Genomic DNA, 72,089 nt, shown 5'->3' on the forward strand with positions numbered 1-72,089 from the left:
TCTTCTCGCATTCTTTTGTCCATTCATACTTCTTGTTTTTCCTGGTGAGTGCCGTCATAGGAGCCGCAATTCTGGAAAAACCCTCTACAAATTTCCGATAGTAGCCGGCTAAACCAAGAAAACTTCTGATTTCGCTGGCATTCTTTGGTCTGTTCCAGTTACTTACAGCTTCAATCTTGATTGGGTCTACCATTATTCCATCCTTAGAGATTACATGACCCAAAAAGGACACTTGATCGAGCCAAAATTCACATTTCGAGAATTTCGCATAAAGTTGCTTCTCCTGAAGAATTTGTAATACTATGTTTAGATAGTCGGCATGCTCTTCTTGGGTTCTCGAGTAAATAAGGATGTCATCGATAAAAACTATCATGAACTTGTCAAGGTAAGCCGAAAATATCTTGTTCATCAAATCCATAAATAGAGCAGGAGCATTTGTAACTCCGAAGGGCATTACTAGGAACCCATAATGTCCATATCTCGTTCGAAAAGCCATTTTTGGTATATCACCTTGTTTCACCTTTATTTGATGATAACCAGATCGCAAGTCAATCTTAGAGAAGACGGTGGCACCTTTCAACTGGTCAAATAGGTCATCAATCTGTGGTAAAGGATATCTGTTCTGGATTGTAACCTTATTCAGTGCCCGGTAGTCTATACACATTCGCATAGATCCGTCTTTTTTCTTCACCAAGAGTACCGGAGCTCCCCATGGAGAGTGACTAGGGCGAATAAGTCCCTTGTCAAGCAATTCCCGTAACTGTTCCTGGAGCTCTTTCAATTCAGCAGGTGCCATACGGTAAGGTGCCTTAGAGATTAGTTTAGTACCAGGGATCAATTCGATCTCAAATTCAACTTCTCTGTCCGGGGCTAGTCCTGGTAATTCATCGAGGAAAACTCCCGGAAAATTATATACAACTCTGACATCCTCTAACTTCCGGTTCTCCGTTCGGCTTGCATCGATCACATGGGCTAGAAATCCTGTGCATCTGTTGCCCAACAGCTTCCGTGCTTCTAAGGCTGATAGGAATTTCTTAGTCTCTTTCCTTGGCGTTCCGCTAAATTCAAACGTCAGTTCCGCTTCGGGCTGGAAAACCACTTTTCTTTTACGACACTCAATCGAGGCACCGTACTTGCTCAGGAAATCCATGCCCAATATAATATCATAATCCTGCATGTCAAGCACTATCAGATCACAATAGAGTTCTTTGTCTGAGATTCTGATAGGTGCGGCTCGCAGCATATGAGTGGATGGCATTACTTCTCCTGAAGGTAGGGTCGTTAAGAATTTGTGATCCAGGGCTTGGGGTGGCATGTCTATCTTTCTTGTGAATGGGGTAGAGATAAACAAGTGTGTTGCCCCAGTATCAAATAATATAGTAGCATGCTGATTGAAAATAAGTATCTGACCAGTGACAACAGTAAAAGCGTTCGCCACATCTTCTCTGGTGAGGGAGTGGATCCTTGCATTCGTTGTCACTGGCGGAGCTTCTAATCTTCCTTGGCTTATCTGAGGGCCTTCTAATGCAGCTTGCATCAGATGTAACTGTGGAGGAATACCTCTGTTCGGGATATTCTGTGGTTGAGGTGTCTGGATCTGAGTAGGACAGTTTCTGGCCATATGTCCTTCTAATCCATAGCTATAGCATACATTTGTGCCCATATGACATTTTCCGGGATGCTTCTTTCCGCACGTGTTGCACTGAGGAAACATGATCTGCTTGCTCGCTGGACCTCCCTGAGAGTTGTCCCATTGATTCCTCTTGCCACTATGGTTCCCCTTCCAACTAGTTCTGGTATTCTACGACTTTTGTCCTCCGGGTTGAGCTTGATTCTTGCCACCGTTCATTGCCTTCAGATAGTGTTATGTAATCAGGGCACTGCAGATTAACTCTTCAGCGATCTGCGGTCTATTAACTCCGCTGGCCACATTCAGAGCTATCTCGGGTCGGAGCATTTTCAGCATAAGTCTGACCCTTTCTCTTTCAGTGCTGACCAATTCTGGGCATAAGCGTCCTAGGCGGTTGAATTTCTTGACAGCTTCGTTAACTGATAGATCACCTTGTCGGAACTCGGTGAACTCGTCATAGTGCTTGTTGGTCACCCGCATATGGAAAAATTCTTCAAATAATTCAGTCTCAAAGTCCATCCATCTCATCTGATTTATTTGTCTCCTTGCTTTCACTCTGTCCCACCACATCCTGGCATCTCCGGTAAGGCAAAATGATGCGCATTTGACCTTTTCATGTTCAGGCCAATCTAGTAACTCCACTATGCTCTCCACAGTTTTGAACCATGCTTGAGCGTCCCATGGCTCACAATGTCCAGAGAAAACTTCTTGCTTAAGTCTCTACCACTGAATCAGATATGCCTCCTGTCGAACCACTGGAATTGGAACTACCGGTGGTACCGGTGCCGGAGGTACTGGTACAGCTGTAGGTATAATGGGTATCGCATTCAGGTTCCCTGGTGGGGTAGCAGGATTCCCTTGCTGATTCATCAATGCAGCGATCGTTTGTTGCTGTTCCGTAACCTGACGCTGGAGCTCGGTAACCACATGCATCAGATCAGGTGGAGGTACCGTCTCATCTGCTCTGGTATTTCGTGTTCTAACCATGCTTTATCTTCATAAATAACAACAAGCTAGTATAAGTTATCGTTATCCAAAACCAGGCTACCTTAAGATTATTGTTGTTCCTAGTCTACCATCATGTATACCTAAACTAAAAATGGGATAACTAAATAAATAAAGATAACAAGCATGCATATTATCAAACATCATAAAAAAAATGGATTAAGCATAAATATCATATCAAAATAAAATTTAAGCATAAAATTCTTACTTGGAGTGACAGGATGAAGGCTTGATGTGTGTGTAGTGGAAAGGCAGACCTGCTCTGATACCAAACTGTAACGCCCGCCCTTCCAGGTACCCCTAAGGCTACCCTAGAGGGACGGATGTCACTTAACATAGACATCATTTACTAATGCATATGGATTCATGGCAACGGAAGACTTATATATATATATATATATATATATATATATATATATATATATATATATATATATATATATATATATATTTTGACATCTACCATATGCATCTAATTCACTTAACATGGCATGTGAAATCAAACGTACCGACATAACATGAGTAGGATATCATACTAGCTGAACATTATCATAAGCATAGGTCCAACATTGTTCACATGCATAACTTAGATAACCCAAAAGCATAAATAGATCTATCCACCAGCACTTCCACACACATCTTCATCGACTTTCCTGCTGCTCCCCTTAACTGATCCATTCCTTGCCTTTATCTGCAGTACAAGGAAAACGTGTAGCTATAAGCCAAAGGGCTTAGTGAGCTCCTTTCCTACTCATAAATCCGAATCACAATAATACATAAAGTGACACATGAAATCAAACATATCATATCATAAAACGGTATGGAAGAACATAACATAATCGTCTCCTATCATATAAGGAACATAACATAGCATGGCATAAAATGTGTCAAAGCTTGTAAGTACACATCATAACATATCATATCATATAAGCATGTCTCATGAAAATATATCATGTCATGTGAATTCATATCATGAAACGTATCATAGAAACACCTATCAAAACATATATCATGTCAGGTGAGCATATCATACCTCCTTTTTATTTTCATGTAAGGATTTCATATCATGTGAACATGTAGATGCAAGATGTAGAATGATTTTCAAAACATGCATCATGGAATGAACGTTTGCATCATGCTTCTTGTAAAACATATCGTATACATATACTTGAACATAATATCATCAACATGAGAAGGGCCCCGGCTTGTACCACATGTAAACATAAATGCGCGCAATCCCTAGGACAGGGTAGCTAGCCCCGAACCTACTAGGGATCTAGGTCCGTTCATAGTCCGTCGACCTAGGGGCGTATTAAAGAGCCCATCCCTTAACGAGATCCGTTCATAGTCCGTCGACCCCGGGGCGCTTATGGAGCCCACCCTTGGTACAAGCCTTATAAAGTAAAATATCATGCATGCCATATCATATCATACTTGTCATAATTCTTGTCATATCATGAAGAGAACTCTTGATCCCAACTTAAGGGAAGCATCTCTTTACCATAGCATGTAGAGTGCTCTTGATCCCAACTTAAGGGCAGCAACTCTTTTTCATAACATGAAGAGTGCTCTTGGTCCCAACTTAAGGGAAGCAACTCTTTTTCATAACATGAAGAGTGCTCTTGGTCCCAACTTAAGGGAAGCAACTCTTTAGGCTTTTCCTCTTACATAAGCCATTCTTACATGCATTATGAAACATAACATGGTCCTATCATAACATAATGTATAACATGTTATTTTCAAATCATCAAACATGGCATATCATCTCATGAACTTGGCATACATATCATGAACATGGCATATCATATCATGAGTCTAGCATATCATATCATTAACATGGCACATCATGTCATAAGTCTATCATATCATAAGACATAGCAATGCAACATATCATAATGCATATTTTCATCATATCATGAAGCATGAAAGCTTAATCTACTCATATATCAAAGGCTACATATCATGAGAATACATAAGCATGTTTAGTTAGGTTTAAACTCTTTCCTAACCCAATTAATCCATCTTGGCCGAACCACATCAGTAGGTTTCCACATTATTTTATTCCATATGAAGCATAAAAACTCAAACACATAACATGCAAATTTGTTCCAAGCACATACAAGACATTATTTTTCATGAATACACATGTTTGAGTTCAAAAACTCTAACCCTAACCCATTTATCTTAATTTGACTGAAACCTATCAGTAGGGTTCTCATATCATTTTGTTCCACATGAATCATAAAACTTAACCACATATCTTGCAAACTTGATCTAAGCATATACAAGGCATTATACTTCATGAATAAGCCTTTTTGGGTTCAAAACTCTAACCCTAACCTATTTTTCTCAATTTGGCCGAAACATATCAGTAGGGTTTCATATCATTTTATTCCATATGAAGCATAAAACTTAAACATATAACATGCAAATTTAATCTAAGTACATACAAGGCATTGTACAAGCACATACAAGTCACCATACTTCGTGAATAAGACTATTTGAATTCAAAATTCTAACCCTAACTTATTTATCTCAATTTGGCAGAAACATATCAATAGGGTTTCATATCATTTTATTCCATATGAAGCATAAAACTTAAATATATAACATGCAAACTTGATCTAAGCACATACAAGGCATTATACTTCATGAATAAGCATGATTGAGTTCAAAACTCTAACCCTAAACCATTTATTTTGTTTAGGCAGAAACATATCAGTAGGGTCTTCATGGTTTTCATTTCATATAAAACATAAAAGCTTAGGTTATCAACATGTAAAAATTTTATACATCATGAAGGAGTACAACTACCATGATTTCTATCCAAAATTCTTAACTTAAGGCCTAAAAATCATTTTGGCCGAATCATATGGTATGTCCTTTTTTTTTTTTCACAACACGAATTATGAAAATAAGCCATCAACATATAAAATCCACACCTCATGGAAGCCTAAAATCAAGTATGTTCTCACAAGAAAATTTAATCTCACCCTTCTTGTGTCCTAGGGCGAAACATGGTAAGTAGGGCCTTAGTTTTCTTTTTTTTTTTCTATCATGCCCTAAGTGACTACCTATATTTACCTTGACTGAAATTTACAAGAGATACATCTTTAAAATTTCAAAAGAAAACGTTTACGATTGAAACCGATCGAAGCTACTTGTACTGCAGTGAGGGGATACTCACATCCTTCACTAAATTCTCTAAGGAGGGAACCTTGCTTGTGAATCCTTCCTAGAGGAGAGCTTCCTTGCTCCTTGGTCTTGGCAAGAAGAGGAGAGGGAGGGAGAGTCACAGTGAAAGAGAGAGTAGGAGAGAATGAGAGCAAAATGCCAACTCATTTTTCATTTCTCATGAGAGGAGGAGGAAAAACTATATTTTTCTTCCTCCTTTCCTTTACTCTCTTCTTAATGAAAACATTGTCTAGATGCATCCCTTCTTAGAGAGAAAGCAAAGAATATTCTAGAGCATCTTTTCATTAGAGAGGAAGAAGACAATTCTAACTTCTCTTCCCAAGAGAAGAGCTTTTACCTCTTTACCTTTAACTATAGTTTCCCTTTCTTTTCAACCACAATTACTCTTGGTCTAATGGTTATCTTATTCATGCATCTAGTGGGAGGTCTAGAGTTCAAATCCTAGACCTTATATATATTTTTATTTCTATTTTGATTGTTTAAGTGTTCGGCTAGGAGCAAAAATTTAACTAAGGCATATTTTTATTCATGATAACAAATTATTCTAAAATTTTTGCTAAGAACCCTATGGGTGTTACACTCCAAGCTAGCTTGGCCGGCCACCTTAAGGTGGGTAGAAAGTGGGTATTTTGTGGATATAAAACTTTATAATAAGAGGCTACGATAGGGACCGAGAGGAGGAATTGGTTTTGGTCTCCCGATGAAATTAAGCTTCTCATGTTCGCCCCGAACACCCAACTTAATTTCATCAATAATAATTCATACCACTAAAGAATTATTATTGAACTACCGCACCGATCCTAAATTACATTCTGGGCTCCTTCTTATCATGGGTGTGTTAATCTCCCTGTGTTTAAGATATCAAATGCCCACTAATTAAATGAATCACTGACAACTCACTTTAATTAATATCTTACTCCAATAGTTGTACCACTCAACCTTATCGTCATGTCGAATTAATTCCACCTGCAGGGTTTAACATGACAATCCTTATGTGCTCCTCTTGGAGACATTATCAACCTAGATTACTAGGACATAATTTTCTTCTATAATCAACAACACACACTATAAATAATATTATTTCCCAACTTATCGGGCCTCTTGATTTATCGAACTAAATCTCATCCATTGATTAGCCAAAGAAATAAATATTAGATATATTTGTTTGTTATTATATCAGTATTAAGAGCACACACTTTCACAATAACAAAGGTTTTGTTATTTTATTCAGTCAGTATAAAAAGAACTTACCTTAAATGGTCCAGCTCAATACACTCTGAGTGTACTAGTGTAATTTTATAGTCAAGATAAACTAATACCAAATTACACTACGACTATTCCAATGGTTTATTACTTTCCATCTTAGTCGTAAGCATCTGTTTATAATTTATAAAGAAATGATAATATTATCTTCTATTTGTGACACCACACACCATGTTATCTATAATATAAATTAACCGAATAACTACACTTAGTATAAATGTGGACATTTGACCAATGTGATTCTTTATTTCAAAATAAATGTTTACAAAAAGCTAGGCTTTTAGTATACACTCTAACAGGTCAAGTATTGCCCGACCAAGATCAATCGACCTCCAGCACAACCTGTTCAGTATGGAGGCAAGCAAGCACAGCTACACCAGATGCAGGCCGCGTTGGAGGGTCCTCATATTAGGCAAGTCCGACTGGAGGCCCCACCAAGTTCTACAAATGCTCGAGTTTTCTCCCTTACCAGAGAGGTGGTAGCAAACACCTCCACTGTTGTTATAGGTCAGATACACATTTTTAGTCAATATGCAACTATGTTATTTGATACTGGGGCAACCCAATCGTTTGTCTCCATAGCATTTATTGAAAGAATAGGTATACCCCCCGGAGGTCCTACGCAGACAATGTAACGCCCGCCCCTCCTCCTGCTAAGGGAGGGGCGGGGTTGCTTTCTTTCACTTAGACTTAGCAGACATAACATACATACAGCGGAAGCATATATATATTTTTCTAAAATCATACTGAGCATAGGAACATGAAATAGCATGGTTCAACTTAATAGTCATATTATTCATTTCTAACACATGCATAGGGAATCATGAAAGACATCAACATAACATAACATATTATTCATAAGTTCTTTTAAGCAGGTTATTTTTATTTCTTTAGCCAAGTCACCATCACACATCTCTTGCCCCTTCCTGCTGCTCCTCTAGTTTATCCATCCTTTACCTTTATCTGTGGTACAAGGAAAAGTATCTGTAAGCACTCAAGGCTTAGTGAGATCCTTTCCTACTCACAAAAACCAACATATCATGTAAAATCATCATATCATACATCATAGAATAAATGACGCTCATATCATCATATAATTAAAAACATATCATATTATGGCATAAATTTCAATAATATGGTAACATAAAGTAGACAACATGTTATGGCATAAATCTTATCATGGTATAAGTAACATCATATCATAGCATAAGTCATATCATAGCATAAGTAATCATCATATCATGGTATCGATCATAGCATAGCATAAGAAATCATCATATCATGGTATAGATCATATCATAGCATAAGAAATCATCATATCATGGTATAGATCATATCATAGCATAAGAAATCATCATATCATGGCATATATCACATCATAGCATAACTGTAAGCATTATTTTACATTATATCGTAAGCATGGATGCAAGATGTCCTTTAAAACATGGGTAATGTCATGTGCAATATGCCTTTCAAAACATGATTTATGTCATGGGTGAGATGTCTTAAAACAATATCATATAGTACTTGAAAATAATCTCAACATGAAAAGGGCCCGGCTTAGTACCACATACATACATAATGCGCGCATCCTATGTAGACTCAAGGTAGCTAGTCTTGAACCTACTAGGAAACTAGGCCCGTAGCTCGGCCTAGGGGCACGTAAGGAGCCCATCCTTTACTTGGCCCGTAATTCGACCTAGGGGCGCATAAGGAGCCCACCCTTTTGGTACAAGCCATTCAAAGTAAAATACATGTCATATCATATCTTTATCATTTCATAACATATCCGTGTCATTCTTAGCATATCATATTCATGTCATTCATAGCATATAATGTTCATGTCATTCATAGCCTATCATGTTCATGTCATTCATAGCCTATCATGTTCATGTCATTCATAGCATATCATGTTCATGTCATTCATAGCATATCATGTTCATATCCTTCATGTCATTCATAAGGTATGCATAAATGGGCACATAGCCATGCATACTTGGGCACATAGCCATCATACTTGTCTTGGGCACATAGCCATCATATTTGGGCACATAGCCATTATAGGTATCACTCTCATGCATGGTTCATAAGCATACTTTAAACGAGCAATACAATATATCATGGAAGGAAAAAAAAAGAAGAAAACGTAATCATGCATGGATCACGAGTTAACTTTTTCCTAATTCATATCATGGCAAAGGAAAGTACATAATGAGTCATAATTTAGTTTAAATTCTCAACCCACTAAGGGTGGCCGAAACATGCATAGGCTCATTTAGGTTACATGAAATCATAGAAGCATATGAACCCAAATTAATTTCTATAACATTTATCATAAGGAACCTCATAAGCCTATTTGATTTAGGTTCTATGCTTCCTAGGTTTTGAAACCTACATTGGCCGAAACATACAAGGTCCAAAACTTAGTTACAAATAGCATGTAAACATGTGAACCCTAAACAATTTCCATGCATTTATCATAGGCAACCACATGAGCATATTGGATTAAAGTTTCAAGCTTCCTAAGTCCATACACATAGGTGGCCGAATGCCATCAATGTGACTGTAAGGTTTTCAGCCAAATATAAGCGTGTGAGTACCTTACAAATTTCATAGCATATCATAGAGGAGAACATAAACATGCTAGGGTTGAATTTAGGCTTGCCTAAGCCCTATATTTCATGTTGGCCGAAAGTTCATCATGTGAAAATCCTAACCCTAAGCAACATGAATCTCAAGTGCTTTATGTTATCTTCATATCTTTTCATAAGGTAAAACATAAGCAAGCTAGATTTGAGGTTGAGCCTCCTTAAGGTATTTAATCCATTCATGGCCGAAACCTTAAGGTAGGGTCCTACTAGTTCTAAGCAACCTAAAAGTATAAAACATCAAGAGAACATTCATAATATATTAAGGAAAACTTCATACTTGATACTTCTTCTAGAATTTACAAGCATGTGAGTACCTTATGAATTTCATAGCATATCATAGAAAAGAACATAAACATGCTAGAGTTGAATTTAGGCTTGCCTAAGCCCTATATTTCATGTTGGCCGAAAGTTCATCATGTGAAAATCCTAACCCTAAGCAACATGAATCTCAAGTGCTTTATGTTATCTTCATATCTTTTCATAAGGTAAAACATAAGCAAGCTAGATTTGAGGTTGAGCCTCCTTAAGGTATTTAATCCATTCATGGACGAAACCTTAAGGTAGGGTCCTACTAGTTCTAAGCAACCTAAAAGTATAAAACATCAAGGAAATATTCATATCACATCATAGAAGATATCATAAGCATGGTAATTTTTAAATTGAGCTTTCCTAGGGTTTTAAGTCTCTTTATGTCCGAACCCTAAGGTAGGGTATTACCTAACTCCAAGCCACATACAAGCATGCAATATCAAGATCATATTCATAACATATCATGGGGAAAAACTTAAGCATGTTGGTTTTGGTTTTAAGTTTCCCTAAACCTTACAAGTGTCATGGCCGAAAGTTCCCATAAGAACTCAAGGTTGTTAGTCCATTTAAACTCAAACAAAAATCATATAACAACTTATACCACAGGTGAGGGGATACTCACATCCTCTTGCTTGGTCTTTTCCTAAGAGAAGATACCCTTTGTGAAGAGAAAGAAGAGAGCTTTTCCTCCTAGTGCTCCTTTTTGCTTCTATTGCTTGTGAGAGGTAGATCTTGAGGATTCCTTCTTGTGGTTTGGCTTTCTTAGGGAGAAAACCTTAGTTGGATTTTCGGGAAAGAAAGAGAGGATGCTCTAGGTCACGGCAATGGTGAGGGAAGGGAAGAAAAATGAAATCCCTTCTTAGTTTTTCCTCTTATGCTAGGTGAGAGTAAGAAGCGAAAAGAAACTTTGCCTTCCCTTCTTCTTAACTCATCCTTTATTCTCTTAATGATGAAGAAATGTGTTCATTCATCCCCTTTTTTTTGCTCTCCAATTCCCTCATCTTGTCATCCACGAAAATGAAAAAGAAGGAGAAGAAGACAATTTGTCTTTTTCTTGTTTTCTTCTTAATCAAGAGAAGGAGGAAGAAAGCTAATGGAATTTTTTCTTGCTTTCTTCTTTTTATCATGCTCTTAACTTTATCTAGAGTTTCCATTCCTCCTTTAACAATAAATTATGATGGTCTAGTGGAAATTCCATAATCCTTAGCTTAAAAGGTTCAAGGTTCAATCCTTGACCAATTCCTTTTCTTTATATATTTTTGGTTCTATCTTATTTTTTTTTTTTATTCTAAGAGAAAATCTTCACATACTTAGTTTAAGAAATTCATGGGTGTTACAGACAATTCTTGACGACACTACCCTCCGGAGAGATAATGAAGTCTACACATTGGCTACGTGTGGTGCTAGTCAAAATTTCAGACAGAGAACTATACAATGATCTAATAATACTGAACATGTCTGATTATGATATTATTTTTGGGATGGACTTTCTGAGCAAGTATGATGCTTCCATCAAGTGACGTAAGTGATGTAACGCCCGCCCTCCCTGCTAACCCTAAGGGACGGGGCTACGATACTCTATGTACAAATTTTTCTTTTTAAAACAGCGGAAGACTTAAAATAATTCTCTTTGTTTAATAAAAACTTTTCTTTTGTTTTCCCTTTCATCAAATCCGAACTACACTATCATGGCCTCAATAACATGATATCAAAATTAGTAGAAACATAACATCAAGTCACACATACGGTATTACAATTTATGATACCAAAGCATAGTTCTTTAAATGTTTTTAAAGCAGGTTCTTATTTGGTTGCCTAGCCACTGCCACACACATCTCCTTGCCTCTCCTGCTGCTCTTCTAGCTCATCCAGCTTTTTCCTTTATCTGTGGTACAAGGACAGTAAGCTGTGAGCACTCATGGCTCAGTAAGTTCCTTTCCTACTCACTAAAATCGAAAATCATAGTATAATCAAAGAATGTCTCAACATGACATCATTTCAACTAGTCATGACATAATGTAACATACTCTTTTAAGCATATCATGCAACATGAAGAAATCATAACTAGTCATGGCATATCATAGCGTAAAGCATAGCATGAAGCATAACATAATCGTATCTAATCATGGCATATCGTCATAAGGAGTCATGGCATATCCTACACATGGACATATCATGGAACATAACATAATCATATCTAACCATGACATATCATAAATCATCATAAGGTATATGCAATATGATTTTGAAAAACATGTATCCGAAAAACATGTGTATGTCTCATGATCTTTAAAACCATTTCTTCTTACATATATACTTGAACATAATCTCAACTTAAAGGGGATCCCGGCTATGTACCACTTACATATTGCGCGCAACCTATGTAGGTCCAAGGTAGCAAGTCTTGAACCCTACAAGGCAACATACTAGGCCCGAGTCTTACTCCATCGACCTAGGGGCACTTAGGAGCCCATCCCTAACGAGGCCCGAGTCTTATTCCATCGACCCCGGGGCGCTTATGGAGCTCACCCTTGGTACAAGCCATATAAAGTAAAGTACATGTCATACTTATACATATCATACATCATAAAAGCATGCATCACTTAGGCACACATCATATCATAAAAGTATGCATCACTTAGCCATACATCATGTCATAAAAGTATGCATCACTTAGGCATACATCATATCATAAAGGTATGCATCACTTAGGCATACATCATGTCATAAAGGTTTGCATCACTTAGGCATACATCATACCATAAAAGTATGCATCACTTAGGCATACAACATATCATAACAATATACATCACTTAGGCATAGATCATAAAAACATGCATATCTTAAGCATAAAGCATATCATCAAGCATGCATAATTTAACCACATAGCATATCATGAAAGCATGCATATTTTAAGCACTAAACATAGCATCAAAGCATGCATAATTTAACCACATATCATAACATAAGCATGCATATTTTCAGCTCATATCATATCATCAAAGCATGTAAAATTTACCCACATATCATAACATAAAGCATGCATATTTTGAACTCATAACATATCGTAGAAATTCTCATCTTGTATAGCTCACAAGCATACATGTCTAAGCATAAAAGTCTATCATGTGCTCATCCAATCATAAGGAACAATGTAACATGATTAATTTGGGTACTAAGCTTCCTAATCCTTTGGGTTCTTATCTTGGCCGAAACCCTCTTAGGTGCCAATTTAGGTTTTAAACAACATCCAAGCATGTAGAACCTAATTCATCCACATATCATTTTCATAGGAAGTATTATAAACAAGATTTACTTGGACTCTAAGTTCTCCAAGTCCTTAAACCTCATTTGGCTGAACCTTAACAAGTGTGAAACAAGGTTCTAAATGACATAAAGCATGTAAACCTTAACCAAATTTATAGCATTTGTTTCAAGGAATATGGTAAGCACAATTGAGTTAGTTCCTAAATCCTCTAAGCCCTTAAAATTATGTCATGGCAGAAATTTACAAGTACTCATTTAGGTTTTCAAGCAAGCATACAAGCATGTGAACTTACTCTAACATCATGTATAAATTTATAAATGGCATCATACAAGTGGTCATGGCCGAAACTTCCCTTACCATCAATTTAGGTCACTAACAACATATAGCATGTGAATTTTTAGCTTTCTACATTTCATATTTCATGGAGAGTGACATGAGCATGTTCAATGTAAGTTCTAGGGTTTCTAAGGCATGTATCCCTTCATGGCCGAGACTTTAAGGTGTCCATTTGAATCATAGTTAAATGTATAAGCATGTGAACACAATCAACATGTTATCTCAATTTCATAAGAAGCATCTTTAACACATGAGGTCTAAATTTTAAGGTTTCTAGGTCTTTAAACCCTACATGGCCGAACCTCATCAAGCATGGAATTTGTTCAAATGGCATAAAAGCATAGAAAGTCATAACACATTTCATAACATGTATAAAAGTCAAGCACTATAAGCATACATTTAAATTGTGTCTTAGGTTTCCTAAGTTTTTCCTTCCTTTATCTCATAGGATATGTTTGGCCGAAACCTTCCAAGTCTTTAAACAAGGTTTTAGGTGGCCTAAAGTATGGAAAACCTAAACAAATTTTATGGCAAAAATATCAAAGAAACTATACATATAAGTTTGGTTCACAAACAAGCTAGGATCCTCGTGGTCATAATTATCATATATCATGCAACCAATTTTCCTATACTCTAATTAAGCATGGGTGCATCAAACAACTTTCATATCTTATTGTCATGGAGGTTTTGAGCATGTTAAAAAAAATCTGTTTAAGCTATTCTAAACCATCCACCTTACCATGGACGAAACATTAAAAGTGATGTTCATGAGTTTTTATCAACATACAAGCATGCAACTCTTTAAGAAACTCTACATTCTATCACATAAACATGGTGAGTTTAAATTCAAAGTCTTCCTAACCCTAAACCCTTCCTTGGCCGAAACTTGTGAGTGGGGTACTTTTGGTTCCAAGTAACCTTCAAGTATAAAAACAATAATGGATCCTTAACCATTTATTTAGAGGGTTTTGTGCAAGCTAGGTAAACAAATAAATTCCCTAGCCCTTATAAAACCTTTTTGGCCGAAACTCTAGGGTTAGGTACATCTCTAATCCAGCATCACATATATATAAAAATATGAGAGAAAACCTTCTTACAAAGCATACAAAAATTATCATGAATCAAGGCTTATATTAAACATTCCTAGGATCAACAAGTCCTTTCTTTGGCCGAATTTTCACAACTTGTTTCTAGGTTTTAAAATCCTCATAAAATCCAAAAACACATTAAAACCACTTGTACCACAGGTGAGGGGATACTTACTTCCTTTTCGCTTGTGGTTCTAAAGTGTGGTGATGGAAGAAAGGGTCTCTTCTTCTTGTTCTCCTCCTTTGATTTCCCTTGGTAGCCTTCCTTGTATCCTAGGAGGAACCTTGTTTTGGGGGCCGAAAATGGAGGAGAGGGGGCTGAGGCTCTCGGTGGTGGAGAGGAGAGAATGAGAGAAATGAGAGAGAAATAAAATCTTCTCTTTACATGCTCCCTTTTATGTTAAGGGGGAAGAGGTAGCAAAATTAGTTTTTGCTTTCCTTCTCCCTTAGCCCCCCCTTTATTTTATTTTATTTTATTTATTTATTTGTTCTCATTATTCATGATGAAACAAGGGGGAATGAATCCCCTTAATTGCCCTCTTTAAGTCACGGCAAAGGGAGAGGAAGAGGGAGAGAAAAGAAGGAAGGCAAGTTGCCTTTCTCTTGCTCTTTTCTTGCTTTCTTTTGGCTAGCTTTTACTCTCATCCTTATCATGAGTTTCCCTCCTTTGCTTTCAATATATCATTCCTATCCCAACTGGTTATTACCCATTAATCCTATCATTTACATCATGAGAGGTTCAAGGTTCAATCCTTGACCACTCCCTATTTTTATTTCTTTTTATTTCTTTTTGGTTCAACATTCTACTAATATTTTTCTAAGGCAAATTCATCATTCTCATATTTATCTTGAAAGCTTAGTGGGTGTTACAAGTGAAGAGTCCTATTGCAACCCGAGGCAGAGTCTAAGCTTGAGTTCATCATAGAATCAAAGAAAAGAACCCAGAAATTCTTATCGGCCATAAAAACTCAGAAAATGTTAGTCGATGGATGTGCCGAGTTTCTAGCTCATGTGATTAATACCCAGCAAGAAAGAGACCAAAAGTTAGAAGAATTTAGAGTCGTATGTGACTACCCAGAAGTGTTTCCAGTTGAGTTGCAAGGCTTAGCTCCAGATAGGAAAATTAAGTTTGAGATTGAACTTATCCCGGGTACCCATCTAATCTCAAAGGTACCCTACCGCATGGCTCCGACAGAATTGAAAAAACTTCAGGGACAACTACAGGAGCTACTTGACAAGGGTTTTATTCACCCTATTCACTCATGATGGGGAGCTCCGGTGTTGTTCGTAAAGAAGAAGGACAGGTCCATGCAAATGTGTGTGGACTACCGAGCGTTGAACAAAGTAACAATCAAGAATAGATATCCACTACCGAGAATTGATGATCTATTTGATAAGTTAAAGGGAGCCACAGTCTTTTCCAAGATAGACTTGTGGTCTGGATATCATCAAGTGAAAGTGAAAGCGGATGATGTATCGAAGACGACATTCCGAACGAGGTATAGGCACTACGAGTTTGTAGTTATGCCTTTTGGAGTGACGAACGCTCCTGCTACGTTTATGGATCTAATGAACAGAGTATTCAAAGCATATTTGGACAAGTTCATAATTGTCTTCATAGATGATATCCTTATATTCTCTAGAACTCAGGAAGAACATGTTGAACATCTGAGGACAGTATTATAGATTCTTCAGCAGAGCCAGTTGTACGCAAAGTTCTCCAAGTGCGAGTTTTGGCTCGATCAAGTGCCCTTCTTAGGTCACATTATTTCCAAGGATAGGGTTATGGTAGACCTGACAAAAATAAAAGCTGTAAGTAACTGGAATAGACTCAAGAATACTAGTGATATCAGGAGTTTCATTGGGTTAGCAGGCTACTACTGGAAATTTGTAGAGAACTTCTCAAGAATCGCCTCCCCATTGATACTACTTACTAGAAAAAATAGAAAATTTGAGTGGATAGAGGATTGTGAGAAGATTTTCACGGAACTGAAAAGGAGACTGACCAGTGCTCCAATCCTGACTCTTCCAGAGACTAGCGAAAGCTTCGATATTTGCAGTGATGTTTCTAAATTGGGATTTGGGGCTGTACTGATGCAGAATGGTAAAGTCATTGCCTATGCCTCGAGACAACTCAAGGATTATGAGAAGAACTATCCCACTCATGACCTTGAGTTAGCAGCAGTAGTCTTCACTCTCAAAATTTAGAGGCATTACTTATATGGAACTCAGTGCAAGATTTACACAGATCACCAGAGTCTTAGGTATTTCTTCACTCAAAAATACTTGAACATAAGATAGAGGAGATGGCTTGAACTGGTCAAGGACTATGACTATGAAATCCTAAATCATCCAGGGAAGGCAAATAAAGTGGCAAATGCATTAAGTAGGAAAGCTTGCACAACTTTATTGTCATTATCCGCAATGTCCCATTCCCTATGGAAGGAAATAGTAAATTTTAGGCTTGAAATTTTTACTGGCAGCTCTCCACTTTGACATTAGAGTCAACCCTACTTGAAGATATACAGAAAGGGTAGGATGAAGATCCTAATATTTAGAAAACCAAGCAGGGAATACAGGAGGGAAAAAATGGAGAGTTCCGAGTATCAGGCCGTGGGGTACTATATTATGGTGATCGCCTCTGTGTCCCTCATCAAGAAGAACTATGACAGAAAATCCTAGATAAAGCCCATGGAACACCCTACGCTATGCATCATAGTTCCACCAAGATGTAAAGGAACTCTTCTGGTGGTCTGAAATGAAAAGTGACAATGCAAGATATGTCAGCACCTACTTGACATGTCAATGGGTTAAAGCAAAACATCAGAGATCGGGCAGAGTTCTGCAGCCTATCCAGATCCCAGAGTGGAAGTGGGAGGATATATCTATGGATTTCATAGTAGGGCTACCCAGAACCATGAATAGTTACGATGCTATCTGGGTAATAGTGGATAGATTGACCAAGTGTGCTCATTTTCTAGCCATTAGAATATCCTACTCTATTAAACAGCTAGCGCAAATGTATGTTAAAGAGGTTATCAGATTACATGGAGTTCCCAAAACCAAAATTTCTGATAGAGATGGTCGCTTTACTTCACACTTCTAGGAGTGTGTTCAGAAAGCTCTTGGCACTAAGTTACGATTTAGCACCGCAGTTCATCCTCAAACTGACGGGCAAACAGAATGAGTAAATCAAGTTCTGGAGGATATGCTATGGGTTTGTGCCTTAGATTTCAAAGGGAGCTAGTGTCAATATCTATGCTTAGCAGAATTCTCATATAATAATAGCTATCAAGCTACTATCGAAATGACACTTTACAAGGCCTTATATGGGAGGAGATGTAGATCCCCTATCTGTTGGTATGAAGGTGGTGGAAAGAAAAAAATGGGACTCCAGACAGATCTTATCGAGGACACCACCAAAGCCATTCAGAACATTCACCAGAGGATAGAAGCTGCCCAGAGCCGGCAGAAGAGCTATGCGGATGTGCATCATAGACCACTAGAATTTGATGTTGGGGACTCAGTGTTTCTCAAAGTGGCTCCTATGAAAGGAGTGATGAGGTTTGGAAAGAAAGGAAAGTTGAGTCTACGTTATGTGGGGCCATACCTGATTACTTGAAGGGTTGGCAAGGTAGCTTATGAGCTGGAACTGCCTCAGGAGACGTCGGCCATCCATAATGTATTCCATGTCTCAATGCTGAAGAAGCATGTTCCCAATGTAAACTAAGTGATTGAGTCACAACCGATACAAGTTCAAGAGGATCTTAGTTATGAAAGTCGACCTATACAGATAATAGATCGAGATGTTAAGAAGTTGTGGAACAAAGAGATATTGTTAGTGAAAGTACTGTGACAAAGTTAACAGTATGAAGAGGCAACATGGGAACGCGAGTATGATATGAGACGGAAGTACCCACAATTGTTCTAAGTTCGAGGATGAACTTTTTATAAGCTATGGGGATCGTAACACCCGTAAATTTCCTTTCCTCCAAAAGAGCAAAAAGAAATAGAAGAAGAGAAAATAAATAAAAATATATATGTAAATGACCCGGGCTAGGATTTGAACCCTAGACCCTTGATTTGAGTTTTGTTTAAGTAGCCATTAGGTGGTGGTAAATCATCACATTAGAAATATAAAACTATTTATTATATGTTAATTATGGGTGAAGGTATGCTTCAACTTCCACATAGTATAAAAGGGGAAGGGAAGAGAAGAAAACCTAACTTTGCATCTTCTCTTCTCCTCTCTAGCCGAACCTCCTCTTCCCCCTCTTGCAGTTTTTGGCCAAGAACCCTAGGGTTCCCAAGGTTCTAAGTTCTTCAAGGGGAGAATCTAAGAGGAGGGTTTTCACAAGGATTAGGAGGCACGGGAAGGGTGTCTTGGAGATTAAGGTTACAAGAGAGGATTGTTTTCCTCTACACCCTATAATTGTAAAATCTAGCGAAAGGAGGTAAGTTCTACTCACCTACAATATAAGTTGTTTTGATGATGCATATTGTGATATGTTTTTATGCATTTAAGGAAGATACATGTTGTGTTATGTTTATGCATCTTAAAGAAGATATATGTTATGATATGTAAGATGTTCTCTGAAGTTCTGGGATTAAGAGCATGTTTAAAGTATCTTGAATTGCTTCCCATATAGTTTTGGGGCCAAGAAGCATTTTCAAAGTTCCCTATAGTGATTCCCTATTAGTGTAGAGGATTAAGCGCACATAAGATGCTTGTTTAAATGACAAGTAAGAGCAAGTATAAGAAAGCGATATGTAAAAGAAAGTATTTTACTTTAAAGTGGCATGCACCGGACACAAGGTCTATGAGTGGGATCCTAGATCACCCCTAGGCCCCTAGATCGCCTAGTAGTACCTTAATATATTTGGGATTAGCTACGTCGGTTCTTATTAAGGATGCACGCAAAGTGATACAATGTCGGGCCCAAGCAAGTTTATTATTCTTTTCACTACTTATGTAATACAAAGTTTTCAAACTTCGTTCTTTGTCTTAGTAGAACTTTTCCTAAGGTTGAGAACCAGAGTTATAAAGTGCAGCATTGATGAACTCTATAATATGCCAAGTTCCTATTTTCAGTACATTACTAGCTGGTTTTAAGTTGATGTTTTGCATGATAAACCTATTTAAAAATGCATGCCATGTACAGATTTCCGAATTACTGTCAAGTGCGAGTTTTGTGTTTTCCCAAGCAGTTTTGAAAGCATGCTCCTTCTTTTTATGCATGTTTTGAGAGTTGATGGTACTTATGTTGGTTGCTATGCGGAATATCATATCGGTTCCCTTTTACAAAAATTTTGTACAAGTCCTGAACCTTACTAACAACCTATTGTGTTCTTTAGAAATTAAATTAGGAATCATAAATAGAATTTAACATTATTGATTCCAAATTTAACTTATATGTTCTTAGTGGTTTAGACTTGGATCGCAAATGATGCTTAACATTATTGATCCAAATCCACCCATGTTACAAATTTAATTAAATATTAATTTCAGAAATCGACTTCTAGGTTAAACATGGCGAGTCACTAGGCCTTCTTAGGTATGGGAGCATCACCACTTCCTAGACAAAGCCTTTCAATGAAATATAATATTTAATTTCCTTATATAACCCTAGGTTTAACCAAAAGGAACAATCGAATCACAAATTTGAAAAATAAAAAAAAACACAAACTCGAATCACAAACTTGAAAACTAGAGTCATATGTCTCTTGTGTTTGGTATTTCAAAAACTATACAAAGAAAACTAGTATGATGCGGAAAATAATTAGTAGTTATACCTTTCTTTGTAATCAACAACCTCTTGATCTTCTATCGTATTCCTCTTCTTATCTCGGATGTTGTGTGGGCAACAATCTACCGAGATGAGAATCCACCAAGCCTCCTTCTTCCTTCTTCCAATTTTCGGCCAATCACCTTTCTCCAAGAGATTGCAATTCTCGACCACCAACCAAGCTCCAAGGGATGCAAGAGCAAAGCCTCCTTTCTCTCCTTCGTCTCCTAGTAAGAACCGGCCACCACAAGAACTCCAAGAAGGGGATGCACCGGCCACTAAAGAAGAAGAGAAGAATAGGGCCGGCCACACACCAAGGAAGAGAGGAGAAACTATAGAAGATATGTTGTGAGGTGAGGCACCTCTACCCCCTCTTTTATATTCCTTGGTCTTGGCGTATAAGGAAATTTAATTATAATTATAATTTCCTTATTCTCCTTGCCATTGGTTAATAAGGAAAATTTAATTAAAAATTCCTTTCAACCCTTTACATGGCCGGCCACATCACATGCTCCAAATAAGGCAAGTTTTAAACACAAAATTAAAACTTCCTTATTTGTTTCTGGAAATTTTTAAAATAAAATTTTCTCTAATATTTTTTCCCTTTATGGCTAGTTATAAAAGGAAATTTTATAAATTAAAATCTCTCTATTAAAACATGTGGATGATTTTTAAAAAAGAAAGTTATCTTTAAAATTAAAATCTTCCTCTCAATCTACAAATAAGGAAAGATATCAAATCTTTTCTTAATCTTTTGTAGAAATTATAATAGGAAAGATTTAATTTTAAAACTCTCTTTTATATCATCAAGATGCTTACAAAAAAGGAAAATTATATCAAAAATTAAAATCTTACTTTTAACTACAAATAAGGAAAGATATCAAACCTTTCACTTAATCTTTTATTGAAAGCTATAAAAGGAAAGATTTAAATTTTAAACTCTCTTTTAAAACCATGGTATCCACATATAGAAAGATTTTAAATAAAATCTCTTTTATTCTTTACATGGTCGGCCACACCAAGCTTGGGCTCCAAGCTAAGGCTGGCCACCTATACTTGGCTTAACCTATGGCTTGGCCGACACAAGCTTGGACTCCAAGCTTGCTTGGCCGGCCACCTAATGGTTGGGTAAGAAGGTGGGTATAACAATTTATAAATAAGAGGCTACGATAGGGACCGAGAGGAGAAATTGGTTTTGATCTCCCGATGAAATTAAGCTTCCCGTGTTCGCCCCGAACACCCAACTTAATTTCATCAATAATAATTCATACCACTAAAGAATTATCATTGAACTACCGCACCAAACCCAAATTACATTTTTGGCTACTTCTTATTATGAGTGTGTTAGTCTCCCTATGTTTAAGATATAGAATGTTCACTAATTAAATGAGTTACTGACAACTCACTTAATTAATATCTAGCTCCAAAAGTAGTACCACTCAACCTTATCGTCATGTCGGACTAAGTCCACCTGCAGGGTTTAACATGACAATCCTTATGAGCTCTTCTTGGAGACATTATCAACCTAGTTTACTAGGACGCAGTTTCCTTCTATAATCAATAACACACACTATAAATAATATCATTTCACAACTTATCAAGCCTCTTGATTCATCGAACTAAATCTCACCCATTGATAAGTCAAAGAAATAAATACTAGATATATGTGCTTGTTATTATATTAGGATTAAGAGCACACACTTCCATAATAACAAAGGTCTTGTTCTTTTATGTAGTCAGTATAAAAAGAACTTACCTTAAATGGTCATGCTCAATACATTCAGAGTGTACTAGTGTAATTTTATAGTTAAGATAAATTAATATCAAATTACTACTATGACTATTTCAATGGTTTGTTCCTTTCCATCTTAGTCATGAGCTACTGTTTATAATTTATAAAAAATCGATAACATGATCTTCTGTGTGTGACACCACATACTATGTTATCTATAATATAAATTAATTGAATAACTACACTTAGCATATAAATGTAGACATTTGACCAATGTGATTCTTATTTCTAAATAAATATTTATATAAAAAGCTAGGCATTTAGTATACACTCTAACACTCTCGCACTTATACTAAAAGATTATGCTGCCATATTCCTTGCCATACATCTGATTCTCAACCCTCCAATATGCCCATCAAAAGCTCTTGCCTTAAGGACCTTAGTGAAAGGAACTCCTAGGTTATCATCAGATGCAATCTAGGCGGCAACAACTTCTCCTCGTTATACGATGTCTCGTACTGGGTGGTACTTGCGCTCTATGTGTTTACTTGCTTTATGGGCTTGTGGTTCCTTCGAGTTTTCTACTGCACCACTTATTATCACAATACACTATAATAAATTTTGGGCAAACCAGGAATCACATCTAAGTCCATCATGAAGTTTCTGAGCCATATAACTTCTATGGCTGCCTCAGAGCCTGGCGTATACTCAGCTTCCATGGTGGAGTCCAGAAAGCATCTATGCTTATCAATCCTCCATTATCATGGCTTAACCTCCTAAAGTAAATACAAAACCCCGAAGTCAACTTACTATTGTACCTATCTGATTGGAAGTCAAAATCCGTGTATCCCATAGGAAGCAAATTTTCTGCCTTGTAAACTAGAATATAATCTCTAGTCCCTCTAAGGTACTTTAATATATGCTTTACGACAGTCCAGTGTCCTTGCCCTGGGTTACTTTGATATCTGCTAACTATGCCCATGGTAAAACAGATATCCGGTCTCGTACATAACATAGCATAATTAGGCTTCCGACAGTCGATGCATAAGGTGTTGGTGCAACATCCCTCAGGTCAAGGTTGACCTGGTTGACCAAGCTGAGTCTTGGTTTGAGTTTAGATGTTTGACAATAAGAAATTGATTGAAGAAGAAGTCAAGTAGGTCAAGGTTGACCGGATACTTGACTGGGAAGTCCTAACTGGGATGTTAGGTAGAATGAAAGTCCTAGTGAGTGAAGCTAGGCAGATTGAAAACCCTAGTGAGTGAAGCTAGGTGAAAGTCCTGGTGAGTGAAGCCAGGTGAAAGCCCTAGTGAGTGAAGCTAGGCAGATGGAAAACCCTAATGAGTGAAGCTAGGTGAAAGTCCTGGTGAGTGAAGCCAGGCAAGGGAAAATCCAGATGGATCAAGGATGATCGGACATCTGGTGTTGGGAAGTCCAAGTAGGTCAAAGTATTGACTGGATACTTGGCACGAGGAAATATAGAAAAGTCCAAGTAGGTCAAGGGAGTGACCAGATACTTGGCATGACGAGAAAAGTTCAAGTGGGTCAAAGAATTGACCAGACACTTGGTGGGAAGTCCTGGCAGGTCAAGGGAGTGACCAGATGCTAGGCATGATGTACCAACAGGTCAAGGATGACCGGATGTTGGTTTGGGAGTCTTGGAACTTGGTTTTGGGCAAAAACCAGGATCTGGATCGATCATGGGATCGATCCAGGATCTGGATCGATCAGTGGATCGATCAGTGGATCGATCCAGGCTTTTCCCAGCGAACAGAAAGCCTCTGGATCGATCCGTGGATCGATCCAGATGTCCCAATCGATCAGTGGATCGATTGGGACGCGGCTGCTTCGCGCGATAAGAGCTGGATCAATCCGTGGATCGATCCAGGCATTTTTCCTAGAGCACAGAGGCGCTCTGGATCGATCCGTGGATCGATCCAAAGCCTCCCCGATCGATTGGGAACATTTGAATCGATCGGGTTTCGACCGTTGGCGTCAATTTAATCTGCAGGCGTGCGATGGCTGTAGATTTTCTTCACCGATTCACTCCAGATCTCTCGCCAACTCCTCCACAGCGCTCTCAAAGATCAGATCGCCAGTTCTTGAAGGATCTTGGAAGCTTTCCAAGTCAAGAGGCGGATCAAAGGCAAGAAGAGAAGCTAGGGTTAGGGTTTCTGTACTCATTGTAAGCTTTGCGCTTGTATTTTGTTTCCCTTTCCTTTCTTCTTGTACTGAGAGTCTTGTAGGGCTTCTCCGCCCTCGGTAGTTACCGAAAAGGAGTGTTTTCATAGTGGAGGGTGCGTGCATGGTGTGGATCCTTGGACTAGTCACCTCTTATGAGGTGGATACCAAGTAAACCAACCGTGTTAGCATTGTGTGGTTTGTTTATGTATTTTCCGCTGCTCATTCTTGAAGAAACAAGCAACACCGAGCAACGAGCACGCGACGAGCTATTTACCCCCCCCCCCCCTCTAGCTACTTTTGGCCCTAACAAGTGGTATCAGAGCGAGGTTGCTCTTCACCGGAATCATCGCCGGAAGAGTCAAGCATAACAAGAAAAGCTAGAGGGTGAAGAAGTTGAAGCAAATTCATCAAAAGTTAAAGATTTCAAGAAGCTCAACTTCAAGATGCAATTCCAAGATGGACTTGGATTTGACACAAGGGTGGCTCCACCGTACACTTCCACGAGCTTCGATTCTTGGAAATCAAGAATCGAAAACTTTCTTATGATGGAGATAGAGCAATGGTTTGCTCTAATGGAAGGATTTGAAGCTCCAACAAACTCCAAGGGCAAGCTTCTCAAGAAAAGCAAATGGAGCTCGGAGCAAGTCCAAAGGTGCGATGCAAATGACAAAGTGACCAAGCTTTTGGTCAATTTATTGCCAAGCACCATCCTTTGCAAAATTGGAGAATTTGAAGATGCAAAGGAATTATGGAGCAAATTGGCCAAGCTTCATGAAGAGATCCCCTCCACTGTACAAGAGCAAGAAGTATCCAGAGAGGGTGACTCTTTGGAGCAAGACCAAGAGGAGGACTCTGAGGTGAGAGATGCTCAACCTCTGAAGAAGTCCAAGAAGCTGCAGCCTCAAAGGAATGCAACGAAGGGAACAAGGAGGGAGCATACTCCTTGTTTCATATTCAAGATGATGAAGCCTCCACCTCTAGGATTGAGGGGGAGCAATCCTTGGTGACGCCGGATCAAGAAGAAGGAGAAGTTTCTACATCCGGGTCAAGAGACGAAGAGGAGGAAGAAGATTCTACCTCCACAAGTCAAGAAAAATCAAATGGAGGAGAATCAAGGTCCGATCAAGAGGAAGCTTCTACCTCCGGATCCAAAGGAAAAGATGCCACCCCTACAAGCAAAGGTATAAATATTTCAATTAATAATAAAAATCATATTATATGCTTTGAGTGTAGGGAACATGGGCACTACAAGAGCAAGTGCCCTAAATTGGCCATGAAGAAGGGCCAAGTGGCACAAAAAGGGAAGGTGAAGCCCAAGGAGACCATCCCCAACACAAAGAAGAGCAAGGAGCATATTATATGCTTCTCTTGCAATCAAAAGGGGCATTACCAAAGTCAATGCCCCAAGGGGAAGAAGGTGGTCAAGGCTCAAGGAGGCACTAGTCAAGGGGGAGCCTCCAAGGTAAAGATGAAGGTATCTTTTGTTGAGCCTACCCCTTTACATTATGGTAAAAAGCATGATAGTTCTAATTTTTATCATTTTAATGCGATTTACCATAAGAATAGGAAGCATGAGGGCTTTAAGGAAAAGCATGTGGCCCTACATGCCAAAACTACCCAACCTAAGGTTAGGAAGGTAGATGGACACTTGGGCAAGAACACTAAGGATAATAGATACAAGCCCAAAAACAAAAATGCTCATGGGTGTAATGAAAAATCAAAATCTAAGGATTTAATGATAGAAAATCAAGTCTTGAGATCAAGACTTGATAAAATGGAAAAGACCCTAAAAAGGATGGAAAATATCCTAAAAGGGCAAAATGAGCATAACAGAGGTTTAGGGGTACAAAAGCCATCCAATGGCCATAGAGGTTTGGGATACAAACCCAAAGCTAAAAAGGATGCTCCCTCTTACCATAGAGTTCCATACAGTTATGGAACAAACCCTAGGTCTAGTGGTCAAGTCAAAAATACTAGGGAAGTCATCCCTAAGAGTATTTTTGCAACAAATGTGACTAAGACCTCTAAGAAGTCAAAGAAGGTCACAAAGAAGGTCACAAGGGAAGAAATCCCTAGGGTTGACCTAGAAAATGTGACCAAGGCTTCTAAGAAGCTCAACAAGGTCACTAGGAAGGTATCTAGGGAAGTTATTCCTAGTGAGTACCTAGAGCATCCAAGGAGCACCAATAAGTTTTGGGTTCCTAGGAGCATCTTCTCTACCCCATAGATGGGTTAGAGAGTGTCAACTCCGATTAGAAGGGTAGTTAACCCAACTTTGAGGAAATTGACACTCAAGAAGTATTTTCAAAGTTTTTGTTAACCTTTGAAAATGAAATGGAATTATTGTTTATTCTTTGAAAGAGTAAAAATGTGCCAAAATTTGAGAAAAATTGATTTTATTGTAATTGGCACAAATTGGAAAAATATAAGAAATACCAAGTTGAGATTTTGGTATTTTCTTAGGATTACTCTTGAAGAAAAATGGAATATGCCAATATTTGAGGATATGCTTAATTTTAATTGGCAAAATAAATTCAAGAGATTAAAGAAATGTCAAGTTGGGTTTTGACATTTTCTTAAGGAAATTGGGCAATCTAGGGTTTATGTGTTAGGATTAACTAAGGTTTTAAGGATACTTAGATAGTTAATCTAGGTATAGTTTATTTATGCTAAATCTTGCCATGATTGTTTGCCCATCATATGCCATGACATCATGTTTATTTTTGTATTCATGTTTTATTATGAAAAATCCAAAAATACCATGTCATGACATTCATACATCATATAGTTATAGAATATTTTCTTTTGAAAATTATTTCCTTTTGATGTATGCCATAACCTTATCATGCATTAAGTTTAATTCCTTGTAATTAAGGACAAAAGGCATTTAACAACACTTATTAACAAGTGACATCCTAGGTGGATGTCTAATATCTTTAAAATGCCTAGATAGATATGCATGATCTCTAGATAAGGGCAAAACCAAAATCTACATCTCACAAAGACTATAAGGTGACTTGTATGTGTTTTAGTGCACATTAGATACAAGTGAGATGTTAGGATGATGAACAAAGCTCAAGATGTTGATTTAGTACATTCTTTTGAGTTTTTAGGTTCATCAAAACACATAGTTATGTGTTTTCCCATCATTGGGAAAGCTAATGTACAAGTCATGTGCATTAAGCCCAAGGAACATGATGGGATATTGGTTTTTAAAAGGTTTTAAAATGATTTTGGAAAACCTTGGTGAAGTCTATCTTTTGATAGTATTCACCATTGAATAGTTAGACACAAACTTGAAGAAAACACTAAAGTTTTTGTAAGATTTCAAGTTTGTGTCAATCTTTGAAAATATGAAGTATTTTCATAGAAAACTATTTTTCATTGATAGTATATGGTCTAAATAATGTCTACACGAAATTTCATGATTTTTGGATTTTTGTAGAATTTTCTAAGGGTTTCTGAAGTTGACTGAAATGGAATTTCAGCAACTATCAGAGCTCCGATCGATCCATGGATCGATTGGAGTGCCTGAATCGATCCATGGATCGATTCAAAAGGCAAGTCACCCGCGAGCAGAAGCTCGCTGGATCGATCAGCCGATCGATCCAGGTAGTCTGAATCGATCAGTGGATCGATTCAGAAAGGTTCAATCGATTGGAACCCAACTCCAATCGATCCAAGTTGCTGATTTTGGCTGGGAAGGCCTGATTTCAGCACCTTTGAACCTCTTTGAGTCTAGGTAACCATTCCAAACCCCCCCAAAATACATTTGTATACATACAAAGGGTGTTTTCATGTGAAAACAAGGATGGATTGGTTAAGGAAGACTTCATTGAAGTTTTAGGTTGAGGTTTGTCTAAAATTTTGAGTATTTGAACCTCAAAACTTCTAAATTTGGGTTTCCTAAAGGTTTAGGGATTCCAAGTCATTGTTGGTGCAATGACAGAAGTTACCACCATGTCTTTAGGGGGAGGGACTCTTTAAAGACATGAAAAATTATTTTTCATGAACCTTGGAAGGTGGTTAACCTTCTTTAAAGAAAATGCTCATGTATGAGCTTTTGAACTTGAAATGGGGAGTGGATATCCTCATTATTTCAAGTGGGAACTCAAGTGGTTAGAAAATGCTCAAGGTTGGGTATTTGTCTACATTGAGAGAGAAGTTAAGGATAAATGAAGGGTATGGGACCTTCATTATCGTGTTGATCACGACGGGTGATGTTGTGAACAACGATGAGCAACTCTTCAGGGGGAGAGTCGTCAACAAATGGATTTGTTGATGTGTACCCAAAATTGGGGCATGGGTTGATGTGTGCCCAAAGATGGGTTGATGTGTGCCAATAGGGGGAGAAATGAAAGGACCTGTGCATGGGTGTAAGTTAGGCTTTCATTACCTAGAGGGAGTGTGCCCTCTTAGGGGGAGAATGAAGAGCTTAATTTATGTGTTCATTATCTAGTGGCATGAAGATTAAGGCTATAGGATTAGCCTAACTTACATGTGGTATTGTAAGTATTATTGTGGTATTGTCAAACATCAAAAAGGGGGAGATTGTTGGTGCAACATCCCTCAGGTCAAGGTTGACCTGGTTGACTAAGCTGAGTCTTGGTTTGAGTTTAGATGTTTGACAATAAGAAATTGATTGAAGAAGAAGTCAAGTAGGTCAAGGTTGACCGGATACTTGACTGGGAAGTCCTAACTAGGATGTTAGGTAGAATGAAAGTCCTAGTGAGTGAAGCTAGGCAGATTGAAAACCCTAGTGAGTGAAGCTAGGTGAAAGTCCTGGTGAGTGAAGCCAGGTGAAAGCCCTAGTGAGTGAAGCTAGGCAGATGGAAAACCCTAGTGAGTGAAGCTAGGTGAAAGTCCTGGTGAGTGAAGCCAGGCAAGGGAAAATCCAGATGGATCAAGGATGATCGGACATCTGGTGTTGGGAAGTCCAAGTAGGTCAAAGGATTGACTGGATACTTGGCACGAGGAAATATAGAAAAGTCCAAGTAGGTCAAGGGAGTGACCAGATACTTGGCATGACGAGAAAAGTTCAAGTGGGTCAAAGAATTGACCAGACACTTGGTGGGAAGTCCTGGCAGGTCAAGGGAGTGACCAGATGCTAGGCATGATGTACCAACAGGTCAAGGATGACCGGATGTTGGTTTGGGAGTCTTGGAACTTGGTTTTGGGCAAAAACCAAGTTCTGGATCGATCAGGGGATCGATCCAGGATCTGGATCGATCAGTGGAACGATCCAAGCTTTTCCCAGCGAACAGAAAGCCTCTGGATCGATCCGTGGATCGATCCAGATGTCCCAATCGATCAGTGGATCGATTGGGACGCGCTGCTTCGCGCGATAAGCGCTGGATCAATCCGTGGATCGATCTAGGCGTTTTTCCTAGAGCACAGAGGCGCTCTGGATCGATCCGTGGATCGATCCAAAGCCTCCCCGATCGATTGGGAACATTTGAATCGATCGGGTTTCGACCGTTGGCGTCGTTTATAGCTGTTGGCGTGCGATTCCTTCAGCACTTCTTCACCGATTCACTCCAGATCTCTCGCCAACTCCTCCACAGCGCTCTCAAAGATCAGATCGCCAGTTCTTGAAGGATCTTGGAAGCTTTCCAAGTCAAGAGGCGGATCAAAGGCAAGAAGAGAAGCTAGGGTTAGGGTTTCTGTACTCATTGTAAGCTTTGCGCTTGTATTTTGTTTCCCTTTCCTTTCTTCTTGTACTGAGAGTCTTGTAGGGCTTCTCCGCCCTCGGTAGTTACCGAAAAGGAGTGTTTTCATAGTGGAGGGTGCGTGCGTGGTGTGGATCCTTGGACTAGTCACCTCTTGTGAGGTGGATACCAAGTAAACCAACCGTGTTAGCGTTGTGTGGTTTGTTTATGTATTTTCCGCTGCGCATTCTTGAAGAAACAAGCAACACCGAGCAACGAGCACGCGACGAGCTATTCCCCCCCCCCCCCCCCCCTCTAGCTACTTTTGGTCCTAACATAAGGAACTGCCATTATGTCCTCTATCTCCTTTGATATCTTCGGAGACATCTCTTTAGATAAAGCTACTCCATGCCTAAAAGTAGAAAACCTTTCTTGGAGTCTTGCATGCTAAAACTAGCAAGCACTACAAGAATTTTTGGATTTAACCACACCTAATAGACAACAGTTTTTTAAGAAATTGTTGTCTTTTTTCCATTTAACAACAGTTTTATTAAAAACTGTTGTTGTTCACAATAATGTTTTTTAAATAACAACAGTTTTTCAAAACACTGTTGTCTAATGTGTGTTAAAGACAACGGGTTTAAAAAACTATTGTCTTTTAGTGTTGCTTATGTGATAATATACAACAGTTTTATTAAACTGTTGTCTATTGAATGTTGTTGAATCCAAAAAACACAACAGTTTTTTTAACTTCATGAAAAAAAACCTAAAACCCACTTCTCTATGACTCTTCAAATGAACAAAAACCTATCTCCGACTCATCCTTCGCGACTTCTCCACAAAAGACGCAGCCGCCGCTACCCTCACATTCCCAAAGCCACAGCCTTCGCCAACCGTCGAGGGTGCTGCCGGTTACTCCCAATCACCACCGCCCTTTCCCCTCTCTCGTGCCCTAGTTTCCTATTGCAATCGCTCCGACGCAGCCGCCATCGCAGATCACGCTGGCACCACTCGACTACCGCTGCCTCCTCGCGCTAGGGCATCGCCATCTGTTCACGGTGTAGAGCCCAGCCTGGCAGTGTCGCCGCATTCCTCTCCAAGCCAACGCCGAGTTCCTCTCCCGATCTTGCCGACGTCGAGCTCCTCTCTTTTGATCCAGCTGCTGTCCGTGGGTTTATTTTTCTATCATTGTTAAGCTTGATCCTATAGTAAGAGAAGGGTTTGATGTGGCCTATGACAATATTAATGCATTTCATGCTGCTCAAAGGATTCCTGAGAAGGAGATTGAGAATATGAAAGTAAGAATAAGGCACTAGCCTTCTTTCTCTTGTTTATTTTCCTTGTACTTGTGACTGAATTCATAGAATGAACATGCATAGGGGGTGAGGTGCAAAAGAATAGCACGGTGCATTGCATCTATTGGCCTTTATGTTCCAGGGGGTACTGCAGTCTTACCCTCAACTGCTTTGAAGCTCTCGGTGGTATAGTATCCTTGTTTACAATATCCAATGTTGTAGTCATAGTGAATTTTGACACATTTAGGCAAAAGGATCTGGTTTAACTTTCAATTTATTTATGTATGCACCAGCCTGCACAGATTGCCGGGTGCAAAACCATTGTTCTAGCAACTCCGCCTGGTCGTGATGGCAGTATTTGCAAGGTAGCCTTAAAAAATAATCTATCATCACTATCCCTACACTGGTTTTCCATGTTAAGACATAGGTTAACATGATTATGTGACAATAGGAAGTGTTATATTGTGCAAAGAAAGCTGGCGTCACCCACATTCTAAAAGCTGGGGGAGCTCAGGTTCGTCAATTTCTAACCCTTTTCATTCTTTTTTTCTTCAACAAGTCTTTTCTCACAATGGTATCAATGCATTCTATCTTAGGCGATCTCAGCGATGGCTTGGGGAACATCATCTTGCCCAAAGGTAATCCTTACAAACATCTAATACGTTGATTGCAAACCCTCACCATTGAAAGCTGCATCTCTTGTTTGGCAGTATTTTCAAGTTTCTTCTGTCTTTGCTTTATCTGGATTGTAATTTTGTGCTTTGTATATGTAGCTTGATTTTGAGGTGGTATCTCTTTATCATTTTGGGAAACTTAATAGTGATAGGTGGGCATCTTGGCTAGAAAGAGTAGGAACTAGGAACACTAGCACTAACTCATCTTCTACTTTTACAAACTTTTTTACAGGAGAGCTGTCTTGCATACAAAATCATCATTTTTGCAATCTTGACCACAAACTATTATTCTCATGCTTCAATTATATATATACATATATTAAGACTTGTTTCATGAATATGATACTATATTACGGTGAATTTTGTTGCCTGAGCATTGTGTGCAAATTTCTCTGCTGCATTCTATATTTGAATCTCTCATTTAGTTAGTACAAAAATATTTGGAATGTAGGCGTTCTGAACAAACGGAGTTAGTGTTGCTAGTGTTGCTTATTTTATTTCCATTGAGTAACGAACATTTAATTAAGCTTTGCACTCAAGATTTTGATTTGTGTATTTCAGACATCAGCTATTCACTACCCCCTCCTCTAGTTGTTGTGTCAATCCTACATATCATACATGAACAAATATACACCTATATGAGATTCTCTTGTGGTGCAAGATCTCCCTACTAACTCAATCTTTGTTTTCTATCAAGCTTTTAATTGATACTCCTCTTCATTTGGTTTAAGCATTATGTAATATTGATTGCACTTATTTTACATCTATGTTTTAATTGCTTTTTTCAGGTTGAAAAATTTTTTGGGCCAGGAAATCAATATGTTACTGCTGCAAAAATGATTCTTCAGGTATGATAATAATTCTGTAGCCTCACATTTCTATGAATATTGCTCTTATCATTTGATTACATCTACTTACCTTGTTTTAGTCCTATGCACAAATGATTTTTTCCTTGTCATGAGGTACTGGAAATGTAGTGATCAAATCAAATCAAATCTGTAGTATTAATTATCTTGTTTTGTGGTTATTTTTGGAAGAAGATAATATGTTAAGTAAGAAGATCAAAATGTAACAGATAATATGGCCATTCCTTTCTAGATCTTTCAGGAATGAAATGACAGATCAGTTGGCTCTTCTGTAAACTATTAGCTCTTTTCCCTTTGCAGTTAATCAGAAACTTGGAGCTATAGGTCAGATAAGATTTGTTAGGAACAATCATTTAGCTAAATCCCTGACTTAAGAATAAAATTGAATCCTGTACCTCAGGTACTGTTATTTCTTGGAAAAGTGATTAACAGAAACACAGGAACCAAATTTTATCAAGAAAGTTTCATAGCCAGTGGGAACTATAATGATGTTTTTGTTCTTAGCTTAAAAAATTGTGACATTGATAGCCTATAAATAGTGAATGCAAATATCATTTTTGAGCGGTTAAAACTAGACTCAGGATTGGAGTGGAAACAACTACATCATTGCCCAAGTAATACACAAATCATCTACCATCAATTTTCTGACACTTAAAAAGATAAATCTGCTTTGACCTATCAACTTGGGTGTTATTTATTTGTTTCTCCATAATTCCGATAACCTTTGCCAAAGTCGTGGCTTAATTTTTGATTCCCAGTAATGTGTTCAATTGGTATGGATATATCTAATAGATATTGTATTTGAGATATGTCTCTACAATAGTTAAATTTCTGTTCAATCCTCATAGCTGTTCATTTTGTTGATCACGAAGAGAATGATCCTTGGTGAATACTTTGGCTGATTTGCAGAATAGTGAAGCCATGGTTTGCATTGATATGCCTGATGGCCCTTCAGAGGTGCTGGTCATCGCCGATAGACATGCCAATCCAGTTCACATAGCTGCAGATCTACTCTCTCAGGTGCAGAGTCTTTTGTTCTATTGTGCCTTTGTTATTAATGTTTTTTGTTGTAATTTTCAGTAGCTGGAATTTATTACCTGAAGACTTGATAAAAATCCACAATGAAACCTTTCAAATTGCTATAAGGATAGTTGTTCCATGGGTTTGGTGCTCTTCTTTTATAAAATCGCTAATTTTACAGGCAGAACATGGTCCTGATAGTCAGGTAGTTCTTGTCATTGCTGGATATGGTGTCAATGTTGATGCAATTTTAGCTGAAGTGAGCAAACAATGTGATAGCCTTCCTAGGGGAGAATTTGCTTCAAAAGCACTTGGTCATAGCTTTGTTGTATTTTGTTGGTTGCTTATGAAATTTTGTTGGTTGCTTATGAAATTTCTTCAAAATGTTATAGATATTATTTTTGAATGTTAGAAAATTATATATTAAATTTTATTTTGAAATTTAGTATTTTGAATGATTTATAATATTGGAAAATTGTGCATTAATTTTTTTTTATTTTTTATCTAAAAAAGACAACGGTTTTTCACCGTTGTCGTAGATAGTTTAAAACTGTCACTGAAGACCCTGTTATTAAAGCTAGACGCTCAAAGACAACAGTGAAAAACTGTTGTCTTTGAAGGAAAAGGCAACGTTTTTCACCGTTGTAAAACTGTTGTCTTTGCCTTCAAAGACAACGGTTAAAAACTGTAGTCTTTGGGCACCCCTTTTAACAACACGACCTTTAACAATAGTCCGAAAGAGGCTACGACAACGGTGAAAAACCGTTTTTGTTAGGCTTTTTTCTTGTAGTGAAGGATTGTATCGATATATGAAGCTTGGGACAAGCACAACATTCTTTTCTTGCGATCCCTTATTACTTTGATTCCAAGAATATGTGAGCATTCTCCTAAGTCCTTCATATCGAATTGCTTGGACAACTATACCCATACTTCCGACAACACTTTGATATTGTTTCCAACTATAAAAAATGTCATCTACGTATAGTACAAGAAATACCACCATGTTTCCATCACACTTCTTATATACACAAGATTTATCCGTACATTGAATAAATCCATAAGACTGGATTACTACCGAATGTTCCAAGATCTTGAAGTTTTGCTTCAGTCCATAAATAGACTGATTAAGCTTACATATTAGATGCTCTTTGCCCTTTGCAATAGACCCCTCTGGGTGCTTTATATGGATTCTTTCTTCAACACTTCCATTAAGGAAAGCTGTCTTGACATCCACTTGCCAAATCTTATAATCCATATAAGTAGCAAAAGATAAAGAATTTGATAGACTTAAACATGGATACCGGTGAAAAGGTTTCCTTACCTTTTTCAACAAGCCTTGCTTTGAAAGTTTCCACCTTCTTGTCTGCCCTTCTTTTTCTATTGTAGACCTATTTAAACTTAATGGATTTTACACCATTTGGTGGTTCTACAAGCTCCCAGACATTATTAGAATACATAGATTCTATTTTAGTATTCATTGCTCTTTTACAAGATGCTGCATCTTTATCTTGGAGTGCTTCATCATATGTCCGGGGATCAGGTTCATGTTTACCAGGGATCTAGTCCAAAGACTCTCCAAAACATGAATCTTTCAGGTTGCCTAGCAACCCTCCCACTACGACGAGGCACTTTATGCAATTGTGTATCATTTGTGATACGTGTTGCAGTTTCTTGTAATATTTCATCTTGTATAGTTGGTATTAGATTAGATGTGTCCTTTATTATTTCCTTAAGAACAAATATACTTATGGGCTTGTGGTTCATTACATAGTCCTCTTCTAAAAATCGAGCATTGATGCTTACAATGACCTTCTGATTTTTAAGGACTATAAACCTCCTTTCATTTTTCTAGGATAACCCATAAACTAGTGAACTCTTGTCCAACTTATCAGTGTCTCCTTTCAGCATATATGCTGGACTATCCTAAATCCGAATATACTTTAGACTAGGCTTACGCCCATTCTACAATTCTATGGGAGTAGAGGGTTCTGACTTTAGAAGGTACTATGTTCACTTCCATTTCCAGAGTATATCCTCAAAACAAATTTGATAATTCTAAATAACTTATCATTGATCTAACTATTTCCTTAAGAGTTCTATTCCTTTGTTCTACAACACCATTCTATTGGGATGTACCAGGTGCAGTCAGTTGGGATTGAATCCCGACATCTGATAGGTGACTCCTAAACTTTCCAGTTGCAGACATTTGACCAATATGATTCTTATTTCTAAATAAATGTTTATAGAAAAAGCTAGACTTTTAGTATACACTTTAACAACTTACTAAGCATTTGCTTTTAGATTTGCATTTCCTTATACTGCAGATAAAGGTAAAGGAAAGCTCGAGTAGGTGGAGGCAGCTAGGGCGATGTTTTATAGGTGTGTGACGGAACAATGGAAGGAACTAGGAACTTGTTATTATTAGTTTCGAATATGTTAGAAATTGATGCTAAATCATGTTTGAACTAGCTATTATTAGTTTGGCAATAATGTTAGTGGCAAAGAGGAAAGATCTAGGGTCTCCCCAAAGGGGAGGACCCCTCTTAAAGCAATGGAAGAGAACCGTAACCTAAAGATGAGTACAAAGGGGTGAACAACCCCTTCTTGTAGAGCAGGGTGTGACCCCAACATGGCCCGTGACACAGCCGTGTGGATTCACTCGGTCGAGCACCTCGCCCTCTCAGCCAAGGAGACAGGGCCGTGTGGATTCACACGACCGTGCATCTCTCCCTCTCGGCCAAGGTGACACGGCCGTGTGGATTCACACGGCTGAGCACCTCTCCCTCTCGGCCAAGGAGACACGGTCGTGTGGATTCACACAATTGTGCCTCTCTCCCTCTCGGCCAAGGTGACACGTCCATATGGATTCACACGGCCTTGCACCTCTTCCTCTTGGCCAAGGTGACACGGCCAGTTATGCCACACGACCAATGTAACACTTCTAAATTTCTTGTGAAATATAGTACCCAAATAATATTTAAATAATAAGGTTATTTGACAAATAATTTTAATGGAATTTTTAGGAAGTTTTTAGAATTTAATCGAAACTCGTATGACGTATTTTGAGGGGATAAAATTATAGGTTTTGGAAAAGGTTCGTTTGGAATACCCAACTATGACAATTGATTGAGGAATAAACTTAGGTTTTAATTTATTTAAACCTAAGTTTATATTATAAAAACCGAAATTGTCGTGCCCTAGCATCCTCACGCGCGCGCCTCTCCTCTTCTCATGCCGATCTCACCCCTTCTCTTCTTCCTCGCGTCGCCCTCCCCCACCTCCACTACCGCCGGCAACGAGATCCACCAGAGAGCAGTTGAAGGCCATCTCATTGGTGCCCTCTCCCATCCCTCTTCTCCATCACCGCCGCATCTTCCCCGAGCCACCTCGAACGCCGTCGGCCTCTCCTCACGCCAGCACTAGAGACGTCGCACCATTGCCGATTGCGACAAGCGCCATTTGCCAGCCTCTCCTTCATTGCGCTACTTCCCTTCCTCGCGATTCACCTCACCAAGCCGAAGAGCCACAGCCTTCAGCCTCTTCTCTCCGTGCTGTGCCCCAACGGATCCGGCAAGTATTCTCCCTTATGTTTATATGAGATCCATGAGGTATGGGTTAGGAATTTAGGTGAGCTTGATTGCTCATCTAAGATGTGTGTTCACTGGATGGATCTTGATTTGAGTTCTTCGTGATATCGTGCTTCCTCTTGAGATGCCTTCTGGTTTTCACGAACGGATTTGGGCTTCAGGGCTTTTGATTGAATTCGATGCTGCTTGGCTCATGTTATGAGAAACAGGTATGCTGCCGATTTGGGTGTTTGTGAGTGAATTTGGTGTTCGGATGGTTTCTGCTCGATGGTTTGGATTCGGGATAGAGGTCTTGGTGGTCTCAGTTAGTTGAGATGATGTTTTGCTGTTTCCAATTTTTCCTCGAAAGTTTTGATCCGACTATTGGTGATTTGAACCTTGAATGAAGACACACATGTCTGTTTGGAAGTGATTGGTTCATTTGATTGTTGTTTTCGTTCATCGAATAATTGTGGGTGTTGTGTGATGTATTCCATTGATGAGTTGTTTCTTCAGATAGCTATGGGATAGCGCGATTGCGATTGGAGGTTTGTTCTGTGGCAACCTTGTTTTTGAGTTAGTAATTAACTTGTGGTCTAATCTAGTAGGTTGAGGTGTGAACCCAATATGGTTTTTGCTCTTAGTATTGGCTCTTGAAAGGTAGTTGGGAATTTTGATAGATTTAGGTGAATTGAGATTCGTTGGATTAGGATTTTTCCCTAATTAAGTTGGGTTTCGGTTTAGTTAGTGTTGTTTATAAAATTAGCTAAATTGTACATCAAGTGATTTGCAGGACATTGATTGAAGACGGTTAGCTCGATCTCAACATAAGGCGGGTACTTCTTACTTTGATTCTTTAGTTCTTTGAACTTAGTGCATGAACTATTTTTGGATAAGGAATATTTTTATCTTGACTCCACTCTTATTTTTCCTGTGTTTGATTCTTCCACTCAAAACCTTTGAGACATTCGTTTTTATATCCATACAGTCTCTTGTTGCTATCAATGATATTTAGCAGATATTTTATACCAACCTTGTAGGTTTTGTTTGTTGTTTACTTATGTATCATATTTAACATGCTGGCTTCATGTAGCATACCATATACCTGATTTTAGATTATGTTTATATGATGACCGCTGCATTGTACGCATCATGTCATTACATGCATGCAGGAGACCACTTCTCCCTTGTGGGGGGAGTGAGCCGTCGGGTCGCGCCGCACACTCGGTCACTCATGAGTAGTGGTAGCTGGAGGAGATGCCGCTTGTCCTGTCGTGCCGCACTCAGCCACTCATGGATAGTGGTAGCTGGAGTTGTGAGTAGCAGGAATCCCCTTTGGTTGGTGGCTAGATAGCTACTTAGCACCTGTCTATCCGGTCACTCGAGAGGAGTGGCAGCCTTTGGGTGGTACAGTTGTCATCGATCCGGCCTCTCGACCATACAGGGGTCGTGGTGCAGAGAGGTGGGCGGGGTGACCATTCGTGCATACGTTGTTATTATTATACTTATGCTGTTGTTGCGTGCTTATGCTGCTGTTGTTTACCTGTACTGTTTACATATGCTGATATTGCTTACTTATGTTGCTGTGGTATATTTATGCTATCGTTGCTTCTTGCTGTTATTCACTTATGCTGATAGGTCTTCTTGTGTTGAGATATGCTTTCGTTGTAGGTGGTTAGACCTTGGTTTATTTATTGGAAATGTTTATGAGCGGTCCCATAGCAGATTATCTCTACTTCTGACCTTTTATTACTAGCCTAAGGTATGGTTTCAGGTATGAGCATATATCTACGATTTTATTTTAGTATCTGCTATGCCCTTTATGAGACTGTATACTGTTGTCTCATTCTCTATTTATATGTTATGTTCATGCACTATCTTTTTCTATATCCGCTGAGTTCCAATACTCACTACCCCACAAAATGAGTTTTCTTTCGGCAGGTAGCAGTAGATGATTAATGGATGCTTGGAGAGATGTCAGCTGCCAGTCCTGGGTCCTGCGTTATATCGGTGTTATTTTCACTTTATTTGTATTTTTAGTATACAGTAATTTTGGTATTGTATGCATTGGTCTGTGTTTGGAGTTTGATTCGTTGTGTTTTGCTTTCGTGTTCTTGTGGTTGTGTAAGCCTAATTGGCTAGTAAATTTTAGTTGTTGATTGTGGGTTTTCTCTTCGGTTTTCAGCTGCATTTTTGATCCAGCTGTGTGGGCTATTGTTATACTGCGTGGTTGTGTGTTTATTTCATTGTTGTCCAGCCGGGTAGGCTGAGTATATTAAATTGTGTGGTTATGTTGTTTCTATTTTATATATATGTTTCAGCCGAGTGTGGCTATTGTATAGTTTGTATGTGGTAATGATTCAGATTGTCACCTGTACAGGGGAGATGCTACCGGATTTTTTTCTGAAGGGGACTCCTCTAGGGCGTGACAATTTTATGGTATCAGAGCGGGTTTACGATGTTTGTTGTTTTTTTATATTCTATATTTTCGAGTTAATCTGATACGAATTTTATGGTATCAGAGCATGGTTCGAGTCAAATGGTCGGTTTTGTGTTTTTGGGATTTTGATCTCGTTTCGATTTACGATTTTTGAGTTAATCTGATACCAATTTAGTGGTATTAGAGAAAAGTTTTATGATGCCTATTTTTAGTATTTCAGTTGTTTTATTTTCCCTTTGTAATTTGGTTCCTCGATGTGACTTTCGAGTTCTGGGATCAGGCAGCGGCAGGACATCTCCAAGCTATAGGAGGTTAGTTGTTTATACCATGTATGATTTGTGGTCAGTCATTGGTTAGATCAGAAATAGTGATATGTTGTCTTTTGATGATCTGTTAGTGGATATTAGACTTGATGGTCTATTATTTAGTCTTTGATGTTGATACTAACTTAAAGAGTATAATGCCTTGATATTTATGAAGTTGGTGATTTTAGTTGAAGATTAGATTACAGACTTTGTGCTAGTGATCTTATTTTTGGGTATGTTTGTTGTATGGACATGTTACGCTCCGCAAGTGTACGGAAATGTCGCAAGTAATATAAAAGATTATCGTATCCACAGGGACTGGAATAAGCACTAGAAATGCCTCAATGCGAATTAGCTAAACAACTATCCAATTGTTTCAAATGCAAAGTGAAGGTAAACAAATCTAATATTAAAGATCAACAAACAAGAGTTTAGTGTTTTGGGTTATGATAAGGGAGATTCTAGGAGTTTCGATTTCTTTGTAAGATTTCTTGAATGTAAATGGTTCACCAATTCTTATCCCTCAATTGCCAAACACTTGTAGAAAGTTGCCGGTTCTCTCTTGCAATAGATAACCGGCTAAGGACTGAGAAATGTATCTAAATATGATCAATTAGACGTGAACCTACGTTGTCCTGACACAGAAGCGCACCCATTACTATGCCTTCCTCGGATATCAACATAGAAGCCCACAACTTATTAATCTATCAAGATACAAGAAACTAATCACAAGATCCATCCTACTCTCTTGAATGTTCCTATTTCCACTTCAAGATTATCTCTCAAATGTCCTTACACGGGCTTGCACCTGTCACGTGGATCCCTCGGATGATCCAGTGAGAGTTTATCTTTACTAAGTCCACAAGAAATCCAAACAATCAATCAAGAATGAGAATTAAGCACAAATCACCATTAATCATTCAAGATCTAATTGATACAAGCAAGACAATGTCATTGAAACAAGAAGATGGCAAATCCATAAGAGATTACATCAATCCATCATACAAATACTCCCTTAATCCTAGAATACAAGATCTACTCCATGAATCGAGGAAGAATACCCGAAGAAATAAAGATTACAAGCATTTCTTAAATCCCCAATCCAAGAAACCAAGAAAAGGGGAAAAGAGAAAACTTATCTACGAAGAAGCCTCGTCTTCGGATCCAATCCTCGCTCAGGAGTCGAAATCGTAAAAAACTCCCCTCGAATCGCCCAGAAATCCTCCCAAGAATGGGAGGAAACCACCAAATCTTGCCTTCTCCCAAAGGGAGAGAGATCCCCTTTCAATTCATGAAGGAGGGTTTAAACAGAGGAGGAAATCGGGCGCCACACGGCCCCATGACACGGCCGTGTAAGATTCACACGGCCATGTCCAGTTCCTTCTCTGCCAAAGCTGCACGGCCTTGTGACTCACACGGCCAGCACCCTTCTATTCTCTGGAAATACTACACGGCCGTGTGGTGCACACGGGCACCACCTGCTTGGCCTCTAGAAACCTCACACGGCCGTGTAGATCTACACGGCCATGTAAGGCATCTGCTCTAATTTCTTCAAATCAAGACACGACCGTGTGAGATTCACACGGCCATGTCCTCTTCCCTTCCTGTTAAAACTACACGGCCGTGTGTGGTACACGGCCTGATGCTCTCTCCCTTCAATTCCTTCCAAGATTGTCCGAGGACGCACAATCTTCACCAATTTCGACTCCTGTGTACAGAAAATGCACAAAAAGCAGATCTCCGAACCAAAAGAGTAAATATGCTAAAAGGAAAGCTGGAAGTATAAAAATGCATAGATCAAGCATGCTCAAAGTATGTAAATGTGCGTAAAAACATGCATAAAAGAGTATATAATCTACGCACATCAGGACATGAGGAGTCCTTGATATTGCTATTTAGGTTTACTTTGCCCTAGATATTTTTATGGACCCGATGTATAGAGTATCGATTTACTCGCGTTGGTTTGGTTAGTAGAGGACTGATTTACTCTTATTAGCTTGATCGGTAGGAGACTGATTTACTCTTTCATAGGTCTAAGGCTCCCGGTATATATAACAATTATGGAAAGGGAAAATGTAGAGGATGATATTGTGAACTTTGAAGTCTGATTCTCTGTGTGTCAACAAGTGAAGGTAGAATATCAGAATGGCACAGTGGAAGCAAGATGAGTCCATAACCCACAGAAGCATCCTTTTCGGATAAGGATTTGATCATGACACTATGATGGATTAGTATATGGGTTTGTTATTTGGTTGTCATTCTTAGATGAAGATTTGTTATTGATATTTGGTTGGAGTAATATATGGATGTGTTGCTTGGTTGTTATCCTTGGATGGGACTCCAGAGTTGAGTAGGAAATTTGGGGACCACATTTTTATTTGTGGGGGAGAATGTGAAATACGGTACCCAAATAATTTTTAAATAATAAGGTTATTTAACAAATAATTTTAATGGAATTCTAAGGAATATTTAGGAATTTTCTAGAATTTAATCGAAACTCGTATGACGTATTTTGAGGGGATAAAATTATAGGTTTTGGAAAAGGTCCTTTTGGAATACCCAACTATGACAATTGATTGAGGAATAAACTTACATTTTAATTTATCTAAACCTAAGTTTATATTATAAAAACCTAAATTACTGTGCCCTAGCATCCTCACGCGCGCGCCTCTCCTCTTCCCATGCCGATCTCACCCCTTCTCTTCTTCCTCGCGTCGCCCTCCCCCACCTCCACTGTCGCAGGCAACGAGATCCACCAGAGAGTAGTTGAAGGCCATCTCGTTGGTGCCCTCTCCCATCCCTCTTCTCCTTCACCGCCGCATCTTCCCCGAGCCACCTCGGACGCCGCCGACCTCTCCTCACGCCAGCACCAGAGACGCCACACCATTGCCAGTTGCGACAAGCCCCAGTTGCGAGCCTCTCCTTCGTTGCACCGCTTCCCTTCCTCGCGATTCACCTCACCAAGCCGACGAGCCACTGCCTTCAGCCTCTTCCCTCTATGCTGTGCCCCAACGGATCCGGCAAGTATTCTCCCTTATGTTTATACGAGATCAATGAGGTATGGGTTACGAGATCGTGCTGCACTCGGCCACTCATGGGTAGTGGTAGCTGGAGTTGTGAGCAGCGGGGATCCCCTTTGCTTGGTGGCTAGATAGCTACTTAGCACCTGTCCATCCGGTCACTCGAGAGGAGTGGCGGCCTTTGGGTGGTACAGTTATCAACGATCCAACCTCTCGACCATACAGGGGTCTTGGTGCAGAGAGGTGGGCGGGGTGACCATTCGTACATACTTTGTTGTTATTATACTTATGATGTTGTTGCGTGCTTATGCTGCTGAGATTTACCTGTACTGTTTACATATGCTGATATTGCTTACTTATGCTGTTGTGGTATATTTATGCTATCGTGGCTTCTTGCTGCTGTTCACTTATACTGATAGGTCACCTTATGTTGAGATATGCTTTCATTGTAGGTGGTTAGACCTTGGTTTATTTATTGGAAATGTTTATATACCTTACACATTACCTCTGTAGTTATGAGCGGTCCCGTAGCAAATTAGCTCTACTTCTGACCTTCTATTGCTAGCCTAAGGAATGGTTTTAGGTATGGACATATATCTACGATTTTATTTTAGTATCTGCTATGCCCTTTATGATATTGTATACTGTTGGCTCATTCTCTATTTATATGTTATGTTCATGCACTATCTTTTCCTATACTCGCTGAGTTCCAATACTCACCACCCCACAAAATGAGTTTTCTTTCGGGACTCCTCTGGGCGTGACATTTCCTTTCTTCCAAAAAGAGAAAAAGGAATAAAAGAAGAGAAAAGAAACAAAAAAAATATATTCACACGGTCGAGCACCTCTCCCTCTCGGCCAAGGAGACACGGTCATATGGATTCACACGACCGTGCATCTTTCCCTCTTGGCCAAGATGGCACGGTCGTGTGGATTCACACGACCGTGCCTCTCTCCCTCTCGGCCAAGGTGACACTGTCATATGGATTCACATGGCCGTGCACTGCCAAGGTGACACGGTTGGTCACACCACACGGCTAGTGTAACACTTGTAAATTTCCTTCCTTCCAAAAAGAGCAAAAAGGAATAGAAGAAGAGAAAAGAAACAAAAAAATATATATTCATAAATGGCCCGGGATAGGATTTGAACCCAAGACCTCTTAGTTGAGATTGGTTTAATTAGCCATTAGGTGGTGGTAAAGCATCACATAAGCAATATGAAACAATTCATTATATGTAGATTATATGTGAGAGAGGCTTCAAATTCCACTTAGTATAAAAGTGAAAGGAAGAGATGAAAACCTAACTTTTCATCTCCCTCTTCCTTCCCTCTCTAGATGAATCCCCTCTTTTCCCCCTTTTGGGTTTCATCCAAGGTCAAGAAACCTAGGTTTCAAGCTTCTAGGATCTTCAAGTGGAGGATCTAGGAGGAGAGTTTTAACAAGGATTGGTACGCGGTGAAGGGCGACTCGGAGATTAAGGCATACGAGGGAGGATAGTCTTCTCTACACCTTATAATAGTAAGATCTAGTGAAAATATTTAAGTACCACTCACCTACAGTATAAGTTGCTTCGCTGATGCATTTCATAATATCTTTTATGCATGAGTTAGAAGATACATGTGGAGATATGATTTAGACATGTTAAGGAAGAAGCATGTCATGTTATGTAAGATGCCCTCTAAAGTTTTGGGGACTAAGAGCATGTGTAGGGAATCTTGAATTGCTTCTCATTTAGTTTTAGGGCTAAGAAGCAGATTCAAGTGCCCTAAAATGCTTACCTATAAGTATGAGGGGAATTCAGCGCACATAAGGTGTTTGGCTAAATGACAAGCAAGTGCAAGTATAAGAAATCAATAGTTAAAAGGAAGTATTTTACTTTAAAAAGACATGTACTAGACAAAAGGTCCATGGGTGGGCTGCTAGATTGCCCCTAGGCCCCTAGATCGCCTAGTATTACCTTGATAGATTCGGGATTAGCTACCTCGGATCTTATTAAGGATGCGCACAAAGTGGTACAATGTCGGGCCCAAAGCAAGTTGATTACTATTTTCACTAATTATATAATATAAGGTTTTCAAACTTCATGGTTTGTCTTAGTAGAAGTTTCCAAAGGTTGAGAACTTGAATTATAAAGTGCAGCATTGATGAACTCTATAATATGCCAAGATTCCTGTTTTCATTATATTACTAGCATGGTTTGAGTTAATGTTTTGCATGATCAACCTATTTAAAAATGCATGCCATGTATATAATTTGGATTTATGCATTTTAGCCTGAATTATGGTCAAGGGTAAGTTTTGTGCTTCCCACAAGTAGTTTTTAAAAAGAAAACATGTTCTCTTTAAATGCATCGTTTTATGAGTAGATGGTAGTTACTAAGCATTCGCTTATAGATTTTCATTTCCTTATACTGCAGATAACGGTAAAGGAAAGCTCGAGTAGGAGGAGGCAGCAGGAGTAGTGTTTTGTGTGTGTGCAACGGAACAGTGTAAGGAGATCTTGGAATTTGCTATGTTAAACCTTGGTGCTAATGTATTTCCTTATTTCCGCTCTACCTGAAACACTAGTAAGGGTCATTATGATAAATTTATAGTTTGATAGTAATTTGTGTGTCAAAGAGTCCTCCTCAAGTAATTGGATAAAATGGTAGGCCAAGGATGATTACAAAGGGGAGAACAACCTCTTTTTGGGAGCAAGGTGTGACCTCCGCACGGCCCGTGTCACGGCCGTGTGGTTTCTTTTTTTGACGTCTCCTTAATTTTGTCTTCTCGTTATCCCAAATGATAATTACTATCCTACCCCGCATTAGTTAGTTCAACTTCGGATAGATTTGGAGTTGATTAAGGATAAAACATATTCGATCAGTTTAAAATGAATTATGATATTTTCTTGAAGAAACCTTCTCTTTCCTTTTTTTGTCTCCCTTTCCTCCCCACATACAACACTACAACCACTGCTGTGTTATACACCATCGTTGTGCCTTCGCTTATCCCTCTCTTTTATTTTCACTTCATCTTCTTTTCCATTTCCTCCTTATTCTCTTCACCAATGCCAATAAACCTAGAGTTTTTTTCTCAAGCACAAAACCTCTCTTTTCTTCTCCTTTATCGTCTCACACAAGCAAGAAATGTAACATCACTTGTTGCCCTCTTCCAACAGCAAGCGTAGCCCTCAACCCTCGTATCTTCATCCACTTCTCATATTTTCACTATGTGTATTTTTTTGATAGACTTTGCCATTGATTACTTCAACAATTATTAATTATGAAGTAATATATGATAATTATTTGGGTTATATAATTGATGTAGTAAATATCATTTTAGACTATGTTGGTTAAAAACTACAAGCCTCACTTCTAATTTTAACTAACATTTTACTTCGTAATATTTTTGTCATAAAGTAGTAAGTCACAAAATAAAATTTATAATCTCTAAGGGCTAAAGTAATAAGTTTGAACCAGTTAAAATACTAAGTCTATGGCGAAGAGAATGACAAGAGGAAATGTTGATTTTATACAAATAAAAGAGAAAGAAAGAATGATGTGGATTTGAAAAAGTTGTATTTTTTTTTAAAAAAAAAGTTATGCAGACTCACTACGAGGACTGTCTGCAATGTTCTGTAGCAAAATGTTCGTTAACAATTTAGTATATTGTATTATTTCTAAAAGTGTATAGTATATATAATATGTTTCCTATAATTAAATAACTGATATATATAACAAAATTATATACTCGATAAATATTACATTCTTTCTATATATATGACAAAACATAATTGAAAAGTAGATAAAAATAGTAAGTTTTCTAAAAGTGTATGGCCACTTTGCTACTAATTATAGGTTCGGTTATGTTATTTGTTATATTTTCTTTTAAGTGTACTCTCCTATTTTCACTTCTCGGAACAATATATATACTCATCTTGCACCACTATTATAATTACACAATAAAGATAAAAAAACTCAAAAGTTAATTAGTACTACATAATGTCTCGAGTTTCAATTCTTTGTGTATTTCTTTTGTTTACAACTATATGCCTTGCAAGTAAGTAAACACCATTTTAATATTCCATGCAAATTTTATTGAATTTATTTGTTACATATTGTTCATATATCCTAATGTTGACTATTCTTTTTTGGTTAAAATTATAGATAGCTCTGTTGCTACCAATTGTTGTTCAGATTATAAAAAATAGGGTGATAGACAACAAACAAGTTGTAGAGGTGCTAGTGATACTAGTGCGTGCAACACTTGGTGTTCAAATTCATGTAGAGGAGGGGAATGTAAAGTAAGAAATGAACAGCAAGTTTGTCATTGTTATTGTTAATCATATTGTAAAGATGGAGAATAAAAATTATATTATCAATCTTGATTGGTGAAATAAAATTTGATACTACATGTATTTTTATTTATTTAAATTTTTTACATATTATAAAAATAATGTATATGTTGAAGAAAATGTTATATATATGTAGAATTATCATCGCTAGAGGGATGAATTGTCATTTACATTTTCTTTGACTATTTAACACACGAGTAGTTTAAATAGTTTAAATATATTTAAATAAAATTTGTTGTGTACAAATGAAAGGAACAATGCAACATATTAACATGATTTGATATCCAAGTTCCGACTCCACGACCTATAACTCTTAGGTGGATGAACCATGATGATACTTTTTATTTTCTCCTTTCTTGACACCTTGTAGACACCCTAAGTTCCTCTACACGGAACCTGATGTCAGTGCTAGGGGTGCTAGAGGAATCAAGCTGAGTGGCTCTTCTCTTAATCCTACCAATATAAATAAATGATTTATTTTTACCATAATAATGACAAGTTGAGTTTAGGGTGTTAGCACAATATTTTTGGACAACTATAATATGAACTAATTACCTAGGCTATGCAAGACTAGACTGATATCAAAAATGCGGAAGAAACAGCTCGAAAACAAGCTTTGGAGGTGCCTGGAGCTGAAGCCTCGGGTCCCCCTTCTAAAATCATATCTGTGCACGCAAAGGTGTTCCATGTGCATGAACCATCTTTTTCAGTTTTCTGTGTGGCAACATTTCTGGGAACTTGGAGGATGTTGAGGCGCCTTCATCCCAAATGACAACGTTTTGGGTAAGCTTTTTGGGCGTGATTTTGTGGGCTTCCTGGACTAGGGTACGGGCGCCTAAATTTTAAAATATTTGAAACTTCAAAATGGTTTCAGCACCTGGATCTATTCTAGGTGCTTGTATCGATAATCTTTTTATTTCAAAAAATTAACTTAATTTTGAAAATTCTATATTTTCGCACTTACAATGGTTCTTGAATAGAATTTAATTAATAATGTTTTGATCAATTTTACCTTAGTCTCCATTTCACCCATTTCTAGATTATTAATCGAGTTAACCTATATGTTTGGTGAAATGGTTTTCTATTTTACTTGAAGAGAATTAGTTTGAATTTTAAATTTAATTTGACCTTGTATTAGATTAAGGTTTGGCCATTAATTAGTTAAATACACATTTCAAAAATTGAGTGACAAGTTGTGGTAAGGCATAATGACCTTTTTTGATATTGGAGAAACAACCACCTCCTTAAATAAAGTCTTTTTACAAAATTATATTTTTAACCTACTTATTGAAAAATTTAGGTCTAACTAGTTTAAGATGTGGCAAGGTAGCTTCAGTTAATTTCTCTCAACTAAGTGCACCAAATAGGATAATCCATATCCAACTTGGATACACTTATTCTTATAATCCCTAATATACTATCATCTCACCACATCCTAACACTAGGTTGTTAAGTATCAAATTAACTATTTTCTTACCTAGCCATGCTAAGTTAAGTAAAAAATAAACTAAGGATGCATAATAAAAGTAACAAATGAAACAATTATGCAATTTTATCTAACAAAAAAATTATTTTTTCTATTGGTTCTCTCTGAATTATAATGTTGATATGGTTTATATAGGTAATGAATATAACTATTATGGATTCAATATTGATTTAGTCCAACTTAAATACTCATGATTGATTTAGGGACCCATAGATAGCCTTGATTCTAGCAGTTCATTAACTAATAATAGATATGATTTTGAATCGTTTCTTAGGCTTATAAGTGTTGGTAATTTGAGAGCATGAAATCGAAACTATACAAAGATAAAACAAAGCAATGCGGTAATTATAAACTCACAGTGATCTCCCGAAGTGTTGTTGAAGATGCCGGCGGTCGACGAAGAGGTTGCCGCTGTCGGAAGCACGATCACGGAGCAACCGGAAAGCACTTCAAAGTTCACGAGCCAAATCCCAACCAAATGCTCTCCCTTTGCTCTCACACGATCTCTCCCTTTACGATCACCTCGGTGCTCCCTGATCACCTTCGCCAGAAGCTGTCTTCTTGATCTGCACTTGGATGCCTCTTATAAGAAGGCTAAGGAAGATGAAGGGGAAAGGACTCCCCTTCGTCTCCTTGGCGTTTGCAGCAAACAGAGAGTAACGAAGGGAAACCCTTCATCTCCAGTAACGCCCAAACGCCCAACATCTCCCTCTCGTCTAAGTGAATCCATATGGTCACATAGACCATGTCAGTCACATAGACTACAAGGTGATCATGTCACAAAGACCAGAGCGAAATTAGTCACAAATACTAAATAAGTCACGTAGACTTTATGAGGACCATGTCACGAAGACCAGAGCAAAATTTAGTCACAAAGGGCAAATAAGTAACGAAGACTTTATGGAGATCAAGTCACGAAGACCAGAGCAAAATTTAGTTACAAAAACCAAATAAGAACATCCATTCCATACATTAGGGAAAATGGTTCGTGCGACAGCAAGCACAGTGAGCATTCAATTGCTAAGAAGATTGTCACACCATACTTAGCTGCTCCACAGAACGAATCAGAGACATAAATGCCCATAGAACGAATCAAAGACATTATTGGCTTGCTTTTATCCCAGATTAAATTATTTACATCATCATGAACATCTCTAATCCCTCATAATGACCATATGTCAAGAGCATGTTCAATATCTCCAATTAAACAAATTATTCACAATTACATTTTATGTACTGAACTAAAAATGTAACCGGTACCAATGAATAAATGTCACAGATGCAAATCAATCTTAATCTTCCTTTTTAGCTAGAATCCATTCATTTTAATCAGTCGCTTTCCTAGTTATGCTCCATAGACCGAAACATCCATAACCAATAGGAAACATGCTAAAGTAGTAGACATTTATCAGAACTTCAAGTAGACAGCAAAATAGTCAGTTAGGGTAAAATCGAGATTAACTTATAATCTCAAGGGTCTCACACAGTAGAGAAGCAGGGATCCATTCTCCTACTACCCTTCTTGTCGCCATAGGACATGTGGTATGAATCACATGCTACGATGTTATTCTCTTTACCAAAAAGAGCGCATGCTTTTCCCAACTTTAACATCGTACAGATTTCGATCAAGACATTCCCAATGTCTAATCCTGAATTCAACATATGAATTCTAATATGGCTTCAAGCAGATTCAGTAAATGGTGGGTGCATTTACTCCAATCATTACAAAAATGATCTCATCTTGACACAAATATCAAGGCGACCTTAACTTATGGGTATGTCTCTATTCACAGCTACAAAAGTTATCCCATAAGCAACGGTCTTACCTCTATTCGTACTTAACAAATAGAGATGATTGTCCATGTGAGTGGACCAATCCCAATCTGCCAACATGCTTATCGAGACTTTTATTCGAATGTAACCAAGACTACACTGAATAGATCATGGCATTTTTCATTTATCAAAATATCTTTACAATTGTTACATTCTTCGATGTCCCAAAGACTTCACATGCCCATAAAATGACTCTTTAGTCAATGGCTTAGTAAAAGGATCAACAAGCATATTCTGTGTAGGGATGTACTTAAGAATAATCTTTTTCTTGACAACAATATCCCTTACAAAATTATACTTAATTTCTATATGCTTGCCTTTGGTGTGGTATTTGGGATCCATGGAAAAAGCTATCGCAGCTTGACTGTCACAGTACACAGTAACAGGACTCCCACTATCCTCAGCAATCTTCAGATGCTTCAGGAACCTTCTTAGCCAGACAACCCCTTGCACAGCCGCTACACAAGCCACATACTCGGCTTCCATTGTCGACAAGGCTACACAAGCTTGCTTCTTGCTGTTCCATGAGATGGCGCCATCATTCAGCAAGAAGACATAGCCAGATGTAGATTTTCTGTCATCAAGGTCCCCTGCCCAATCTGCATATGAGTAGCCACTTAGGCTCATATCTGATCCTTGGAAACAGAGGCAATAATCATCTGTTCCTTTAAGATATCTGAATATCCTCTTCACCGCTTTCCAGTGTCTCGATCCTGGGTTTGACTGGAAATGACTAACTAAGCCAACAACATAGCTTAAATTGGGACGGGTACATAACATAGTGTACATTAAACTACCAATGGCACTGACATATGGTTTCTTCTATATTTTGGCTATTTCCTCAGGAGTCTTGGGATACATACTTTTGCTCAAGACAGTACCTTTCTCTATAGGCATCTGTTCAATGTTGCAATCTGACATATTGAAGTGTTGCAGCATCTTAGTGATATAAGCTTCTTGAGACAAACCCAGAAGCCTCTTTGATCAGTCTCTAACGATCTTCACTCCTTAGATGTATTCTGCTTCTCCCATATCTATTATGTCAAATTGTGATGAAAGCCAACTTTTGACTTCTATCACACACTTTATGTCACTTACAGCTATTAGCATATCATCAACATATAATGATAAAATGACAAGCTTTCCTTTTTCCTTTCTTAGGTAAACACAATGATCCTCATTGATCATTTCGAAACCATAAGATAATATTACTTCATTAAATCTTATGTTTCATTGTCTTGATGCTTGATTTAGCCCATATATAGACTTCCGAAGTCTACATACTCTTTTCTCTTGGCCTTCAACAACATAACCTTCTGGTTGTACCATATAGATTTCTTCGTCAAGATTACCATTAAGGAAAGCCGTTTTTACATCCATCTGATGTAATTCCATGTCATATTGTGCTACTATAGCTAGGATGGACGTATTGACACAAACTTTATAACTGGGGAGAATGTCTCTTCAAAGTCAATATCCTACATTTAGGTATATCCTTTTGCAACTAATCGAGCTTTGTATCGATTAATCGATCAATCTGCTTTCCTCTTTACTTTGAGAATCCACTTATTCCCAATAGCCCTTCGACCCGGAAGAAGATCGACTAAATCCCAAACTTGGTTCTTTCTCATTGACTCCATTTCTTCATCCATTGCAACTTTCCATTCTTTTCTAACTGAGCTGCTCAAAGCTTCCTCAACAGTTCGAGGTTCCTCATCGTCAACTGGGAGAACCATTAATGCCTCATTCTCAATATCAAACCTTCTTCGAGGAATAATCTGAAGACTACTTCTTCGAAGGTTATACTGTTGAGAAACTGACTCATTCGGTGGCAAATTACTCCCACTCGGTTGACTAGATTCAAGCATCTCCTGATTCATTGATAAAGGAACATTATCCTCCTCCTCTATCTCATATTGAGGAATTGTCTTATCAACTTCACCTCGTGTTGGAACTCAGTTTCTAGAAAAGTAGCATCTCTTGTCTTTATTTCAGAGATGGTTCCATCTTTTCGCTCACCAATAAAAACATAACCCTTAGAAGTCTCAGAGTACCTTATAAAGATACACTTCTTACCTCTAGGTCCGAATTTTCCATATTCGTGAGTCTTATCATGAACGTAGGCAGTTGACCCCCAGGGTCTCAGATTACTCAAATCCGACTTTCTTCCTGTCAAACGTTCATGTGGAGTCGATGGAACTGACTTTGAACGCACTTTGTTAAGTATATAGGCCGCAACTAATAATGCATCTCCTCAATAGGAGATTGGCAAATTAGCGTGCGCCATCATAGATCTAACCATTTCAAGAAGAGTCATATTTCTTCTTTCAGCAACCCCATTTTGCTGTGGAGTTCAGGGACAGTTAGCTGTCTAATAATCCCTTTCTCATTACACATTATCTTGAACTGATCAGAAAAATATTCTCCTCCACGGTCAGTGCGCAAGGTTTTAACCTTACGTTCCAATTGATTCTCAATTTCGTTCAAGTAACGAATAAAGCAATCCAATGCTTCAGATTTGTGAGAAATCAATTACACATGACCAAAACGTGTGAAGTCATCGATAAATGTAATGAAATAAGAACTCCCATTTCTAGCCTTCATATTCATCGGACCACAAATATCCGAATGAATTAATTGCAATGGTGATTCAGCCCTAATAGCCTTACCAAATGGTTTCCTAGTCATTTTTCCAGTAAGACAATGCTCACATATAGACAAGTTAATCTTAGCATGAGTGCCTAAAAGGCCCTCCTTAGCTAATCTATTCATTCGTTCTTGTCCTACATGTCCCAATCTAGTATGCCAAATTTCATCATTAACATCAGCATTACTAGTAAAAGCAATGTTTGAAAAACAACCATCGTTATTATTTGGTTGTACATCAAGAACCAAAAAACCATTTGTTACAAAACCATACCCAATTAACACAGAGTTAATTCGAAGTTCCACACAACGGCTGTAAAAATTTACATTGTAACCTAAATCAAGAAGACAAATAACGGAAACCAGATTCCGTCGAATCTCAGGAGCGTACAGGACATTATGTAGAAACACGGTGCCTCCACCACGTAGGTTGAGCTTGCAAGTGCCAATTCCTTTGACTTCAATTCTTTCATTGCTTCCTACATATATCCATTTATTACCAGTTGGTACCCGACGGTACTCCACATATGTAGCTCGATCACGAGCTACGTGGTTCGTTGCGCCTGAATCTACAATTCACAGAGGATACGAATCAGCTAACAACACTGTACTTGCAACATATTGCTCGTGGAAAGAAGACAAAAATGGATTTACCTTTTTAGGCTCAGTACAATCCCGAACAAAATGGCCCTTCTTGCCATATTTGAAGCAAGTCAACCTGCTCTTAGGTTTTTGTCCATGTTTCTTTCCTTTCTTCTTGATTTGGTTTTTCACAGCAACAGCATTAGCCTTGTAACGACCCGCCTTCTATTGGCTAGGCTATAAGGCCGGACCGTCACATTATGTTGTGCTAAGCTATCTCCATGACCATCACTAAGTCAAGGTGCGGAAAACTGGATTAATTTAAAACTTTGCTAAACTAATACCATTTCTTTATTCTACATGTGCTAAGAGATGCAATCTAAGGTATACATGGCATATCCTGCATCGCCTATAGTCAAGGAGCTGAACTACAAGGTCTCTTGGTCGAAACCCAGCTTCCCAATCGATCCAGATTGAACTCAATCGATTGCAAGCTGTTGAATCGATCCGTGGATCGATTCCGATGGCTACTGTGCTCGGGTTAATATTTTGGATCGATCGGCTGATCGATCCAGACTGGCCAATCGATCCATTGATCGATTCCAGAGCTCTCTATTCGCGGGAGCGATTTCCCCGATCGATCGAACGATCGATCCCCAAACTCTCTGTTCGCAACAGAATGCGACTGGATCGATCGGTTGATCGATCCAGGAGCTTACTATTCACGACAGAATGCGACTGGATCGATCGGCTGATCAATTCAGAAGCTTACTGTTCACGGAACCAGGCTCCCAATCGATCCACTGATCGATTGATTGCCCCCAATCAATCCACTAATCGATTGGGGTTTCTGATTTCGCAACAAACTCTGATTTCAGGACTGTTTCATGCCAAACTCGCATACACAAGTTCTAATATAAGTGGAAAACATTTAATAGCAAACAACTAACATTCTAAACATGGTTGCTAACAAGCTAAGCAGATTTTCTATAGTTTCATGCATTTAGATAACTAAATAGGCAAAGGGTAACATAATAAGAAGCACTAAGTTCTTGAATATTCTAGTTCTTCCAAGGTCTTTATTCCAGGTTCCACCGACACACATCTTCCTTGCATTAACCTCCAGCCTCCACTAGTCCATCTTTCCTTTAACATTATCTGCAGTATAAGGAAAAAGTATCTGTAAGCTTGAGAGCTTAGTAAGAAACCATCTACCTCACAAAGCATGCATACGATGCAATTTATGCTTTGAAAACATGATATTTGAAACGTGTGCTGAACATGCTAAAACATGGCATTCTAACATACAAAACATAGGAACTAAAAATAAATTGATCATGGCTATGACTGAAATGTCAATAAGCAAAGACTAAAGTGAAACATACTGAGCTAAACTAAAGCTGAGCTAGTACTGATTTTAAAAATATAATCACCTAACTGATTGTGAATTTGAAAGCTATTATCATACTAGATAAAAATACATAATCATGCTGCTGATGGGCCCGACAACGGTACTTGCTATGCGCGCATCCCTAACTAGACCCGGGTTTGCAAGTCCCGAATTTAGTAGGGTTTACTAGGTTATCTAAACCTAGGGACGACTGTGGGAGCCCAACCCAATGGACATCTAGTCCAGTACAGTGCCACTGCTGAAAATAAAATACTAGATCATAAGGTAATTAGTTTATCTTGCTGATTCTAGGTTATCTGAACCTAGAGCTAGGTTATCTGAACCTAGAGGCGACTATGGGAGCCCACCCATTGGACCGTAGTCCCATAAAAATTGTAATAAAACTGAACATATACTAACTAAATGCTTCTATTGCATTCAGCTAAGCTATTAAAATGCCTAGGTTGCATTTTACCTGTGCTGAACGTATTATCGAACACTTGGTGTGCGCTATTGCATAGCCAAAGTGTCAAAATTCATATGCTACTAAACTGAAGAAGGAAATCAAACGAGAACTACTTATACTGCAGGTTAGGGGTTTCTTACTTCTTGCGCTAGATTTCTTAAAGATCTGATCGCTAGATTTCCGGTGGAGAAGATCCCTTCGGCGATCTCCTTGCGTCTACGTGTTCCTCTTGTAGTGGAGAGCGTCCTCGTACCGGAGTTATCGCCGGAAGGTGCTCTTGGGACCCTAGGGATGGAACCCTAGGCGTGCTTATGGTTGGCGCCGAGAAGAGAAGAAGGAAAAGGGAGAGGGCGGCGTGTGAGGGTTTTGGGAGAGGAAAGTTACGAATAAAATAATTAACTCCTCTCTTAATTGCCCTATTTATATTAAGTGGTAACTTCGACCCAACTCTAACATAAATATAATTGATTTCCTTTCCTTTCAGCACGGCTCTGCTGGGTTCACTTGGTTACTAGAGTTCACCACAAGGCGTAGGACCCAATAGATCTCGGATTCAATTCCCGTGTAGGTTATTTTACGATTCTATTTATTTTTGCTACTTCTGCTACTCTAAAACTTCTGTAAAAATATCCTAAAATTCCAAAAAAATACTAGGATATTTATAAAAGAATTTCAAGAATTTTCGGGCGTTACAAGCCTCCTTTCCTTTCCCCTTTCCTTTCTTAAACTACTTGTTCTTATTCTTGGAACTAGAACCTTCAACTACAAAAGCTTGTCCCAAAATCCTTGCGGATTCAATCCTCTCCACCTCAAGTTCCACATGGCGTGAGACATCAGTGAAACTCTTGATACTTTTACTATGGGTCAGATTCTGTTTCATCGTTTCCCAAGAATCAAGATGGGAACGGATAACTGCCTGAACCTGTTGTTCATCGGTCAACGTATAACCAGCAGTCTTAAGCTCCCAAATCATGTTACCCATCTCCCTGAGATGTTGGGCCATGGTAACATTCGAGCGCTTTTTACAGCTATCAAACTTAATAGTTAACTGACGGAGCTTACTTAGACTGACTCCACTGTACTTCTCTCTAAGGGCTACCCAGATAACATGAGCCGATGGTAATGGCTCATATTCAAATACCAGGTCATCCACCATTGAACTAATCAATATACCCTTAGCAATGGAGTCCTTCATTTTCCATGCCTTATAGGCATCAAGGTCGCGTCTGTGCTGTGCTGTAGAACCATTAGCTGGTTCTTCCATGATTTGATTTACAGCCTCTAAAACTTCTTGTTCCTGAAGAACATATTGTATCTTGAGGTGCCAGATTTTGTAGTTATCCCCATATAATTTCTCACCCTTGTTGAGTTCAGCTATGATGTTTTTAGTTGTCATGATCTACATAAATAAATAAATTATTTATTATTTCAGTGTAATTCATATATGTGCAACTATTTATTGACTCAGTGTAAATTAGAGTTAGTTTACAAAATCAAGTGATAACATTGTTTCCACTCATCATTTGTATGTTCTAATCTAATCAACACTGATCAATTATTTTACACATATCCCAACTAAAGAACGAATCATTTAATATGAATGAATCATATTTATATGAACTAATTATATCATGAAATGAACTAATCATTTCCAAGTTAGTTAACATATAACATAACTTTTCATTATTTAATTCTGTTCGTACAAAACGATAGAAATTATTACATGACTCAAAAACCAGACGAACTGACACTGTTTGTACATAACGACAGTAAACAGAACACTAATAAAATAGATAGGCCAGCACTGCTCCCAGTAGGACAAACACTAGTGTAGCAGCCAACATTGTCCCTATTAACCTGGACTTATTAAAGTAGTTAATTAGCGCCTTAACGATTCGATTCGATCAATCGCGTATATGATACATCTCAACGATTAGATTAGATCTAAGTCGCGCACATGATGCACCTCGTCTATGATTAGATTAGATCTAAATTGAGTATATGATACACATCGTCGATTATATTAGATCTAAATGTCGTCAACTCAAATGCCTACCGTGTCGTGATACCTATCACTACCTCGATCACATGTGTTGTTGAATCTGCCAAAGTAGAGCAACACATATTATCTTGGTAGGGTACAGAGGAACAATCTTGGTCCCGCTTATCAATGCATGGGTGAGTACAACTCAATTAGATTGAGTAACTAGTTAACTCGGTTGGATCGAGTAAAACTATAGGCATATTTTCAATGGTTGGAGTATAGGACATATTCACATTTATATTAATTCTTGGGTGTATTAGCCAAAGTTAACTTAAGTTTTAATATAACTACGGATAATGATCCTATAAACAAGAGTTGCATAGAGATATAATTGGTAAATTGTTACCTACCGATCATACTAAGTCTTGGGCGTATTAGCCAAAGCTAACTCAAGGCCTAGTATGATGTGGATCTTGTCCCACACGAATTATAGATAATTGGCTAGAATCTAGTAGATGTGGTTTGCCCACATCACTGACTTGATTCTACAAAAGTTCTATAATTCAGTGGGAGTGTCATTTAGTTAAAGGCCTAATTAAATGATTAAAAAGAATATGATATTTATTTTCTGCATTTTTGTTGTAGATAACCCTGACGTCGAATACGAACTCTTTCTCTCTATGTTCTGTCATTAAGAAGGACAAGCTCAACGAAGCTAATTTCCTGGACTGGTATAGGAATCTGAGAATTGTTCTCACACAGGAACGAAAACTGTACGTCCTGGAGAAGCCCATTCCTGAGGCACCTCATGCCACTGCCTAGATGCTTACAAGAAGCATCAAGATGACGCATTAGATGTGTCATGTCTCATGCTCGCAACCATGAACTCTGAGCTTCAGAAGCAACATGAGTTGATGAGTGCTTATGATATGGTTGAACATCTTTGTCAACTGTATCAAGGACAAGCAGGGCACTGGGAGAGGAACTGCACAGGATACCTTGAAGATCTTAAGAAGAAGGGAAATAAGATTTCTACATCATGTATAAATGTTATAGAAGTCAACCTCTCTATTTCTTCATCAAGGGTATTAGATACCGGATGTGCTTCTCACATTTGTACTAATGTACAAGCACTGAGAAATAGCAGAGCATTGACGAAGGGCGAGATAGACCTATTAGTAGGCAATGGAGCACGGGTTGCTGCTGTTGTTGTAGGAACTTACTATCTATCTCTACCCTCTGGGCTTGTACTAGAATTAGATGAATGTTGTTATATGCCTGCTTTGACTAAGAACATTATATCAGTTTCTTGTTTAGACAAGAAAGACTTTTCATTTATAACAAAGAATAAATGTTGTTCAGTTTATTTAAATGATATGTTCTATTGTAGTGCACCTCTGATGAACGGACTCTACAATCTAGACCTTGAAAGCCCTATCTATAACATAAATACCAAGAGGTTCAAGTCAAATGACATGAACCAAACCTATCTCTGGCACTGTCGCTTAGGTCATATAAATGACAAGAGCTTATCCCAGCTCCATAAGGATGGTTTGCTGGACTCATTTGATTTTGAATCTTATGAGACGTGCGAGTCATGCCTACTAGGCAAGATGACCAAGACTCCCTTTAGTGGGCACAACGAAAGAGCGACCGATTTGTTAGGACTTATACATAGTGATGTATGTGGCCCTTTCAATGTCGTTGCTAGAGGTGGTTATAGGTACTTCATCACATTTACTGATGACTTCAGTAGATATGGTTATGTATACTTGATGACACATAAGTCTGAATCCTTTGAAAAGTTCAAAGAATTCAAGAATGAAGTACATAACTAGCTTGGCAAGAGTATTAAGATACTTTGATCAGATCGAGGTGGAGAATACCTTAGCCATGAGTTTCGTGACTATCTAGCTAAGTGTGAGATTCTATCCTAACTCACTCCTCCTGGAACACCACAGTGGAATGGTGTATCCGAAAGGAGGAATCATACCCTATTTGATATGGTACGGTCTATGATGAGTCATACAGATCTTCCGACATTTCTTTGGGGCTATGCTCTAAACACGACAACTTTTATACTCAACCAAGTTCCATCCAAGGTCGTGATAAAGACACCATATAGGATATGGACTGGGAGAGATGCCCAGGTGTCTTTTATGAGGATTTGGGGTTGTGAGGCATACGTTAGACGTCAAGTCTCAGACAAATTAGGACCCAAATCCGACAAGTGATACTTTATTGGATATCCCAAGAAAACTAAGGGATATTACTTCTACATTCCGAGTCAGCACAAGGTAGTTGTGGCAAAGACTGGGGTCTTTCTAGAAAGGGATTTTGTTTCTAGAAAGACTAGTGGGAGTACGTTTGATCTTGAAGACGTTCAAGATACGGACCATAGCAATGAAGCCTCGATGGAAGTTGAACTGGAACCAAAAAGTGTTGTGGATGATGTTATTCCACAAAGAGTAGAGGAACAACAACCAGTTCAAGTAGACCTACCTCTTCGCAGGTCTGATAGGTTACGTCGTCAGCCTGAGAGATACTCATTTCTCTTGTCTGACAATGATGACGTTGTGCTCATAGAGGATGAGCCTACCACCTATCAGGAAGCTATGATGAGACCAAATTCTGAGAAATGGCTAGAGGCCATGAGATCCGAAATGGAATTCATGTACACCAACCAAGTATGGACTTTGGTTGATCCACCTGAAGGGGTAAAACCTATTGGGTGTAAGTGGGTCTTTAAGAGAAAGACTGACATGGATGGACTTATCTATAAGGGTCGCTTGGTAGCTAAAGGTTTCAAGCAGATTCATGGTATTGACTATGATAAAACCTTTTCTCCAGTAGTGATGTTTAAGTCTATTCGGATCATGCTTGCTATTGCAGCATACCATGACTATGAGATATGGCAGATGGATGTCAAAATCGTGTTTCTGAATGGAAACCTTCTCGAGGATGTGTACATGACAAACCTGAGGGTTTTGTAGATCCACAGCATACTAGCAGAGTATGCAAGCTGCATAGGTCCATTTATGGACTAAAGCAAGCTTCTCGGAGGTGGAATCTTCGATTCGATGATGCAATCAAACAATTTGGTTTCATCAAGAATGAAGATGAACCTTATGTCTACAAGAAGGTTGTAGGGGACATAGTTGTCTTCCTCATATTGTATGTGGATGCCATACTACTCATTGGAAAAGACATCCCTTTGCTAAATTCTGTCAAGACTTGGCTAGGGACATGTTTCTCAATGAAGGACTTAGGTGAAGCATCCCGCATTTTAGGCATACAGATCTATAGAGATAGATCTAAGAGGTTGCTTGACCTAAGTCAGAGTACATATATTGACAAGGTACTCCTTCAGTTTGCCATGCAGAACTCCAAGAAGGGATTTCTACCGATGGCACATGGTGTGAGTCTTTCGAAGACTCAAGGTCCCTCTTCTAGAGAGGAGAGAGACCGCATGGATCAGATCCCTTATGCCTCAGCCATAGGATCTATCTTGTACGTCATGCTATGTACTCGTCCTGATGTCTCGTATGCTTTGACCATGACGAGCAGATACCAGTCAGATCCAGGTGAAAGTCACTGGATAGTGGTCAAGAATATTCTTAAGTACTTAAGAAGGACAAAAGAATATTTCTTGATATATGGAGGTGATGATGAGTTAGCTGTAAAGGGTTACAGTGATGCCTGCTTCCAAACTAACTAGCATGATTATAGATCGCAGTCTGGGTTCGTGTTTTGCTTGAATGGTGGTGTTGTAAGCTGGAAAAGTTCACAGCAGTCCTACGACGTTTCCATCTCATTCGAGAGATTATCGATAGAGGAGATGTGAAAATTTACAGAGTACCCACAGAGGCTAACATCGTAGATCCCTTGACCAAGGCTTTGGCACAGAGAAAGCATGATGGTCACACTAGGTCATTAGGTATTAGACCCAACATTGATTGGCACTAGTGGTAGTGGGAGATTGTTAGTTAGAGCCCTAGAGCCAATCATTTGATGATTGTTGTATGGACTCGTTGTATCATATTCTTGTATATAAATAAATGCATTTGTTTATGGTTATTATACTTACTTGTATTGGTGCCAAATAAGTAAGTATAATAGCATCCTTGAGTAGAAGGTTCTTACCTATATCAATCGATTGGTTGAATCGATAATGAGATGATATAGGGAACACTACTCTTAATCATTCCTAGTCAAGTATTAACATTTAGGGACAATGTTAATACGATGAGACTAGCATGTAGGTCAACTCGATGACTTGATCTCACAAGTCATGGATATGGAGATATCAAGTTGACACATGGGTATGCATTGGAGAATGCATACTGAATGACCCACCATGAGAAAGTATCATGGATCGTTATATGAGTGTCATATGCTTTCTCATGTGGCTATTAGTATAACTATTACTTCTTGGACCTAAAGTCACCATGGTTCCCTACATAAGGAGTTACGTACTTTGGCTTCGTCAAACGTTACCCGTAACTGGGTGGCCTATAAAGGCGATTACTGGGTATGTAACAAATTATGCGGAGGGATGTGAGTGATGTAGATGGGATCTATCTCTCCTATATGACAGGAGTGACATCGATATTCTTGATAGAGTGAGACCACTAAGTGCATGACCATGCCCAAATGAGTCAATATGAGATATTGAGCTCATTTGATTGAGTGAGTCTACTTGGGATTCAAGATTTAGATTAATTAGAGGATGACACGGTCTATGCCTCACATTGATCAATCTAGATGTCAAGGATAGAAGGACACTTGTCATATATTGTGAAGAGTCACAATTAGTAGTCACAAGGTGATGTTGGATCTCAACATTCTTATAACTTGGGTAGTAATGATGTGTTGCTAGATTCCGCTCATTACTTATGCTTCTAAATGGGTTTAGGAGCATTGCCAACGTTATAAGAACCTATAGGGTCACACACAAAGGGTAATTAGATGGAGATTAAGTTCATTTGATGAACCTAAAGAATTAGGTTCATGTGATGAACCAAATTGGATTAAGAGTAATCCAAATTGAGCTAATTGAGTTGGACTCAATTTGGTTCATGTGTTAAATGAGTCTAATTTGGACTTAGACTCATTGAATTAATTTAATTCAATGAATAGAGATTCATTAAATTAAATTTGACTTGAACCAATGGTTAGATTTGATCAACCATGGGAGAGAAGTGGTCAAGTTTGACTTGACTTGAGAGGAAGATGAAGAGTCAAGTTTGACTTGACCATTTGCCACCTCGTTGGTGAGTTGGCAAAGCGTGAGCCAATGATGATGCTCCACATCATCATTGTTGCATAAGTGGGATGCCACCTCATGGGAGTTACAAAGAGTTGTGACTCTTGGCATCCCATGGAGGTTACAATCTCTGTTAAAGTGGTCGGCCACTTTAGATGAGGTAGTTAGTGCATTTGTGTGCTTGGTGAGTAATTCCTTCTTCTTCCTTAAGCTCTTCTCTTCTCTCCCTCTCCTCCACCATTACTGATCTTCTAAGGTTGCTAGCACATCCTTGGATGTTCTCTCTATCGAGTTGTTCATGTGGATACACATAGAGGAGTATCTACTTTGATACTCTCGAGATCCGGCGACGAACCTTGGATGAGCGGGATTGCGAAGGGCTTCGCATCAAGGGTAAATTCTTATCTCATAGATCTAAAGTAGATCTAGGCTTAGAAAACTCGTACGTGAAAGTTTTTATGAAATTTTATTTCTTTGCAGGGATCCATGGCATGGGAATTTCGGGGTTTCCGCAACGCAAAAAGCGGTTTTTGCGGCCAGAAAATCCCAACAGTGGTAATGTTGGGTGTTTGGGCGTTACTGGAGACGAAGGGTTTCCCTTCGTTACTCTCTTTTTGCTGCAAACGCCAAGGAGACGAAGGGGCATCCTTTCCCCTTCATCTTCCTTAGCCTTCTTATAAGAGCCGTCCAAGTGCAGATCAAAAGGAAGAGCTTCTGGCGAAGGTGATCAGGGAGCACCGAGGTGATCGTAAAGGGAGAGATCGTGTGAGAGCAAAGGGAGAGCATTCGGCTAGGATTTGGCTCGTGAACTTTAAAGCACTTTCCGGTTGCTCCGTGATCGTGCTTCCGACAGCGGCAACCTCTTCGTCGACCGCCGGCGTCTTCAACAGCACTTCGGGAGATCACTGTGAGTTTATAATTACCGCATCGCTTTGTTTTATCTTTATATAGTTCCGATTTCATGCTCTCAAATTACTAACAATGGTATCAAAGCGTGCATGTTTTTGAAAGCATGGAAATCGACGCGAAAAAGCTCGCATTTTTTCTTCTTCTGTCGCGAAAAAGAAGATGAACAATGCAATTGAATTGATTAACCAATCGATTCAAAAATCGCACAGATTGCTTGATCGATTCATGAATCGATTGAAGAGGAATTAAAAAACACGAACAGTGCATATTTTGTTGTTTTAATCGATTGTCCAATCGATTCAAATAATTGAATGATTGAAAAGGAATTGAATCGATTCAATTCACGGCACGGTGAATGAATCGATTGAAAAAAAAAATTTCTCACATAATCGATTGAAAAAAAAACGAAATGAACAGTGCTCGAATTTGACGAAGCACAGTGCCGCATGCAAGTTTTTTTTATTTTGAATCGATTTAATTACAAATTTGAATCGATTAAATATATATAAAAAATTATCGTGTAAAGAAGAATTGCATGCATGCTTTTTTTTCTTTCACATACAAAAACAATGATGTTAATTAAATACATTTATTTATTAATTAAATGCATATAGAAATATATTATTAATTAATAAATAAAAATATTTAATTAAATTATGGATCAATTTACTGAAAATGGAACCAGACCAACTTAGCCGATCAAACCCAGGTTTGGTTTAAATTATTAGTTGATTTAAGCAGACCAATTTGATTCAATGTTACCTAAAGCTGGTTTAAATTATTTGTTGCTTTAATCATCTCAGTTTATTATTGAATTAATTAGGGTGATCTTGATTACAGAAGTTGGGTTGATCAAATTTGACCGAATTAGTTCTGGAGTATCAAATTTGATCAAGATTTGTTCTAATGAGTCAAACTTAATCCAATGGCCATTGGATGAATCAAACGGACCTAAGTTTGATCAATAAGTCTGAGGTTGACTTAAATGGGCTTAAACAATAACAGAACATAGGTCCAATTAGATTAGTTCTAATGAGGACAATAGACTAAGTTTAACATCCGGACTCCTGATTGACCGGTCTAATGGGTCAGTCGACTTAAACTCCTGAAAATCGAGAAGATTTATTTTTCTAGATTTATAATGATGGTATGCCTATATAAATTGAATTAAACTGGTTTTGTACTAGTTAGTTGGTTTTGTACTAACTTATTTAAATTCAATTATTCAGATGACATGGACGATTACCACATTGACTCGTCGCGAAGTGCGGCGAAACCAGCTCCGAGAGGAGATTCATGTTGGGTTTTTCGGGCCGCGAAAACCGCTTTTTCACGACACAGAAACCCCGAATCACCCTAGTCAACGGATCTGTGCGAAGAGTATAGAACGAAAATTTACGAGTATGAGTTTACAACTTAGATCTACTCCTAGACCTACATGAAGAAAGATTTATACCTTCGATGCGAAGCCCTTCGCAATCCCGCTTGCCCTTGGTTCGCCGGATCTCGAAAGTGTCAAAGTAGACACTTCTCTATGTGTATCCACACAAGCAAGAGATGGAGAAAAATCTCTAAGGATGTGCTAGCAACCTTAGAGATCAGTAGGGAGGAGAGGGAGAGCAAGAAGAAAACTCAAGAGGAAGAAGAAGATGGAGTTACTACCACTTGAATGAAAAAATCAATTTTTCATACCACTTAAAAGTGGCCGGCCACTTCAAGGCATGTAACCCCCATGGAATATCAAGAGTCAAGTCTCTTGATCTCCTCCATGAGGTGGCATTTGGTCAAGTCAAACTTGACCAAATGAAGAAGCCTTGATGATGTGGCATTGGTCAAGTCAAAGTCAAGTCAAAACTTGACTCTTCATCTTCCTACTTAAGTAAAGTCAAACTTGACCACTTCTCTCCCTTGATTGATCTAATCTAACCATTGGTTCAAGTCAATTTTAATTTAATGAATCTCTATTCATTGAATTAAATTAATTAAAGGAGTCTAAGTCCAAATTAGACTCACTTAACACATGAACTAAATTGAGTCCAACTCAATTAGCCTACTTTGGATTACTCTTAATCCAATTTGGTTCATCATATGAACGTAATCATTTAGGTTCATCTAATGAACCTAATCTCCATCTAATTTCCCTAAGTGTGTGACCCTATAGGTTCTTGTAACGTTGGCATTGCCCCTAAACCCATTTAGGAGCATAAGTAATGAGCGATATCTAGCAACACATCATTACTACCCAAGTTACAAGAATGTTGAGATCCAACATCACCTTGTGACTACTAATTGTGACTCCTCACAATATATGACAAGTGTCCTTCTATCCTAGACATCTAGATTGATCAATGTGAGGCATAGACCGTGTCATCCTCTAATCAATCTAAACCTTGAACTCCAAGTAGGCTCACTCAATAAAATGAGCTCAATATCCTATATTGACTCATTTAGGCATGGTCATGCACTTCGTGGTCTCACTCTATCAAGAATATCGATGTCGCTCCCGTCATATAGGAGGGATAGATCCCATCTATATCACTCACATCCCTCTGCATAATTCGTTACATACCCAGTAATCGCCTTTATAGTCCACCCAGTTACGGGTGACGTTTGATGAAACCAAAGTACATAACTCCTTATGTAGGGATCCTTGGTCACTTCAGGTCTAAGGACTAGTAGTCATACTAATAGCCACATGAGAAAGTATATGACACTCATATAACGATCCATGATACTTTCTCATGGCAGGTCATTCAGTATACATTCTCCAATGCATACCCATGTATCAACTTGATATCTCTATATCCATGACTTGTGAGATCAAGTCATCGAGTTGACCTACATGCTAGTCTTATTGCATTAACATTGTCCCTGAATGTTAATAATCGACTAGGAATGATTAAGAGTAGTGTTCCTATATCATCTCACTATCGGTTCAACTAACCGATTGATATAGGTGAGAACCGTCTACTCAAGGACGTTATTATACTTAGTTTATTTGGCACCAATACAAGTTAGTATAATAACCAAAAACCAAATGTCTTTATTTATATAGAATATGATACAACAAGTCCAAAATACAATCATCAAATGATTGGCTCTAGGGCTCTAGCTAACAATTCAGGAGATAGAGTATAAGTCTGCTTATGGAGTCGACGGACATGTTAGACGGCTGGATAGACTATTTTGGAAACTTGAGCAAGAAGAGTTTCCAGTCCTAGACAGTTATAGGATCTGGGCATTGATGCATTCATTGCCAGAGTATCCCAGGATAATAGCAGACTATGTATGGGGGCGTCATGAAGGGCGTGTCACATATTCAATACTATGTAAGGAACTACTTCACCATATGGGTGAAGAAGTGCCTGAAGAGTCTAAAGATGACCAGGAGATGCTCGAGGAAGATCCAGAAATGAATCTGATAGAGAATCTTGAAGCTGCCCCATCTGAGATTATCCTAAATAAGTCCAGGTTAATAGGGACAATGTTGGCTGCTACACTAGTGTTTGTCCTAGTGGGAGCAGTGCTGGCCTATCTAGTTTATTAGTGTTCTGTTTACTGTCGTTATGTACAAACAGTGTCAGCTCATCTGGTTTTTGAGTCATGTAATAGTTTCTGTCATTTTGTACGAACAGAATTAAATAATGAAAAGTTATGTTATATGTTAACTAACTTGGAAATGATTAGTTCATTTCATGATATGATTAGTTCATATAAATATGATTTGTTCATATTAAATGATTCGTTCATTAGTTGGGATATGTGTAATATAATTGATCAGTGTTGATTAGATTAGAACATACAAATGATGAGTGGAAACAATGTTATCACTTAATTTTGTAAACTAACTCTAATTTACATTGAGTCAATAAATAGTTGCACATATATGAATTACACTGAAATAATAAATAATTTGTTTATTTATGTAGATCATGGCAACTAAAAACATCATAGCTAAACTAAATAAGGGTGAGAAATTATATGGGGATAACTACAAAATCTGGTACCTCAAGATACAATATGTTCTTGAGGAACAAGAAGTTCTAGAGGCTGTAAATCAAATCATGGAAGAACCAGCTGAGGGTTCTACAGCACACCATAGACGCGACCTTGATGCCTATAAGGCATGGAAAAGGAAGGACTCCATTGCTAAGGGTATATTGATTAGTTCAATGGTGGATGACCTGGTATTTGAATATGAGCCATTACCATCAGCTCATGCTATCTGGGTAGCCCTTAGAGAGAAGTACAGTGGAGTCAGTCTAAGTAAGCTCCGTCAGCTAACTATTAAGTTTGATAGCTGTAAAAAGTGCTCGAATGCTACCATGGCCAACATCTCAGGGAGATGGGTAACATGATTCGGGAGCTTAAGACTGTTGGTTATACGTTGACCGATGAACAACATGTTCAGGCAGTTATCCGTTCCCTTCCTAATTCTTGGGAAACGATGAAACAGAATCTGACCCATAGTGAAAGTATCAAGACTTTCACTGATGTCTCACGCGATGTGGAACATAAGGCGGAGACAATTGAATCCGCAAGGATTTCGGGTCAAGCTTTTGTAGCTGAAGGTTCTGGTTCCAAAAATAAGAACAAGTGGTTTAAGAAAGGAAAGGGGAAAGGAAAGGAGGCTAATGCTGTTGCTGTGAAAAACCAAATCAAGAAGAAAGGAAAGAAACATGGACAAAAACCTAAGAGCAGGTTGACTTGCTTCAACTGTGGCAAGAAGGGCCATTTTTCTCGGGATTGTACTGAGCCTAAAAAGGTAAATCCATTTTTGTCTTCTTTCCACGAGCAATATGTTGCAAGTACAGTGTTGTTAGCTGATTCTTATCCTTTGTGGATTGTAGATTCAGGAGCAACGAACCACGTAGCTCGTGATCGAGCTACATATGTGGAGTACCGTCGTGTAGCAGCTAGCAACAAATGGATATATGTAGGAAACAATGCAAGAATTGAAGTCAAAGGAATTGGCACTTGCAAGCTCAACCTACGTGGTGGAGGCACCTTGTTTCTACATGATGTCCTGTACGCTCCTGAGATTCAACGGAATCTGGTTTCCATTATTTTTCTTCTTGATTTACGTTACAATGTAAATTTGTATCGCCGTTGTGTGGAACTTCGAATTAACTCTGTGTTAATTGGGTATGGATTTGTAACAAATGGTTTTATGCTTCTTGATGTAGAACCAAATAATAATGATGGTTGTTTTTCAAACATTGCTCTTACTAGTAATGCTGATGTTAATGATGAAATTTGGCATGCTAGATTGGGACATATAGGACAAGAACGAACGAATAGATTAGCTAAGGAGGGCCTTTTAGGCACTCATGCTAATATTAACTTGTCTATATGTGAGCATTGTCTTGCTGGAAAGACGACTAGGAAACCATTAGGTAAGGCTATTAGGGTTGAGTCACCATTGCAATTAATTCATTCGGATATTTGTAGTCCGATGAATATGAAGGCTAGAAATGGGAGTTCTTATTTCATTACATTTATCGATGACTTCACACATTTTGGTCATGTGTATTTGATTTCCCGCAAATCTCAAGCATTGGATTGCTTTATTCGTTACTTGAACGAAGTTGAGAATCAATTGGAACGTAAGGTTAAAACCTTGTGCACTGACCATGGAGGAGAATATTTGTCTGATCAGTTCAAGACAATGTGTAATTAGAAAGGGATTATTAGACGGCTAACTGTCCCTGAACTCCACAGCAAAATGGGGTTGCTGAAAGAAGAAATAGGACTCTTCATGAAATGGTTAGGTCTATGATGGCGTAGGCTAATTTGCCAATCTCCTATTGGGGAGATGCATTATTTGTTGCGGCCTATATACTTAACAATGTGCCTTCAAAGTCAGTTCCATCTACCCCACATGAACGTTGGACAGGCAGAAAGCCGGATTTGAGTAATCTGAGACCCTGGGGGTCAGCTGCCTACGTTCATGATAAGACTCACGAATATGGAAAATTAGGACCTAGAGGTAAGAAGTGTATCTTTATAAGGTACTTTGAGACTTCTAAGGGTTATGTTTTCTAGAAACTGAGTTCCCAACATGAGGTGAAATTGATAAGACAATTCCTCTATATGAGATAGTGGAGGAGGATAATGTTCCTTTATCAACAAATCAGGAGATGCCTGAATCTAGTCAACCGAGTGGGAGTAATTTGCCACTGAATGAGTCAGTTTCTCAACAGTCTAACCTTTGAAGAAGTAGTTGTCAGATTATTCCATGAAGAAGGTTTGATATTGGGAATGAGGCATTAATGGTTCTCCAAGTTGACGATGAGGAACCTCGAACAGTTGAGGAAGCTTTGAGAAGCTCAGTTAAAAAGAATGGAAAGTTGCAATGGATGAAGAAATGGAGTCAATGAGAAAGAATCAAGTTTGGGATTTAGTCGATCTTCCTCTGGGCCGAAGGGTTATTGGGAATAAGTGGATTCTCAAAGTAAAGAGGAAAGCAGATGGATCGATTAATCGATACAAAGCTCGATTAGTTGCAAAAGGATATATCCAAATGGAGGGTATTGACTTTGAAGAGACATTCTCCCCAGTTGTAAAGTTTGTGTCAATACATGTCATCCTAGGTATAGTAGCACAATATGACATGAAATTACATCTGATGGATTTAAAAACGGCTTTCCTTAATGGTAATCTTGACGAAGAAATCTATATGGTACAACCAGAAGGTTATGTTGCTGAAGGCCAAGAGAAAAGAGTATGTAGAATTCGGGAGTCTATATATGGGCTAAAGCAAGCGTCACGACAATGGAACATAAGATTTAATGAAGTAATATTATCTTATGGTTTCGAAATGATCAATGAGGATCATTGTGTTTACCTAAGAAAGGAAAAAGGAAAGCTTGTCATTTTATCATTATATGTTGAAGATATGCTAATAGCTGGAAGTGACATAAAGAGCGTGATAGCAGTCAAAAGTTGGCTTTCATCACAATTTGACATAATATATATGGGAGAAGCAGAGTACATCTTAGAAGTGAAGATCGTTAGAGACCGATCAAAGAGGCTTTTGGGTTTGTCTCAAGAAGCTTATATCACTAAGATGCTGCAACATTTCAATATGTCAGATTGCAACATTGAACAGACTCCTATAGCGAAAGTTACTTGAGCAAAAGTATGTATCCCAAGACTCCTGAGAAATAGCGGAAAAGAAGAAGAAAGCATATGCCAGTGCCATTGGTAGTTTGATGTACACTATGTTGTGTACCCGTCCCGATATAAGCTTCGTTGTTGGCTTAGTTAGTCGTTTCCAGTCAAACCCATGATCGAGAAACTGGAAAACGGTGAAGAGGATATTCAGATATTTTAAAGGAACAACTGATTATTGCCTCTGTTTCCAAGGATCAGATATGAGCCTAAGTTGCAACTCAGATGCAGAATGGGCAGGGGACCTTGATGACAGAAAATCCACATCTAGCTATGTCTTCTGGCTGAATGATGGCGCCATCTCATGGAATAGCAAGAAGCAGGCTTGTGTAGCCTTGTCGACAAGGGAAGCTGAGTATGTGGCTTGTATAGCGGCTGTGCAAGAGGTTGTCTGGCTAAGAAGGTTCCTGAAGCATTTGAGAATTGCTGAGGACAGTGGGAGTCCTGTTACAGTGTACTGTGACAGTCAAGCTACAATAGCTTTTTCCAAAGATCCCAAATATCACAGCAAAGGCAAGCATATAGAAATTAAGTATAATTTTGTAAGGGATATTGTTGACATGAAAAAGGTGATTCTTGAGTACATCCCTACACGAAAAATGCTTGCAGATCCTTTTACTAAGCCATTGACTAAAGAGTCATTTCATGGGCATGTGAAGTCTTTGGGACTTCGAAGAATGTAGCAATTGTAAAGACATTTTGATAAATGAAAATTTCCATGATCTATTTAGTGTAT

At 38.5% G+C, this 72,089-nt stretch overlaps 1 protein-coding gene across 1 annotated transcript; it reads left to right on the forward strand.

The window, feature by feature from the left end:
- Positions 1-2,320: 2,320 nt before the first annotated feature.
- On the forward strand, positions 2,321-37,373 carry LOC122038254 (histidinol dehydrogenase, chloroplastic-like). Its single transcript, XM_042597900.1, has 10 exons — positions 2,321-2,461; positions 31,292-31,393; positions 31,475-31,576; positions 31,684-31,755; positions 31,842-31,904; positions 31,987-32,028; positions 32,853-32,912; positions 33,840-33,950; positions 34,132-34,278; positions 37,152-37,373. Exons 1-10 carry the CDS (start codon positions 2,321-2,323, stop codon positions 37,371-37,373), a joined length of 1,062 nt encoding a protein of 353 aa, XP_042453834.1.
- The last annotated feature ends 34,716 nt before the right edge of the window (positions 37,374-72,089 follow it).

This window comes from Zingiber officinale, chromosome 1B (genome assembly GCF_018446385.1).
Source record: "Zingiber officinale cultivar Zhangliang chromosome 1B, Zo_v1.1, whole genome shotgun sequence".
Classification (NCBI taxonomy): domain Eukaryota; kingdom Viridiplantae; phylum Streptophyta; class Magnoliopsida; order Zingiberales; family Zingiberaceae; genus Zingiber; species Zingiber officinale.

What these genes read in the sequence shown, in the direction of transcription:
- LOC122038254 (XM_042597900.1), top strand. Translation starts at nt 2,321, where the DNA reads ATGTCCAGAGAAAACTTCTTGCTTAAGTCTCTACCACTGAATCAGATA. An exon ending in CTGCTTTGAAGCTCTCGGTG is followed by an intron (nt 31,577 to 31,683) that starts GTATAGTATCCT and finishes TGTATGCACCAG; the next exon opens with CCTGCACAGATTGCCGGGTG. An exon ending in CACTTGGTCATAGCTTTGTT is followed by an intron (nt 34,279 to 37,151) that starts GTATTTTGTTGG and finishes GTCGTGCCCTAG; the next exon opens with CATCCTCACGCGCGCGCCTC.